General features: G+C 37.1%; 6 protein-coding genes and 1 non-coding gene across 7 annotated transcripts in view; 1 reads left to right on the top strand and 6 right to left on the bottom strand.

The window, feature by feature from the left end:
- Positions 1-17,969: 17,969 nt before the first annotated feature.
- LOC135636398 (peroxidase 60-like) lies at positions 17,970-19,174 on the bottom strand. Its single transcript, XM_065148085.1, has 4 exons — positions 18,962-19,174; positions 18,701-18,880; positions 18,443-18,614; positions 17,970-18,331 (listed from the first exon to the last, which is right to left on the bottom strand). Exons 1-4 carry the CDS (start codon positions 19,172-19,174, stop codon positions 17,970-17,972), a joined length of 927 nt encoding a protein of 308 aa, XP_065004157.1.
- A 9,925-nt stretch (positions 19,175-29,099) lies between these two features.
- LOC135634867 (putative calcium-binding protein CML19) lies at positions 29,100-29,703 on the bottom strand. Its single transcript, XM_065145543.1, has one exon. The coding sequence runs from the start codon at positions 29,668-29,670 to the stop codon at positions 29,230-29,232; it is 441 nt and encodes a 146-aa protein (XP_065001615.1). The 5' UTR covers positions 29,671-29,703; the 3' UTR covers positions 29,100-29,229.
- Positions 29,704-30,383: 680 nt separating this feature from the next.
- On the top strand, positions 30,384-30,455 carry TRNAH-GUG (transfer RNA histidin (anticodon GUG)). Its single transcript has one exon. It is a non-coding gene; the product is annotated as a tRNA-His (tRNA).
- A 95-nt stretch (positions 30,456-30,550) lies between these two features.
- LOC103982067 (RING-H2 finger protein ATL66-like) lies at positions 30,551-31,014 on the bottom strand. The gene is made up of 2 exons (XM_065148084.1): positions 30,889-31,014; positions 30,551-30,778 (listed from the first exon to the last, which is right to left on the bottom strand). The coding sequence occupies exons 1-2, from the start codon at positions 31,012-31,014 to the stop codon at positions 30,551-30,553; spliced, it is 354 nt and encodes a 117-aa protein (XP_065004156.1).
- Positions 31,015-44,508: 13,494 nt separating this feature from the next.
- On the bottom strand, positions 44,509-47,392 carry LOC135635081 (ammonium transporter 2 member 1-like). The gene is made up of 3 exons (XM_065145925.1): positions 46,665-47,392; positions 46,276-46,561; positions 44,509-45,456 (listed from the first exon to the last, which is right to left on the bottom strand). Exons 1-3 carry the CDS (start codon positions 47,304-47,306, stop codon positions 44,921-44,923), a joined length of 1,464 nt encoding a protein of 487 aa, XP_065001997.1. The 5' UTR covers positions 47,307-47,392; the 3' UTR covers positions 44,509-44,920.
- Positions 47,393-48,627: 1,235 nt separating this feature from the next.
- LOC103982066 (uncharacterized) lies at positions 48,628-51,974 on the bottom strand. Its single transcript, XM_065145926.1, has 5 exons — positions 51,856-51,974; positions 51,548-51,713; positions 50,902-51,430; positions 48,982-49,073; positions 48,628-48,854 (listed from the first exon to the last, which is right to left on the bottom strand). Exons 1-3 carry the CDS (start codon positions 51,881-51,883, stop codon positions 51,391-51,393), a joined length of 234 nt encoding a protein of 77 aa, XP_065001998.1. The 5' UTR covers positions 51,884-51,974; the 3' UTR covers positions 48,628-48,854; positions 48,982-49,073; positions 50,902-51,390.
- A 9,880-nt stretch (positions 51,975-61,854) lies between these two features.
- Positions 61,855-72,089, bottom strand: part of LOC103982028 (uncharacterized) — a 13,245-nt gene continuing 3,010 nt past the window's right edge. Inside the window, exons 2-4 of the mRNA XM_009398820.3 lie at positions 64,225-64,710; positions 62,296-62,844; positions 61,855-62,216 (exon numbers count right to left, since the gene is read on the bottom strand). Coding sequence (XP_009397095.2) covers positions 62,136-62,216; positions 62,296-62,844; positions 64,225-64,710 — 1,116 coding nt within the window. The 3' untranslated portion in view covers positions 61,855-62,135. The remainder of the gene's footprint in view (positions 62,217-62,295; positions 62,845-64,224; positions 64,711-72,089) is intronic.

Below are 72,089 nucleotides of genomic sequence, written 5' to 3'. Positions count from 1 at the left end.
ATAACCATATGGATTTCTGCTATGACTTCTTCCACGTCTTTCTTGTTTTTCAGTAACAAATACACCAGAAGAAGATTCACCCTGTTCTTTCCTTCTGGCATCTTCATTTAGCAAACTGTCTTTAACCATATCTATGGTTAGAGTCCCCTTTGGCGTGGAGTTACAAATAGTCACAACATACGTTTCCCAACTTTCTGGTAAAGAGCTGAGAAGTAATAATCCCTGCATCTCATCATCTATATTCATTTTCATAGCAACCAACTTGTTTGCAAGACTCTGAAATAGGCTTATGTGCTCAACAATGTTACCACCACCATCTTTATACTTCAAATTTACAAGCCTTCTGAGGAGAGAAATTCTATTTCCCACTGTCTTTTTCGCAAAAAGGTTTTCTAACCTTTGCCATACAACATCAGCTCTGGTTTCATCTGAAATATGCTCATGCAAGTTTATATCCATCCATCTTCTAATATAGGCAATAGCTTTTCTATGTTGAACTTTTCATTCTTCATCGTCCATAATAGAAGGTTTATCTTTAACCTTGATAGGCTTATACAAATCTTTGCAATAGAGCAAATCTTCCATCAGACGCCTCCAAGTGGAATAATTTGATGAGTTCAATTTAATCATACCTTCTGACTCCATTTTAATCACACAAGAAAACTAGCACCAAACAACCTGATGCTCTGATACCACTTGTTGGGAAGAAACATGTTAATGCGGAATAATTCTTTTCCCTCTTTGTGTATCAAAATAGGTTCCTCATCAAAATATCAACTTGATATCAAAATGCTAATATCAATCAGCACAGCATAAACAATAGAGCAATAAATCAATCACACAGTGAGACCAAATCTTTTTAACGTGGAAAACCCAATGTGGGAAAAACCACGTGACCGCAGTCCACCTCAAACTTCCACTATCAATAATAATGATAACAGGTTTACAGTAGGTCTTCTCTAGAATAACTAGAGGATCAGAATAACATCAAGATCATAGATCTTGGCTCAAGAATAGCATATCTTCATCACATAGGATGGATCTCCTCAAAAGAGAATTCTAGGTCTCACGGAGTGGATATCGTAGGAAAGTACCTTAAAGAGGGTAAACTGTAGATCAACACCGTTAGGATTGTAGAGTTTGCTGCAAGGATTCTCCATATAAAATTTGGGCCGAAACTGACAACGTTTGGCCACCGATCGTCAAGAAGAAAACTCAGAAACCTAATCTTTCTCTATCTATTTCTCTCTTTTCGTCAAGCAGAAAACGCCGCCGTGCACGCTCACTGTGCACGCTGCCCTCTCACTCAATTTTGCCCTTTCTCTCTTGATTTCTTTGATTTGAGCTGATGGCCCAAATTTGTCCAAGCCCACATATGGGTTGGACCCAACAGTTAGAAGACCTATTACACTCGAAAAAGAAGTAAAATACATTCATTGAACTTATCAAAAACTACATAAATTTGATAATTAGTTATCCTAAAATTAATACAAATTTTTAAAAAACCTACGATCCTTGTCAGAATCATGTTTTAAGGGAGTTGTAAAAATTTGAAATGATTCGATGGAAGACGTTATTACACTCAAAAATAAAATATAATATACTTGAACCTATTCAAAAACAACTAAAATCTCATGATTTATTTTATAAAAGGGTTAAAATTTATTTTAGTCCCGTTATTTTGGTTATAAACCTCTTGAGTCCTTATGGTTTACTCTGTCTAAAATAACTCTTATATTTTAAAAAAATAAAATATATAATTTCCTTCTATCGAGTATGAGTTAATATATATTATAGTTTGCTTATATTGTATGTCGATTCATAATAAATTATTAATATAATGACACGAGTAATTTAATTTTTTTTTAATTAATAATATATGGATTTGAAAACATGAACCGGTTGCCTAATCAACCCTATGAAGGTGAGTCGGGAGCTCCAGCCTTCACAATGAAGTGCTCCCATGCCTTTCACTTTCCTTGTATTGTTGCCGAACCACACCAACCTCGCTTGCTCAATCTGCTCAGCCTCTTGGCGTCATGTGCCCTTCTTTTCTGTGCTCCATCATCGAGAAGATGATGCACCCGTTATCGAGCAAGGGGCGGTGGGAGAGATGGAGAACCGAAACCTGAATAGGAGAACTACCAATGGCGATAGTTAGAACACCAGCAAAGGCGGGGAATGACAACTAGGGGAGAATAAAGTGGCTGTCATTGCCACCACTACTGTTGCTACTAAGGTCTATGATGACGACGAGTCACTACTGCTTGTGTCAAAGCCTAACCAAGGAGGGGGCATGCAGTTCAATCTTATATCAGAAGCAACCAACGAGGATAAAGATGAGGAAGCTTATGGTGACAACGAGGAGACGAAGGACATAGAATGAGAGGACGAGTTCTATGGGCTCCTTGCGACCTCTCGTGCCTAGTCTACTAATCGCACTGATAGAGGAGTCCTTCATCAACTAGCACCAAGGTTCAAGACTGGTGGCGTCCTTGTGAGTGTAATGTCACAAGCGGTCCTACTCTCGGAAGAGCAAAGGCACAAAAACTATGTGGTGGCTCTCAAAGGGAACATGCCATCGATAGAATCCTTCGCCCCTCTTTGCGCCTCGATTTGGTGACGAGCTAAGGCATGACAAGGGAGAAGCTCCGGATGTTGAAGCATGCAATGCGGCTAGTGGTTTCCTCTTTGACCCCAGGGGACTAGCTCTCCATTATGGCCTTCTTGACTATCGTAGGTGTTAAGAAGCTCCTCCCTCTACGACGGATGTTGAGGCAACGCCAGCATGCTACCCACCAGATTGTGGAAAGGCTCGTTTTAAAGGAAATTGATTAAGCAATCTGTCACGAACGGTCATTGTGCACCTGCAGCAACTCCATTCAACAAATCGTTCATCGCTTATGTTTACATTTACAGTTGCTTGGCAGCATGTTTTGGCTTGGTTTTATATTTTTTTACTTGTAAAAATGTAAGTTCGAATAAGTTATAACGTGACAATGCGATCGCTCACCGAACCAAGAAAAACAACCCAAAACGGCTCTGTTTTCACGTGCCATGGGTTGTTTTCTGCAGTCCGCTGCTACACGCGAAACGTCAGCCATCTCAGCACCCTGGAACCACCCGGGTGGCACAATGGGGGATGGGGCTTCGGTATAGTGTCAGGCATTAACAATCTTTCGCAAGTTCGCATGTTACCTTGACGGGAACTTGTTGTCATGCCCGGCGCTCGATGAGCAGTTGTTTGTGGACTTGCAGGTATTCGTTCAACCTTCTAAAGTCCTTATTTTCCTCTTCTCCCTCTTTTTTCTTGTGCACACAAGTTGCTCGCTGAATTGCTTGTAAAGCTTCCCCTTTTCGTGAGACGTCGGGACTTCTCCATCGCTCGTTCTTTGAACTAATCAACCTTTTCTTTTAAAGGTCCTTTGGGACCTCTGAGAGGTTGCAAGTGGGCTGATCTTTATGGATGCATATCATAAGGGCGAGGCGTGACTTAGGCAACATAAGCTAAGTTTGCGTCTTTGCCACAAGGGTGCCTCATGACTTAGGTAATTCCAACTAAGCCTGTGACATTATAGTATTAGAGCGGGCAAGCAATTTGAGCAAGCAGCGAAGGAACTTCGTCATTTCGCCATGGCTAAGCATCGTGGCAAATCAAGCAAGACGGGGCAAGCCTGACCCTTGCCCCAAGTAGCCACAGGTGGACTGCAAGTGCATACTTACTCTCATGTTGTTAGAGCCACTTAAGTGGAGCACGGTAGCAAACATAATAAGCGAGAAGTTGGCTACTCTCCGCGAGCGGAGAAGGCGCAATCTGGAGCGCCAACCGGGAAGAAGAGCCATAAGGAGAGACTAACAGCAGTGAAAACCCACTTAGATGTTCTCGAAGCGAGCTTGGAGGAACTCTATCATGGCCAATGAAGGCTTGTTAGGGTAGAGAGCTCACAAGAAGAATCGGAGTCTCGGATTGACAAGGTTGAGGCCCTAGTTGATCGATTGTCAAATGACACCAAAGACTCCATACAACACCTGCAGGAAATCATGGCGGAACTTACTTCTAGGGTAACTATGCTCACGAGGGCACTAAATATGGGAGGAAGCAACACCCGCATTGTACTGGCACAAAACTTGAGAGCACCTAGGCCGCATTGTTATGGAGGTGCCTAAGATGCCAAAGAGCTCGAGAATTTTCTATTCGACATGGAATAATACTTTCGAGCTACGAGACCTGATTCTGAAGAAATCAGAGTTTCTATAGCAACCATGTATCTAAATGAAGATGCAAAACTTTGGTGGTGAACCCGTTGGGAGGAGATCCAAAAAGGTTGGTGTCGAGTTGACATATGGGAGGACTTGAAATGGGAGTTGAGAACTCAGTTCCTACTGGAGGACATAAAGTTCATCGCAAGAAGGAAGTTGAGACAACTTTGCCAAAATACTTCCATTCGAGACTATGTGAAATAATTTTCTGTGCTAATGTTGGACATACAGGACATGTCTGAGAAGGATAAGTTGTTCAGCTTCCTTGATGGTTTGAAGCCATGGGTTTAACAAGAACTACATCGAAGGAATGTCGTCGATGTGATCAGGGCAATTGCTGTCGTAGAAAGGCTCACCGACTTTGTTTCCTTTGAGGAATCGGGAAGAAGGAAACAATCTTCAGCAAACTGCCCTCTAAAATATTCTCAAAGGAAGGAGCTCATGAGCGAACAAAGGAAGAAGAGTTCCCACAAAGGGCCAAGCCCGAAAGACAAGGCCTTAAAACCTAACATATGCTTCTTGTGTGGAGGGCGGCACATGATGAGAGAGTGCCTACAAAAATAGACACTCAATGCTTTAATAGCTTCCATCCATCCCCCTCGATTGGACAAGGGTAAGGATGTCGCTCTTAGCTTGAGTAGTTCTGAATCCAGTAGCGATGGTGAGGAGTCGCAAGGACCCCGGATGGGAGCAATGCATTTCTTGAACTCCATACAGGGTCAAGTGGGGGAGAACACGAAGACAAGGCTACAAAAAGTAGGAAGTAGCGACCTGATATAATGGACATTAAGTTTAATGGTCAAACGACTCATGCAATGATGGACACGAGCGCTACCCACAACTTATTATCGATCGAGAAGCAAAGCGACTTGGGCTGATCTTGGAGAAGAGCCCAAGTTGAATGAAGGCGGTGAACTCAAAGGCCAAGCAAATCTCTGAGTTGACAAAGGGAGTTTCTATCAAGATCGGAACATGGAGCGGGAGCACAAACATGATGGCGGTGCCACTGGATGACTTCCAAGTGATTTTTGGAATGGAATTCATGCACACAGCGAAGTTGGTGCAATGTCGTTCCTAAACTCCCTATGTATAATGGGAGATAACGACCCCTGTGTGGTTCCCGTCTCTCAAAGAGGGACCAAGGAACCCCAATAGATATCGGCATTACAATTGAAGAAAGGGGTACGAAAAGGCGAACTAACATTCGTGGCTACTATGAAGCTAGAGCCACTCGACGAGAAGGCCATTCAGGAATCTGTTGTGGTGGCGAACGTCTAGAAAGAGTTTACAGACATTATGTTACCCGAGTTGCCGAAGACTCTTCCGCCACACAGAGGCATGGATCACCACATCGAGCTAGAGCTAGGAGTGAAGCCTCCAACGAGACCACCCTACCGCATACCCCTTCCAGAGTTGGTCGAGCTCAGAAAGTAGTTAGGTGAACTGCTAAGCAATGGTCTCATATGCAATTCTAAAGCACCATTCAGAGCTCCAGTTCTCTTCTAGAAGAAATAAGATAGGAGCCTCCGACTATGCGTCGATTACCGAGCCATCAACAAAGTGACAGTGAAGAACAAGTATCCCATCCTGCTTATCGCGAACTTGTTCGACCAATTGGGCAAAGCTAAGTATTTCTCAAAACTTGACCTACGGTCGGGGTATTGGTATGTGCGTATTGTTGAAGGCGATAAAGCGAAGACTATCTTTATGACTAGGTATAGAGCGTTTTAGTTCTTGGTGATGCCTTTCGACTTAACCAACGACTCGATCACGTTCTGCACTCTTATGAACCAACTATTCAAAGAGTATTTGGATAAGTTTGTGATCATCTACTTAGACGATATCATCAACTACAACCAAACGCTCAAGGAGCATATCAAGCACCTTTGAACAATTTTAAAGATTCTCAAGGAGAACACTTTGTTCGTGAAAAGGGAGAAATACTACTTTGCTCAAACAAAGATCTTATTCTTGGGGCATCGATCGGTGATGGCTCCATTCGAATGGATAAATCGAAGGTACAAGTGGTTGCAGAATAGCGAACTCCAAAGAAGGTGCTAGAGTTGAGATCCTTCATTGGTTTCATCAACTACTATCGACGCTTCGTAGCGGGGTATTCAAAGCGTGCAACTCCACTGATTGAGTTGCTGAAGAAGGAGCAGCCTTGGAGGTGGTTTGATAAATATGAAATTGTATTCCAAGATCTGAAGGCTGCTGTTTTGGAAGAACCGATGCTCAAATTGCCAGACTATGAGAAGCCCTTCGAAGTCTATATAGATGCTTTAGACTTCGCTATTAGGGGAGTATTCATGCAGGAGGATCACCTGGTGGCCTACGAGAGCCACAAGCTCAACGAGACCGAGCGGCGGTATCCAGTGCATAAGAAGGAGATGACAGCGATGATGACACTACCTTCTCGGATTGCGATTTATGTTGAGGACAGACAACATCACTTTGAGCTATTTCCAAACTCAAAAGAAACTCTCCCCAAAGCAAGCACGATGGCAGGATTTCATGACTAAATTTGATATGGTAATAGAGTACAAGCCTGGAAAGGCAAATGTCCTAACCGATGCATTGAGTCAGAAAGTGGAGCGTGTGAATACCGTACAATTGGAGGACAGAAGCCAAGCAAGTCAGTTGTACTCCAACTTCTTTTCTAGGATCAGGGATGGATTGTATAGTGATCCCTAGGTAGTTATCCTGATGCAACTTATCAAATAAGATAAGACACGATGATTTTGGGTCCAGGAGGGACTCGTTTACACAAAAGGGAATATGGTTTATGTCTCTCGAGTGGACAATTGAAGGCATGAACTCTTAATAGAGTGTCACGATTCCCTTTGGGCTAGACATCCGGGCATTCATAGAACCTTGTCTCTCGTGGAGAGGGTCTTCTACTAGCCGAAGATAGGGACTGATTTGGAGGAATATGTTTGAACGTGTGTCACTTGCCAACAAGACAAGGTGGAGCAGCGGAAACCGGTAGGACTTTTGGAGCTGTTGCCCGTACCAGAAATGTCGTGGGAGAGCATTTCCTTTGATTTCATATAAAGCTTGCTGACAGTAGGGGGACTCGAATCGATACTCGTGGTGGTCAATCGATTTTCAAAGTATGCAACTTTCATTGCTGCACCCCTATACTATTCAGTAAAAGCAGCGGCTAAGCTGATGATGAAGAATGTGGTGAAGTATTAGGGAGTCACACACAATATCATCAGTGATCGAGACGCTTGGTTCTTGGGACGATTCTAGACTGAGCTATTCTTATTGTTGGGGTCTAAGTTATACTTCTCTACAAGCCTCCACCCCCAAACGGTGGCCAAACTGAAAGGATAAACTTGCTCCTAGAGCAATATCTTCGATACTATGTGAGTGCTAACCAACGAGATTGGGTAAAGCTGTTGGACATATCCCAATTCTCCTACAACTTGCAGCGGAGCTCTGTATCCAACAAGAGCCCCTTCGAGATCATTACAAGACAACAACCGTCAACTCCTCACACTTTGACAATCGGGTATATTGAGAGTAGTCTGTCAGCCTGCCACTTCACAAAGGGGTAGCACCGAAATACAGATATTATGTGGGCTTACTTGGAGAAGACGATCAAAAGGATGAAGAAGTGGGCAAACTTGGGAAGGTGACCGTAAGAGTTCAAGGTCGGCAATTTGGTGTTGGTAAAGTTCTAACCAGCATTACTCAAATTCTTTAGAAACAAAGTACACAAAAGATTGGTACACAAGTATGAAGGGCCCTTCCCAATTATCAGTAGGGTAGGCAACGTCTCCTACAAGTTGTAGCTGTCGAAGTGGCTCAAAATTCACAATATTTTTCATGCTAGTAATTTGAAAGCCTACCACTCGGATCCATAAGATGCTTCTTGAAGTGTTCCGACTCAGCTACCCCCCACCAGAGCCTCCTACGAGAAGTGAGTTGGAACCATTTTAGCGGATCACAAGGTAAAGTTACCTATTGGAGCTGAGCAGATTGAGTAGTTGGTGAACTGGCGAAAGCTTCCCCGAACTGAAGCTAGTTGGGAGCCCGAAGATACCTTACAATATGAAGAGACAATCATCAACAACTACCAATAAGTGTCGACGAGGGCGTCGACAGTTTAAGTGGGGGAGAATGTCATGAACAGTCATCGCGCACCCACAATAACTCCGTTCAATGAACCGTTCATCGCTTGTGTTTACATGTACAACTACTTGGCAACATATTTTGGCTTGGTTTTATATTCTTTGGCTTGTAAAAATGTAAGTTTGAATAAGTTGCAGTGCTACAGTGCGATCGCTCACCGAACCAACAAAACAACCCAAAACGACTTTGTTTTCACATGCCACAGGCTGTTTTCTGCAGCCCGCTCCTGCATACGAAACGTCAACCATCTCAGCACCTTAGAACCACCTGGGTAGCACTATGGGGGATAGGGCTTCGGTATAGTGTCGGGCATTGAACAATTTTTCGTAAGTTCGCACGTTACCTTGATAGGAACTTGTTGTCGCGCCTAGCACTCGGTGAGCAGCTATTTGTGGATTTGTAGCTATTCGTTCGACCTTCTAAAGTCCTTATTTTCCTCCTCTCTCTCTTTTCTCTTATGCATACAAGGTGCTCGCTGAATTTCTTGTAAAGCTTCCTCTTTTCATAAGACCTCGGGACTTGTTCGTCGCTCGTTCTTCGAACTAATCAACTTTCTCTTTTATAGGTCCTTCTAGACCTCCGAGAGGTTGCAAGTGGGCTGATCTTTGCGGGTCCATATCACAAGAGCAAGGCGCGACTTAGGCAACGCAAACTAAGTTCTCGTCTTTGTCGCAAGGGTGCCTCACGACTTAGGCAATTCCCGCTAAGTCCATGATAAATCGATCCACATTTTCAAATCCACATATTATCAAATTTTTAAAAAAATTAAATTACACGTGTCATTATATTAATGATTTATTATGAGTCAACATACCAGGTAAATAGACTACGTTTGTTAACTTGGACTTGATGAAAATAGCTTATATGCTATATTTTTTAAAATATATGGGTTATTTTAGATACGAGTAAATCATAAAGACTTAAGAGATGTATGCACAAAACCATAACGACTAAAATGGACTTTAATCATTTATAAAAATATACTCATTCGTACAACCTATCTTAAAATTATATAAAAATAAAAAAATTACTATCATTGATTGTACACTGAAATTTTAGTAGTAATGTGCAAGTTGGTGGAAGATTGATCTTATCAAACTCAAAAATAAATTAAAATATTCTCCTTTATAGAATATATCCAAAAATACTAGAATTTCATAATTAATTATCCTATAATCATCTAAAAATAGAAAAAAAAAGATCTACTTACAGTTGATGTTGCATTGGTGTATAAGTAGAGTTGTGAAAGTTTGAGATGGTTTAGTGGAAAAGAACTTTGTTACACTCACAGATGAACAAAAATACACTAATTTATAAAAATCTATCTAAAAACTACCACAACTCCTCATTTACTTAACCTGAAAATATCTAAAAAAATTTTAAAAAAATATCATTGATATTATAATTCTTGATTTTAGTCCATTTTTGAGCTTTCATAGTAATCAGCTAAACTCATCTATTAGGGTTACATGATTCCGTTTAGGGTGTACCCACTTGTAACACCTATTGTACTGGACTGGCACTACCTAGGCACCAGTCTATCTCCGCTAATGGTTGCTACTGTTAGTTTGGCCAACCTTATGATATGACAAATTATGGACCCCAGGCACGTCACCATATCCCACACGTAAAGTCAGAATCCATACCACAATGTCATACGTCATGACATCCCACACGCCTCATTCCGATAAATCCAGGACGTCATCACCCTCGCACGCAAGGTCAGAGCCCATGCGTGCTGAGACATTGTCTGACACATCCATCACCTCGAACTGCGTACAACCCACCCTCATGCCATAATATAAGGACCCTTCGTGGATACCCACAAGGGGGGAGGAGAAAAAAAACATTCAACTAACTTGCTCGTCGGAGGGGCCACGGTCGGGGATTACCTGGTGAAGGCCTTTTTCTGCAGGAAAGCGACCACCCACGATTCACGGGCGCCCCGACCTCAAAAGTCACCGACCGACGACCTCGCAGGCGAGCCATCGACTGTTCAGCTCCTAGGCTGAGAAGCGCTGACCAAGAACCCGACACCGAGGATCGGTCGATGTTTCGACGTCCAGCTCAGCCAACGGGACACTCTCGACATCGACCCGTGGACCAGGCCGTGCTGACCAACAAGCCACGGCACATTCATTCACAAACAGTTTGGCGCTAGAAGGAGGGCCATGTCGTAGGAGTTCCCCGCATGAGTTTCCTCGGAAGGAGAACTGCCAACCGGTTGCCTCCAGACCCGACCTAGGGATCAGCCTCCCCTCGGAGGTGGAGGGGTTGCGACCTTGACGCCAGATCGCTACTGGCACCTGTTCAATGACTCGGGACTATCGCCCCCCGAACCTGCCGACGGGCCTTCAGACGTGTCACCCGAGGCGTTCCTCGGCCTGACCAAGCAGGTCCACGCGATGGTAGGAATGATGCAGATGTTCGTCCCACTCATACCCCAGATTATACGACTAGCAGCTCCCCCGACCAATCCGGTAACACAAAGATCGAGCGGGGAGCAAGCCAGGATTGAAGAGGCCCGAGACCATGCAATAGGCCCGATAGGCCCGCCTGAGCGGGACACACCCGCACCCTGCCAAGTCATGCCACCCTGTGCCAAGCCCAATTTCCTGTCATCAGACTTGGCGAATGACTCGCTCAGGATCTAGTTGTCTCGGGTCAACCAACGCATGACGAGTTCCAACGCGAGTTCTAGAAGTCGCGGAGCTAGTCGAGCGAAGATGGCTCGGGCAAATCCCCCTTTGTTCAGGAAATACAAGAAAATCCTGTACTCCTCAACTTCATGTTGCCCGCGCGGGAGACATATGATGGCGTCTCCGACCCCGCGAAACATGTCGCCGCGTTTCGGGCTCAAATGACCCTCTACGGTACTTCCGATGCATTAATGTGTCGGGCGCTTCCAACAACCTTCCGTGGACCAGCGCGTGCGTGGTTCAACCGACTACCCCCGTCCTCAGTCTCATCTTTTGACCAGCTCGCCAAGGAGTTCGAGCAGAATTTCATCGCCAGCATGCGACCCAAGCCTTCCGAGGCCGCCCTGCTCGCGCTATCCCAGGGCGAGGATGAGTCGCTCTCCTAATTTGTGACACGTTTTGCCACTGAAATTCGGAGATTCCCAGACGCTCACCCTTCCCTGATCATGCAGGTGTTCCTAAGGGGATTGAAGCCCTCAAGGTTCTTTTGGTCACTTATCGAGAAGCCGCCGACAACCATCCCCGAGATGTTCCAATGCGCCAACCAATATGTCACCGCCGAAGCCCTAATGGCGGGAAGGTGCGTGGACGGAAAGAAGCCGAGGGTCGAGCGGCCCCGAGATGCTACCTTCGCTATGTAGGGAAATCCTTGGGGCGACATCATATGTGCAGCGGAAGAACAAGAAAAACAAAATCCTCGATTCCCAAAGAGATGTTCGTCGTCGTGCGAAGATTGGTACGCAAAAAATCCGCGAAACATAAAACTGCGTATAGAGTAGATTGTGTTACCTAGGGAGATCGTATATCCCTGTTTCCTTGCAAATCCTTAGGAGAGGGTGAAGGAGGTCAAGCGTCCTCCTCTCTAGCGGTGATCCACATAGCAGGGTTGCGACGACGCTCCTCAAAACTCCAGACCTACTCTGAGGCGGAGATGGAGAGGAGAATAGGAAAAGGCAAACAAAAGCTCTCTAGCCCATGGGGCTCTGAATCCCTCATATTTATAGAGGTCCCCTGTCAAACCCTAATGGGTCCTCCCCTAGTGGGTATTGGATCTGCATCCAATAAGACAAGGGCTCCGTCGGATATCTCATATCTGAACCTCTATTCATCGCAATGCTTACCATATGTGTGTGACCCTCTAGACCCAATATCGAGCTGGCCGTAAGTCATACCTATCAGAACTCCTTCTAACTCAGTGAATTATTATCTCTGTGATAATTCACTCGACTCATCGACTACGGACGTACTAGGCCACTACGCCGTAGTCCCCAAACGATACAGGGGAATCCAATCCATTGGACCTGTCTGTCCTCAGTTACCGTGTACCTATAGTCCCTCATCCATCTAATATACCAAAGACCGTATATCGAGCATGGTGTTGTTAGACCCACACGGTTTCTACTCGAGTCTCGCTCTAATCGGATTCTCCCGGAGAACTCTTTCTCTCTCAACCCGAATGACCCTGGCAAGGGATTTGTCTGAGCAAGGACACATGGGATATTCCTCTCATGACGCCGAGAGTGGATGATCCTCTATCGACACTCAATAGCCCTCGTAAGGTCGACTACCACTCCCAATGACCAGCTGTACTAGATCTGGGACAACCAAACCTATAAGTCTGGTATCAAAGAGTGGAGCACTCATACAGGACATCCTTATTGAATCTCGGATTTTGATGATAAAATCAATTGATGGGTTATTTGATCTAATCCATATTATTGAGTTAAGTGTGCAGGATTAACTACGATAAACAGAAAACACAAACCAAGTATACCGGAGTCAAGTTTGATGAACGTTTAAGAGTCCGAAGAATCGTCGGAGATGCTGCCGGAACCAACCGAGAAGAAATCGGGAACTTGTTGGAAGTTCGCCGAAGAGATCGTCGGAGGTTCGCAGAGATCACCAAGAAGTCTCGGCTAAAGTCATCACAAGTTCAGGAGCGTGCTTGGACCCCGTCGGAAGAAGTTCGTCGGAAAGCTCGCCGGAACAAGACTTGACGTTCGCGGTTGATAAAATTGCTTAGGATGTGTTTTGTTATGTAGTTCACTTGTAATTAGGATTAGGATTAAGAAGATAATCCTATATCCTGGTTAGGGGCCAACTGGGGCCAAAGTCAGATTTGGTTTGGGCTAAAAGTAAGCCAAACCAAGTGAACCGGAGAGCCAAGCGGTGGCACCGCCCAACACCCGAGTGCTGGGCGGTGACACCTCCTGGGCTGGGCGGTTGCACCGTCCAGCACTCGGACGCTGGGCGGTGGCACCGCCAGCATCGGGAACCTAAAGAGAATTTGAATTTTGGAGCCCAAATTTGAATCCTCTTGAGGCCTACAAATATCCCTCAAATCTCAGCAGAGAACACAACTTTTTGAGTAGCAAAAGTTTGAGAGAAAGGTCTTAGAAAAGTGTTAGCTTGTCTTCTTTTCAATTTGCTAGTGTTCACCTCATCTCTTCTCGAAAATCTGTAAGAGAGTGAACTGCTTGTAAAGAGTTGTAAGAGGGGTATTTACCCTTCCATTTCAAGAGACTTGCTAGTGGAAGGTGGGAGCCTCATCGAAGAGGGGCCTCGCAAGTGGAGTAGGTCATTTGACCGAACCACTCTAAAATCGGCGTGATTCTTGGTTTGCATTTCATTATTGCTATTTACATTATTGCAAACCTTCTTATATGCTTTAAGTTCCTTATTATTTTTGCTGCACATATTTAAGAATACGCTTTCAAGATTAAGCTTTTCAAGTTACGTTCTTATCGTACGAAAGATTTTCTAAAACCGAAGTTTTAATCCGCTGCACTAATTCACCCCCCCCTCTTAGTGCCGCTCCGATCCTAACAATTGGTATCAGAGCTAGGTTATCTCTCATATTTGGTTTAATACCCAAGAGAGATGGCTTACTCCGGCATGCAAGAGGGTCATTCTATTGCACAACCACCTTTTTTTAATAGGTCGGATTACACATATTGGAAGACTCGCATGAGGATCTTCCTCATTTCTATGGACTTTGAGCTTTGGTCTATTGTCGAGAATGGATTTCAAAAATCTTCTCTTCCGATGAGCGAATGGAATGAATCGGAGAAGAAGGTTTTTGCTTTAAATGCAAAGGCTATGAATGCCTTGTTTTGTGCACTAGACAAAAACGAATTTAATCGTGTTTCAATTTGTGATTCGGCTTTTGATATTTGGAGAACTCTTGAGGTCACTCATGAAGGCACTAGCCGAGTGAAAGAGTCCAAAATCAACATCCTTGTGCACTCTTACGAACTTTTCCGAATGAAACCAAGTGAGTCCATTGGAGACATGTACACCCGGTTTACGGATGTCATCAATGGACTCAAAGCTCTTGGTAAAGATTTTACTAACTTTGAACTAGTAACTAAAATCTTAAGATCCCTCCCTAAAAGTTGGGATCCAAAAGTCACGGCCATTCAAGAGGCCAAAGACCTTAAAGTATTCCCTCTTGAAGAACTCATTGGGTCTCTAATGACCTACGAAATGACATGTCAAGCTCATGACAAGCTCGAGAACCCCCTTCCAAAGAACAGGAAGGATATGGCACTCAAATCACAAGAAGACCACTTGAAAGGAACATCAAGTGATGAGGACAGTGACAATGACATTGCACTTTTGACTCAAAAATTCAAAAAATATTTAAGGAAGAACAAATTTAAAAATAATGCAAAAAATAAATTTGAACAAAAGAAGGACCAAGTGATTTGCTATGAATGCAAAAAACCGGGACACTACAAGAACGATTGCCCTCAAGCCAAAAGGAGAACACCAAAGAAGAAGGCGCTCAAGGCAACATGGGATGACTCAAGCACGTCCGAAGAAGAGGAGTCCAACACCGAGCAAGTTGCTCACTACGCCCTAATGGCCTTCGAAGAAGAGGTAACGGATTTAATTAATGTAGATTTACCTTATCATGAGTTATCAAATGCCTTCCATGAGTTATTTGATGAATGTAAGACAATTAGTAGAAAATACAAATTGATAAAAAAGGAGCATGATAGTCTTACTTGTGCTTTTGATAAATTAAAAACTGAATATCATGATAGTCTAGCTCCATGTGCTAAATGCCATGATTTAGAAACTCTCCAAAATGAGAACTTAATACTTAAGGACACCTTGAAGAAATTCGAGGTCGGTAGCAAGTCCTTAAACATGATCCTTACAAATAAGGGTCACGTTCCTAAAAGGAGTGGAATCGGATTTGTGAGAAGTACTCACCAAAATCCAACCACCTTCATTAAAGGTCCTATCTTACATGTTCAACACCAAAGCAATTGCAACTTTTGTTGCAAATATGGACATATGACTTACCAATGTCCATTCAAGAAAATTAATCCGAACAAATTGATTTGGGTTCCTAAAGGAACCATGATCAAGTCTATGCAACATGATAAACAAGTTAGATTAGTTTTTGAGGCACCCAAAAGTAAATGGGTACCTAAAAATAATTCCTTCTTGTAGAAACATACACCATCACATGCTAGGAGCAAGAGATGGTATCTTGATAGTGGATGCTCAAGGTATATGACCGGAGATCCATCCCAATTCTCTAAGCTCACTAGCATGGACGAAGGCTATGTCACCTTCGGAGACAACAACAAAGGCAAAATCATTGGCAAGGGAACCATAGGTAACAAATCAAGTTTTTCCATTAATGATGTGTTACTAGTTGATGGATTGAAACATAATCTATTGAGCATTAGTCAATTATGCGATAAAGGTTATATCGTTAGATTTGAATCAAATATGTGCATTATTGAAAAACCAAATCATAACATTACTATGATTGCTTTAAAACAAAATAATGTCTATACCATCAATCTTGATGAACTAAGTAATGAAATGTGTTTCTCCGCCGTAAATGATGATGCTTGGCTTTGGTATAGGAGATTAGGCCATGCAAGCATGAAGACAATATCTAAAATCTCATCTCTAGAATTAGTACGAGGGATTCCGAATATGAAGTTTATTAAGGATAAGGTATGCGACGCATGTCAACTAGGGAAACAAATAAAAACAAGCTTCAAACCAAAAAATCAAATTAGCACCACTAGACCGTTACAATTGATCCATTTGGACTTATTTGGACCAATTGATACAACAAGTCTAGGTGGAAGCAAATATGCCTTTGTGATTGTGGATGACTACTCTAGATACACTTGGACCTATTTCTTAACTCACAAAAGTGATTGTTTCAAGTGTTTCTATAAATTTTGTAAACTCACTCAAAACGAAAAAGGTTTCATGATTTCATCAATTCGGAGTGATCACGGTGGTGAATTTCAAAACCGTGACTTTCAAAATTTTTGTGAAGTTAATGGATACAATCACAACTTCTCCACTCCGAGAAATCCCCAACAAAATGGAGTAGTCGAAAGAAAAAATAGAAACCTACAAGAAATGGCAAGAACTATGTTAAATGAACATAGTTTACCTAAGTATTTTTTGGCCGAAGCCGTAAATACGGCTTGCTACATCATGAATAGAGTCCTAGTAAGACCATCCTTATCAAAAACTCCCTATGAATTATGGAATAACAAAAAACCAAATATTTCCTATTTTAAAGTTTTCGGTTGTAAATGCTTTATTTTAAATGAAAGGGATGCCTTAGGAAAATTTGATGCTAAATCCGATGAAGGCATCTTTCTTGGTTACTCTTCCGTTTCGAAAGTTTTTCGGGTTTTTAATAAAAGAACCTTAGTAATTGAAGAGTCTATTCTTGTAGTTTTTAATGAAGTCTCAAATTTTAAGAAAAATGATTTTGATGATGATCTTGGTTTTGATAATTTGAATTTAAATGAACCCTCTCCTCAAAATAGCAACTTGGATGCACCTTCTTCCGAAATTTCCTTACCTAAGGAATGGAAGTATATAGATGCTCATCCAAAAGAGCTAATTATAGGGGATACATCTAAAGGGGTTCAAACTCGTTCCTCTTTCAAGAATTTTTGTGCTAATGCCGCCTTCCTCTCTCAAATCGAACCTAAGTGCATTGACGAGGCCATAAAAGATGATTTTTGGGTTATTGCAATGTAAGAGGAATTGAATCAATTTGAGAGAAATAAGGTGTGGGAGCTTGTTCCTAGACCTAGTGACCATTTAGTCATTGGTACTAAGTGGGTCTTTAGAAACAAGCAAGACAAAAATGGTATCGTGGTTAGAAACAAGGCTAGATTAGTGGCCAAAAGTTTCAACTAAGAAGAAGGTATCGATTACGAAGAAACATTCGCTCCCGTGGCTCGATTAGAAGCCATAAGGATGCTCCTTGCCTATGCTAGTAGTTATAATTTTAAACTATTTCAAATGGATGTCAAAAGTGCCTTCTTGAATGGTTTTATTTCCGAAGAAGTATATGTTGAACAACCTCCCGGATTTGAAAATACTCTTTTTCCTAATCATGTATTCAAATTGACTAAGGCTCTCTATGGCTTGAAACAAGCTCCTAGAGCTTGGTATGAAAGGCTTAGTTCCTTTCTTATTTTAAATAATTTTACCAAAGGCAAGGTTGATACTACATTGTTTATTAAATATTTTAAAAATAATTTTCTTATTGTGCAAATTTATGTTGACGATATTATTTTTGGCTCTTCGGATGAATCACTATGTGAATCATTTGCCAAATCTATGAGTCATGAATTCGAAATGAGTTTAATGGGGGAATTAACTTTCTTTTTAGGATTACAAATCAAACAACTTAAGGATGGTATATTTCTTAACCAATCTAAATATACGTTAGAATTGTTAAAACGATTTAACATGGATAATTCAAAAGCAATAAACACCCCTATGAGTACTGCGACTAAGTTAGATATGGATGAAATTAGTGAAAATTTCGATCAAAAAACATATAGGGGTATGATAGATAGTCTACTCTACCTTACCGCGACTAGACCTCACCATGGCACCCCCGAACAGAGCCGGGAAGCTTGAGCTGCCGCCGGCCAGCGCCCTCACCGTGGCGTTGGTCGTCGCGTCAGAGGCTATGTTCTGATCCACTTTGAGCACGCCCCTTCTAGCCAGGAGCTGCTTGTAGTAGCTGTTGTCCACGGTGGTGGGAGTGCCGTGGTCGAGGAGGACGCTGTTGTCAACCGTCGACGTCTGCGGGCACCTCGACTTCAGCATGGCCACAAACGCGGGATCCATGGCCGGGTCTGGTTTCCCCGACCCATTGTAGTTGTAGAGACGATTAAGGATGAAGGAGCAGTGCGTGAGCCCAACGGTATGTCCTCCTGCAGATCAACAACGGAGACGCTTAAGCATAGAATACCATCTCTTGATTGCCACAGAAGCTGACCAACACTCATCTTGGTTCATCATGACACTGTGGAAGACGAAGTTACCTAGAAGTAACACCATGTCCGAAGCGCTGAGCCCTTTCGCCCCGAACGCCGCAATCGCTTGGGAGGCCGAGAAGGAATCCCCAGGCAGATTTCTGGTGGCATCAGACGCAAGCGAGATGTTGCCATCCCTCCTCCCTGTCTGAACCGCATACGTATACTGCGTCCCACCTCCCTGAAACATCGATCTCCGGTGAGAACAGACGACGACGGACGAAGCATACAGTAAGTAAACCCCACGCATGCATGCACCGCACGTACCAGCACGACAGCATCCCTCGTTGCGACGACGATGATATCAGCGCAGGAAACAATGCCGGCGCATTTGCTTTCCAGTGCTGCCTTGGCCTGGTCGATGAGGTCGTACCCTCTCACGCTTAGGTTGGGGCGTGCCGTCTTCTCGGTTCCACTCCCATCCAACAGTATCGATGCGTCGCATCCCTTTATACACACACACACGCGAACACACCCCAGTAAATGTCTCTGATGCTGTACACATGCATCGGTTCATTCAGCGCGTACCCTGACGAAGCAGTCATGGAACTGCAGGCGGAGGAGGGCGGGGACGATGGAGCGGTCCCGAGCGAAACGGGCGGCGACGATGCTTTTGATGGTGGCCTCGACGTCCGTGCCATTGCACTTTCCACTGTAGAAGCCGACGTGCAGCGCGGCGTGGCTGGGGACGACGGTGAGGCACAGTAGCGCGACGGTGGCGACACCGAGCGCTGCGGCCATCTTTTTTGATCGAGCTGGGGCACGTCGCTGCCTGTTATATAGGAGAAAGCTGCTTGTATGATGATGCATGGCGTCGTTTAAATAGTAAGAGAGACGTGCAATGGCTCTGTCGTGGACGTGCCATCAAATAAGATGGCAGTGCCATCCCACAAATGCTTGCAACTCCACTAGGTTTGGCAAGAAGTACATTATTTTCTTCTTCTCATTTGAGTTTAAGCAATTATTTTATGTCAATTAATCTTCCTACATCCTGAAAGTACAAAGTCAAATGATTAAAATCAAATGCTCAACTGGTCGGATTAGGGCTTAGTTTCAGTTTCCTTGTTTGTCTGTTGAACAATAAAAACAAGAGGAAAAGAAGAAGAACATTAAACTATATATAGCATGATCGATTGACCAAAAAAGTCTTCCCATTATTTATTATTTAGTGACCAACCCGGATGGAATTTAGCCAAAGATATTAGCAGAAACATGTCAAAAAATTCATTTCATCAACTATGCAATATCTTTTTTAACTATTGGAATTGTCCATAAATTGCAATAAGAATGAAAATACTTGGCTGCATGTCTCAATAGCAGGGGACTTGCAATCACCAAGAAACCTATTGCCACCACAAATGACTGTCTTACGGTGAATGTTTAGAACCTGTGAACTCCATCTTTGTATTTGTATTGTTTATTAAGTATTCATCGAAACTTTTTAATAAAAATATATGAAAATGAAAGTTACTCCAATAGCATAAGTATTCAAAAGGATAAGTTTCGATTCGCTAGTGGGATATTCATATATAGTATATCATACATGTTGAGGGATGTACTTGAAGGTGAAAGCTCAGTAAAACTCAAAGGATAGAGCAAGTGGCAAAGAGTCATTGTAAGATCTTATACGAAATGATGTGTTAAGGGATGAGATTAAGTAAGAGATGGACCAAAGATAATACCAAGAACCATTACAAACTGAGGAGTGAGATAACTTGAATGAGACTTATCATCATCTCGAGATGGAACTATAACCGTTATTATTAAATATTTTATTTAATAATAATGTAACCGTTATCAATAAGTTCATCATTCATTATAATCAATTTCTTCATTTAGTGTGGTTTAAATATTTCAATTTTTCATTCTAAATGTAACCATTATTATTAAAGATTTTATTTATTTATTTAAAATTCTTAATTATGGTCCAAACGTTACAAATTTAAATTAATTCTTGAACATTATGAGTTGGTGATAATAAATATTCTTTATTGGATAACATCTATATAAACAAGAGTTTTGGTCCTTGGGCTCAACATCTCTTTCAAGTTTAAAAGATTTCTTACACCATCTAAAGTAAGAGTTTTGAGCCGAGAAGTGCCAAAATTCAAGAAGAAACCATTGTTGAATTTCTTAACAACAATAGCCGGAGGTATGCAATTTTGTTTCAGCATTAGTTTTTCTTGTGTTTCTATTATAATAGTTTAGAAACACATTTTGGTATCAAAATTTCTAAAAGTTGGTATCATAGCATATTGACCTTTACCTTGATATGAAAGAGTTTTTATTTTTTATACCATAAATATGGCTTAATTTTGATTTCTTTTTAAAACTTATTAATATATTTCATGATAAAAATCATGACGATATAATATTTCAATATTTGGAGGCGGTAAAATGCTCATATATGCATATTTGGTTATATTAATTTATGCTTATGAGTTAATTTTATATGTCCAAAATATCTAGTGATCCATATAATCTTAATTAATTAAAAATTAGTCATAATATATTTAATTAATTAAAATTATATATAAATTTAAAATAAGTATCTTATAAATAATTAGACATCATATGACTGATTATATTTAATATAATAATTATTATCCCATAGGATCTTTTATTATATTCATATAATTAATCAAGATAAAATATCAAATTATTTTCATAATTTACTCATAAGGATTATGAATTGGAATATAATTTGATAGTTTTATCATAAAGATTATTTGAATCTATTTGAATTAAGAATTTAGCCCACAAGTAATTTTTATGTCATAAGATTCATCTTTCGGCATATTTCACATTCGTAAAACATGCAATTTAAACTATTAAGCCTCAAATTTTTTACATAAACATGTTTGATTTTATGTAGTTTCTTAAATTGTTAATTTCTCTAATATTCGATGTGATATTTTTGAACTTAGTGGTGATAACTATAAGATATAGAAGGAGAAGATTCTCCTCCATTTATGGTGGATGGATATTGATTGTGCTATTACGAAAGATAAACCACCTATAGTCACTAATACCAACACTCTAACTGAGGTTGCGTTATATGAACGATGGGAGCGATCCAATCGGCTCAGCGTGATATTTATCAATACTAAAATAACTACTGGCATACATGGTTCTATTGACCAACAAGAGAAGGTCTGAGACTTTCTATAAGCTATTGATGAGCAATTCATCACTTCAAAAAAGGCACTAGCAAGTACCATAATAATAAAATTCTCATCCCTTAAACTCACCAACATAGAGGGTGTGCGTGAGCATATAATGCAAATATGAGATATTGTAGCTCGAAACTCGAGGTTAATATAGCAAAATCTTTCCTGGTGCATTATATTCTGAACACCCTTCCACATCAATATGGATCTTTTAAGATTTCATACAATACACATAAACAATGAATTAATGACCATGTGTATTCAAGAAGAAAAGATGCTAGTAATAGAACTAGGTGAGAGTGCATTGGTGGTAACCACTCATGGGAAGAATAAAACTGACAAAAATCAAGCCAATCAGAAAGCTTATCAGTGGGGAAAAGGTAAAATACCACCCAAGCTGATATCAAGAAATAAGCAAAGTGTTTCTTTTGTAAAAGAAAGGGACACATGAAGAAGGAATATATGAAATTCTAACAATAGTTTGAAAAGAAAGATAAACCAACCTCGTTTGTGTGTTATGAATCTAATATGGCTAATGTTAATATTAATACCTAGTGGATTGACTCTCGATCAATAATTCATATTACAAACTCTTTATAGGGTATGCAAAACCTAAGGAAAGCTAGTGGGAAGTGAGCAAAGCATCTTATCAGGTAATAAGATGGGCTCACATGTGGAGGCAATTGGAACATGCATTTTAATTTTAAGCAGTGGTTTTATTTTAAAATTAGAAAGGACCTTTTATGTACCAAGTTTCTCAAGAAACTTAATTTCTGTTTTCAGACTCGTACTAGTTGGATATTCCTTTAATTTTCAAGACATATCATTTTATTTACTATATAAATCTGATTATGTTGGGAAATATATTTTGTCTTATGGACTTTATCGTATTTTCTTACAAAATGATGACACTAAAAGTTCAATGTATGTTCACGCTAGCATTAAAAGATGTAATATTAATGAGGACTCCTCTATGTTATAGCATAGAAGATTAGGACATATCTCCATAGAGAGAATTAAGAGATTAGTTAATGATGAAGTACTTAGTACTCTTGATTTTACTAATTTTAAGACTTGTGTGGATTGTATTAAGGAAAAACAGACTAATAAGTCCAAAAAAGATGCTAATAGAAGTTCGAGATCATTCATACTGATATATGTTGTCCAAGCATAGACACACATGGTCAGGAATATTTCATATCCTTTATAAATGATTACTCATGATATATGTATATCTATTTGCTTCATAATAAAAATGAAGCATTAGATTCCTTCAAAGTCTTTAAAGTTAAAGTTGAGAATCAATGTGGTAAGCAAATTAAAATTATGAAATCAGATAGAGGTGGAGAATATTATAGAAGATATACTAAAAATGGATAAGCACCTGATCATTTTACTAAGTTTATTCAAGAACATGGGATTGTTGCCTAATACATTATGTTTGGTTCTCCAGACCAGAATTGTGTTACAGAAAGAAGAAATCAAACATTATTAGACATGGTGTGGAGTATGCTTATCAACTCCAATCTTCCTAAGTTTTTATGGACTGAAGCACTAAATATGGCTATGTATATATTAAACTGAGTTCCAACCAAGGATGTCCAAAAAACACCATTTGAATTATGGAAAGATTGAAAATCGAGTTTGTAACATATACACGTTTGGGGATGTCTGTATAAGGTCAGGATATATAATTCATAAGAGAAAAAACTAAACCCGAGGACTATTAGTGGGTATTTCATTGCATATGCCAAAAAATCCAAAGGTTACAAGTTCTATTGTCCATCTCATACAACTATGATTGTGGAATCAAGAAATGCTAAATTTCTTGAGGATGACATGATTAGTGGGAGCGATCAGTTTAGGAACATAGTTTTTGCACATGATCATATAGAATCTTAACCTTCCAAATCAAATAATAGATTGGTTATAATTCATAGTACTCCACAAGTACAAACTAGTACTGAACAACCAATCATTGAAATTTCACATGTTATTGATAATATTCTAATAGATCAAGAAGTTTAGGAATTACAATAAGCTCCTAAACAACTAGATGAATAACAAGTTCCTCAGGGAAACATTGGAACAACATTAAAAAGATTTACTAGAAATAAAAGATTAGCAATTCCTAGTGATTATGTTGTATATCTACAAGAATTTGACTATAATATTGGAGCAAAAAATGATCATGAAACCTTTTCACATGTCATGAGTTGCAACGAATCAATTTTGTGGCATGATGTCATGAAAAAAGAGATGAATTCCATGAAGAGCAATAGAGTTTGGAATCTTGTAGAGTTGCCTAATGAAGCAAAGGCTATTGGCTATAAATGAGTCTTTAAAACTAAAAAAAAATCATTATGCAACATTGAAAGATACAAGGCAAGACTTATTGCAAAGGGATTTACTCGAAAGAAGGGAATCAATTATACGGAGACGTTTTCTCCTGTATCTAAGAAAGATTCTCTTCGTATCATTTTGGCATTGGTTACTCATTTTGACCTTGAGTTGTAACAAATAGATATAAAAATAATATTTATTAATAGAGTTCTAGAGAAATAGGTTTATATAAAACAACTTGAAGGCTTTTCAAACAAGCCTCCCGCTAATGGTATTTTAAATTTTATGAAGTAGTTTTTTTATTCGAATTTGTTAAAAATCCTATAGACCAATGTATATACTAGAAGGTCAATGGGAGTAAAATATATTTTCTTGTTTTATACGTAGATGATATTTTGCTTACAACCAACGATAAGGGTTTGTTGCATGAGGTGAAACAATTCTTTTATAAAAAATTTAACATGAAGGATATGGGTAAAGCATCTTATGTCATTGGTATTAAGATCCATAGAGATAGACCTCGAGGCATTTTAGATCTATCACAATAAACCTATATCAATAAACTTTTAGAAAAATTTCGGATGAAGGATTGTTCACCAAATGTTACTCCTATTGTAAAAGGTGATAGGTTCAATTTGAATCAATGCCCAAAGAACAACCTTGAAAAAGAATCAATGAAAAACATCTCATATGCTTTTGTCATTGCATGTCTTATGTATGGTTAGGTTTATGCTAGACTTGATATTGCATTTGTTGTGGGGATGCTAGGTCGATATCAGAGTAATCCAAGTATAGACCACTGGAGAGCTGCAAATAAAGTGATGAGGTATCTACAAGGAATCAAAGATTATATGCTTATGTATAGACATATAGACAACCTGGATGTGATTGGTTACTCAGATTCAGACTTCGCTTGTTGTGTTGATTCTCGTAAATCAACATCATGATATATTTTTATGATGGTTGTTGGAGCTATTTCTTATAGAAGTACCAAGCAGACCTTGACTACTACTTCTACCATGGAAGCTGAGTTTGTTTCCTATTTTGAGGCTGCTTCACATGCTGTATAGCTTAAGAGTTTCATTTCTGGGCTTAGAATCATGGATTCTATTTCTAGGCCATTAAGAACTTTCTATGATAATTCAACTATTGTCTTTATGGCTAAAAATAATAAAAGTAGAAATCGAAGTAAACATATCGACATTAAGTATTTAGCCATAAGAGAATGTGTAAAAGAAAAGAAAGCGGTCATTGAGCATATTAGCACTGTATTAATTATTGTTGATCCTTTGACTAAAAGCATGCAAATTCAATGATCATGTAGAGAAAATAGGACTTAGTTCCATTTTGTAACGATATTGAAACTCTTATATATTATGATATTTCTTATTTATATACACATTGTTTTGAAAAAATATATTTGTACTAGACCAAGAATAAACATAAGGTTTATTCATTAAATAATATTACCACATTAAGATTAAGAAACTAAATACATCGTGATACATGAATGATAATACTCGCTCTTAGAGGACTTATTGTCATGATTCACGTATTTATTTTTTAAAAAAGTTATTCGATAAAGATTAATTCAAATTATTAAGCTAAATGTATGGACCAAGTGGGAGAATGTAATCATTATTATTAAATATTTTATTTAATAATAATATAACCATTCTCATTAAATTCATCATTTATTATAATCAATTTCTTGTACTTTAAATATTTTAGTTTTTCATTCTAAATGTAACCATTATTATTAAAGATTTTATTTAATATCATTAAAATTCTTAATTATGATCCAAATGTTATAAATTTGAATTAATTCTTAAATGTTATGAGTTGACGATAATAAATGTTCTTGATGGGAGAACATTTATATAAACGAGAGTTTTGGTCCTTAGGCTCAATATCTCTTTCAAGTCTAAAGGATTTTCTACACCATCTAAAGCGAGAGTTCTGAACCGAGATGTGCCAAAATTCAAGAAGAAACCTTGCTGAAATTCTTGACAACAATGGTTGGAGATACGCAATTTCATTTCTGCATTAGTTTTTTCTTGTGTTTCTATTATAATGGTTTAGAAACACATTTTTGTATCAAAATTTCTAATAGGAACATCAAACGAAAACACTAACTTTAGGGAGCTTTCTTTAAATAAAGATCAAGAATATGAACTCTTATAGAGGCGAGAGCAAAATTATGTCATTCCTTAGTTTTCTTATTCTAATGGAGTAGACTCATCTTGCTTGATGCTAAAATTGAAAGGGCTTTAAGGTACATGCATCTTATCTAAGTGAGACAATTAATGAAGGGGCTAAAGTTGGAGATTGACTCAACTTACAACAATGAAGTTGGAGTCGAAAGGCCTTGGCATGGGATAAGAGGCTGAATAGTCTAATACTCTTGAAGAATATATAGAGTGCTACAATTTAAGTTGCCACAAAGAGAAGCTATATGCAATAAAGGTTATGTTAGGGATAGTGGCCTAGGTTCTAAATAATGACATATTAATTTTTAGGACTTTGAGAATTACTAGTAGATAGATTAACTCAAAGCTACATTGTTTATAAATGAAGGTTGATTGCCAAATGAGCAAACATGGTCAAAGTGAAGAGGTCGTATGGTGTGTTTGTAAAGGCCACATAAGTAGAAGTCATGGTTTGAACTCATCACACCAAGATCAAAGTGTGATGGAGACATCACAAGGATATGACACAGTATAGCAGATCATGGTAGAATAATTCCAAATAATGTAACATAATAAGAAGGTCTTGTGTAAGACTTAATCATCCAGAGAGATGATTAGAGCTATTGGAAACTTGACTTTAGTAAGCAACTTGATGGTAGGAAAGACTATTAACTTAAGTTGTGAATATCATAATACTACACAAGCGGGTCTTTTATACATGAATAAATTTTACATTGGATGACAGCTTTAAACATCAGCATATATGAGCTATATACTATAGTGGTAGATCTTTCAAGTGCAACTATCAGTGAGTCATACAAGGGACTTGATCATACAAAGATATAATCGGAGCTGTCGGATGGTGGATTACTCCAAAGCTAATATTCGCTCAACGGAGTTTGGTAAGTCAGTGAACAATGCCAATTGAGTAAACATTGCTACTAATGATACAAAGGAGAATAGAATTGATGCAAACTCTATAACATAACGGCGAAGGCAATGCATGAGAGTTATAATATGTCTTTCCATCGACTAGGGGTGAACTACTTATAGAACATAGAGATATTAAAATAGATGACCAAAAGGAGTGAGAAAACAATTATTAGTTTAAAAAGACTTAGCTACCTAAAATCGAGGGACTAGTGGATAATAGGGAATATCTTTTTTTTCATCTGAAGGATCTATATGTACTAATGAAGATCAACACAACTTAACTAATTTCACACTAGAGTTAAAAGTCATTGAAGAGTTGAAATAGTATTGGTCGATCAAAGTTTTACTACTTAAGAATAATAATATATAGTAGTTAGAAGATGGGAGGTGCTTTATAATGAAATCAAATAATTGAAGATGCAAAGGAAAGGAGATGTAATGCATATAAATGTTTCGATAAGGATGTTTAAGGAATAAATGAGGAAGAATATCATAAATAGTTTATATGTAAGGTTTTCAATGTAATATATGTGTATGTCTATGCTTTTAGATTTAGTTCATATTTTAAGTAGCATTTAAGAATATCATAGTAGGCTTGATAGACCCATTTTAGTCGGGTTTTGTGGTAAACATAGCATGTGTTTGATCATCACATAGAAGCAAAACTGTCCAAAACAAAAGCCTCTAGCCAGCCATTTTGGGGGCTTTCTATGAGTAGAGTGTAGTTAGAAATATCAATTATTTCAATACCTTAGAGATGCTCGAGTAACTTTGGGAGGATTTTTGGGTGTAATTGATTACCTTATATCTTTTGTTATGCGATCGTTTAAAGCTTATAAAATTTATATTTATAGTTTGTATTGTCTATCAAATATTTATTTATAAAATCTTGACTTTAATATTTCTATCAACTCATTTTCTATTTTACATGTCTTTAGGGGATCCTATAGTTACGGGATGATTAACCTTTTATAGATAGACACATAGGGATTTCGAATCAGAAGGCAAAATCAACTAAGCTCATGATAACATAATAAAAATTTAATAATAAAATATTTTTTGGGTGAATTATCTTAAAGTAATATAATTTAGAGATTTCTATTTACAATCTCTTTTGCTATTTACAAAAGAGATATCCTTAAAGTAATATTTCTAGGATATCCTTAATATCTCTATCATCTTTTCTTTTTTCCCTCTTCTTAATAACAAGCAGCGAGCGACGAGTAATCGAATGGTATTAACTTATTCTTCTTCTTCCTCTTTCATATGCTCATATTCTTCTTCCTGACTTGATTCTACTGTGCATATATAACATAAACCACTAAAGAAGTAGGATTATCCCGACCCGTGGGTTGTAAAAAAAATTGAGTCGACTTAAATTTTAATCAATCTGCAGACAGGTAAATGAAGTGGTGACTCCTTTCTTGCCCAAAAAAGAAAGTGGTCACTCCAATGGTGGGTCATTGTTGGGTCGGATTGAGATGATGGGTCGGATTAATTCGATTATATATTGGCAGCAGCCACACTGACAGCTAGTGGGCAAGAAAGGTATCGGGTAATAATTGTAAGAAATTACTGTAGCTAGTTCTTTGTTTTATATACTAATATACAAATGTATATATATGGTGTTCAATTGAAGCAATTTCAGTATTCTGTCAAGTAAGATGCAAGTAGTTTATAAAGAAGACTATCAATTAAATATATGTGCACCCTGAATTATTACAATCTTTCGTTTGGTTGAGGGTACCGACGCAAATAATAAACGTCAACAGTGCTGTAAGCCTGTAAGGGTTTTGGATTTCCAATTTAGGTCTCCGCTGCTGGTCTTCTGGTAAGTCATGATTGATCGAGCAGCACAATAATCTCGACTGCTTAAATATTTAAATAGCATTTTCATGTTGCATCGGTCAACTCTAATTGTGGTGCAGACATTGAAGAAATATACCCAATCAAATGAACGACTATGTAGTGTCTTTGATAGCATGGGAAGGAAGAATATTGTGTCTATGGAAATCATGATATCTCAATATATAAATAAATAAATTTGTTTGAATAGAATAATGGTTGTACAATATATAACGATGAGAAATACAATCCTCCAAAGACATGCACGAGTGCAACTCTTGCTATTACTACATCTGATTCTCTATCAAACAACTGCTTATACCATCATCATCATGTTTCTGAACTCGTCAAAGCTCAACACTCCATCTCCATTGAGATCGAACCTGCAAATCATGGTCCTGCACTCGTCGATGCCCCTCGACGTGCCCAGCAGGGTGAGCATCCTCTTCAGGCTCCCTGGTGTAATGCAGCCGTCCCCTTCATCTTCATACATCTTAAACGCTGCTCTCAAATCTCTGTCCCTCTCTTCCTCCCCTTCCACCTCCACCGACTTCACAAAATCCTCCAAATCTAACAGCCCATCCCCATCGCGATCGGCTAACTTGACGAAGGCCTCCGCGTCCTCCAGCGACAGCTCCTCGCCGATGTTCCTCATGCAGGCTGTTAGCTCCGCGGCTGAGATCTTCCCGTCTCCATCTTTATCGAAGGAGTGGAAAACTGAATCGAGGTCCGTCACGTTTGAGCAAGGGGACGCCATGGTATCTTGAGAAGAGAAGATAAGCCCCTGGTTGAGAGGCTTCTCTGTATTTATAGTTGTGGAGAGCCAGAAAACATGCGTGTAACATGATCTGCAAAGAAGTTTCTGGGTGGGTTTGAAGAAAGACGCGTCTGCTAGGCTAACTTCATGTACATGCGCAAGGAATTTGCTGAGAAGCCGCAGGGCATTGGAGAGAAGTTTCTCGATCTGGTGACAAAGTCGGTTAACTAATTTGGTAGGTAATAGCTTAACATCGAGCCGCTCTTTTGTTCCTGCACGTTTCTCCCTCGACCGCCATACTTTACGACGACGCGGCGGGGGGAGTCCTCTGGACCCGTCGATGTGGCTCTGCTTGTCGCTCCACGCGAGAGAAGTCAAGCCATTGAGCGAGTCCACGGAGACGATGTGCCTGTCGACGACTCGGTTCACCGTGGACCACAATCTTAAGTCGAAACCTCTGGAATATGCGTGTGGCGCGTCTTTAGGATGCGACAAGTCGAAATTAGTTTTTATTTCCAGATATGTAATTGTGACGCGTATTTAGTTGTACGTAAATATCACCAACAGCGATGACGATGACAGGCATCATCGTTAGCACGTTGGTGATGCAGACGACGTCTGCGAATCACTAAGGTCTCCTCTCAGCGCAGCTGCCGAGGAGGCTAATTTTTAGATTGATAATTATATTTTATAGGATGACAGAATCACATCAAGTGGCTGTAGTTTAGTGGTTAGAATTCCACGTTGTGGCCGTGGAGACCTGGGCTCGAATCCCAGCAGCCACATTTTTTCCTTAAATTTTTTTTTAAATTTTAATTATCTTAACTTTAAGCCAAAGTTAATCACATCGCCTGTTCCCTTTTACATTCTTCATCGATCTCTAATTGTTCTTCCCCTCAAGCCACAGCCACCCCGCCCTGCACGGTGGGCAGCTCGTGTGAGCCCTTGACCACGCGTCGACGCACGCACACACGAAACCCATGTCTACACAGCTGGGCAACACCTTCACCTTGTCTCCGTCTCTCAAGTTACTCAGGCAAATGGGGCACTGCGCCTCCTCGCCGGTCCCTGACGCTCGGTGCAAGTGCACCGAGAAGATATCGCTGATCTGCGGACCGAGGCCAGATGCCGGATGCGAAGTCGCAGAAGGTGACATGCTCAATGAGCCCGTATCGGCTGCCAGACGGCGGTAGTGACACGCCCATCTTTCGTACGTACAGGCAGAGGAGGATGATGCATAAGAGGATGGAGAAGGAGGAAGCTATTGTGGCCATGGACGCGGTAGTTCTTGTCGTCCAACTCGTCGTACTTCCAGTGGAAGGGTTGAGCCTCCTGGGCTGCCATGAATGCAATGATCAAGCGGCAAGTGCTGTGATAGTGTTTCGGCCTATGCATTCCTACTATTCACGACTATCATTATGTGTATGCACTAATGGTAATGTATATCCACTCATGGAACAATCCCCACTACAACGGACTTCCTCTTCTCAACTAGTAATTTCAAATAAATTGTTGACATTATAGGTTGTATATAATGTTAACATAACTATCTTAGAAAATGTTAGGAGCAGTTTAGACAATAAATTATATGAATAGGATTCTCAATTAATAAGACTATGGAGAAAACAAAAGATGATATTGTTGTAATTTTGAGATCGAATGAGGAGAATTCAATGATAGATCATCTTCTTCCTCTTGTCTTTGAAATCTAATTTACCATATTAATGCTATAAAGTACATAATTTTTATCATGTGATATCAAAGCCAGAGTTCTCTCTTTATCAACCTTGAGACTAAGTTCTAAGGAAGAACAAATTTTTGGGAAAGATTGATGAGCAATAGCAATTCAAATCTCAATCCATAACACGTAAATGTTTAAATTTTCAATGGTAAAAACTATGATTTCATTTATGAATATGAGAATTATGCTTCTTTCACTTGATCTATGGGTTGTGATTGAGAATGATTATGATGATTTTGATAACATGGGATCCAAGATAAGTGATCAAACAATTACATTAAAAGAAAAACAATAAAGAGAGAAAATATTAGTAAAAGTCTTTCTAATGTAATCTTACCAAGAATTATGAGGACTACAAAAGCAAAAGATAAATTCAATGAGGTATGAAAGTAAGAGATGTCAAATTTTAAATGATAAGAGAGTTAAAGAATATGAAAATAAAAGATAATGAGATATTGAATGACTTGTAAAAAAAGCCTATGAAGTTGGTCAACTAAATGAATTTTTATGGTGAAGATATTAGTGATAAGAGATTTGCAAGGAAGATCCTAATTGGTATCCCAGAAAAGTTTGATCTCATTATTGTAGTGATTGAAAAAACCAATGACTTCTCTATATTATATTGGAAGAATTAATGAGTTCTTTGAAAAATTATGGACAAGATTGATTCAATGTTGGTTTCAAGAACATTAAGGAGAAATCAAATGACCAATCACAAAATAAGAAAGTAAGAAAGAGGAAGACGAAAAAACGCAGCATTCGACACTTATTGTAATGCTCATTTGGGTAATATAACTTAATAACACAATCTGGGACTACAACTTTGAAGTTCACAGTCAAGTAAATTCCTAATGTTTGGGATAAACGACATCCAATGTATGATCAGCCGGCTTTGACTTGGGGTCTTAGATATATTTTATGTTATACTTAGCCAAATTGTAGATATTATGGGGCTCATTGTTTACTTTTGCTTGGAATAGTTTATGTGTTTATCATCATCACTGGGCTTGCATGTAATTCATTTTGTTTTGATACATAAACAAGTTTATTTAGATAGCAAAAGAAACTAATACCGAGCCACGAATTTAAAAAAGCCAACATAAGATTAGATGGATTGTACACTGAAGTTATTGCATTTGGTAGGATAAGTGTTGTAGGTTGTTCTTTCAGACCAGAAAACAGAAGATTAACCAGATGGGAGGACAAAGTGCATGATGGAGATCATAGATCAATTCATAAGTGTATAGGTAAATGCAACTTAATAAGAAAAAATTAGAAATATTCTGCACTTGTGCTAGCTAGAGAAAGTACAATTTTCAACCTGACTCAAGAAAAGTACACACTAAATGGTGAATTCTGGTTAGTCTTAAGGAAGAGTTGAGATTGATCTTGCTAAGCTAAAGTCCTCACCACAAGAAGCTCCCTTATAAACCTCCTCCATGACAAAGGTAGCTAGTAATCATTGTCTCCTCTTGTATTAGTTTGATCATTCTCATGCGAGTAGACCAACCAACCGTTCGTTTGGCACGTAAGCTGGGAAATCTCGACACCAACAAATGACCATGTCTATATATATGTGTGTGTGTGTGTGTGTGTGTGCACACGCTCGTTTGTATGTCTGTGAGAGGGAGAAAGATTTGTTCTTTAGCTTCGTGAGAGAGGTTGATTAGAATCCAGTTTCATGCATTAATTTTCATGTCCTGTTGTATAAATTTGCAACAAGCAGATGTTCGTGACATATCAGAAAAGATACACTTGAGGATGATTGATGCAGTCACGTTAGATCTGACCTGTAATAACAACTTAACATTTCTTGGATTAGCCTTCGGATGTTTCATCAAATACCCTGTCAGTCAACGGAAGCATTTCTCTTGGGTGTTCCAGAACAAATATGCAGTATCGACGTAATACTAGAAGAAGAAGAAGATAACACTCGTGGAATGCACTAAACCAAATCAGCTCAAAGACATTGGAAATTATATAAGCCCATCACATGTGAGATTAAAGATATTAAACCACTACCAGAGCAGGTGTTTAACGCATTTGGAGAGACAATGTACATGCTACATAAGATAAAGATGAAATGCAACTTCGTGCGTAAGATGACATTTCCAGTTGAGGGGTTCTACGTAGCCTTTCATTCTCTCATGTTGAGAAAGTACATCTGGTGAAAAGGATCTCATACTAATGCTGGATAGTTCTGATAGCCAGAGAATGAAACAAGTACAACTACACTGATATTTCTCCATTTCCATGCCTTCTTATCACTCACTGGGTCTCCCCACGCTTTGACCATTCTGACAAGATGACATTTATGAGAAAGAGTATGCTGACCTTTCTATACGTGCTTATATCTTAGTTAGAGCTAGAGAGAGATGGATGAGTCATAACCGATCGAACTAGTAGATGAAGCTTCCATGGTGGAACATTTCGTCTTCTCCTTCCTGGAAAGAGCAGTATGGGAAGGCGGAAAAAGACTGCTGCGGAGGTGCTGTTGAGAAACTCGACATCTGGTCGTTAGGAAGCATCAAAGAGGGAGTGCTACAACTAGCATCGACGCCGGCGTTGATAGTAGCAGTACCAATAGCGTTAGCGTTAGCACTTAAAGCAGGCGATGAGAGGGATAACAGGGAAGAGCAGTCGTCAGGATGTAGCATCAGCGCAGCCTGATGGAGCCATATCTGAGACTTGAGGAACTTGACGTAGTTTATGGCCTCCTCAAGCATAGACACCGTGTCCATCTTGCTTCCCCCAGGAACCAAGCTCTTGAGAATCTTGAACCGGTCACTGATTCGGTGCCTCCTTTCCCTTGCTGCGACACTCTGCGGGTCCGTCGACAACTTCACCCCTCCCCCTCTCTTCCCACCTCTTCTCCTCTCCTTGGTGATGAAGCCAAGAGAAGAGGTGGGCTCTCCCTCCGCCACCCAATGGGAGGTCGCAAGAGGAGGACACGAATCGCTCGGCTGGTAATGATAGCTTTCCATAAGCTGAAAGTGGCTGTCCGCGAATGGATCCATCCCTGTAGCTCCTTGGGCGATGGGTGCGGTAGCTTGTGGAAGAAAACTACGGCCTTGTTTGAGTCATATATAGAAGAAGGGAGGAGGAGATGGATGCATCACCAAAGAGTGAGTGCAGTAGTCATGTATGAGTCAGTGATATCTGGCACCAGATATGGATGACATCTACGGTTGGACAGACAAAACCCTAGGGTTTTGGTGATGCGATGAGCGGAGGGGAGAGAGAGGTTTTAGGGTGTCAGTGGAAGAGGAAGAGTACACCTCGTGTCTGCATTCCTTATGCAATTATACTGATATGATATGATAAATGTTAACAAAAGAAAGATAATATAAATATTCACATATCTGGTGATATGATATAATTTAATGGGTTGGTCTCGAGTTTTCATTCACTGGTACGGCTGACGCACCAACACGGCCCCGAGCTCGTAGGCAGCACGATCTGTGACAGTGTTTAAGGTGACTTGTTATATTCTGGTTTGGTACCCTGGTATTCTTCCCAGATTTATGTTTGAAATGTGCATCCATGATGCGTCCCTGTGTGCTTGTTTGAGCTGAAACATTCTTCAATGAACGTGTACGTATAAACCAGACGTTGGCAAGGATAAGTCCCACTCAAATCTGCTTTTCCTTTATGCGTACGCACCTCTCTCGTGTTTAGACATCAAAAACAAGCAAGCAGGATTTATTTGTTCACGATTTTCTCTTCTTTTAATTAAATTACTCAAACTAATCTGGACGTTTATGAGCTTCATTTCGATTCCCCGTTCAGCAGCTGAGCTGATTCATTGGTTCTGAACACATTTTGCACCCACGTGATTAAAATAATGGATCGGAAATCGACATTTATGTAGTGGTTGACAACATGTTCGTAGGAAGAACAGAAGAAGATGTCGAGGATCAGAATCGATTTCTTAGGTTCTTGGTAGCATGGCAGGTATACAATATTAACAATAGAGCCGCACGGTGCATAGCCAACCTTATCCCGTGAAATAAACTTCCATATTTGGGCTTATATTGCACATCAGATGATCTTGTTCGCTGGCTGGGTTGTCAGGAGCAACGCAAGTGAGTCGTCACCTTTATCGTCCTCGCCCTCCACATGACAATATTATACAGAACAGATATCATATCGGCTCAGAGCGTTAAACATGATGATGATGATGATGATGGTGGTGGTGGTGGTGGTGTGATTGAATGTGATGTGGAAGCTGCGAGAACTGTGTGGTGCTCGCTGTAATAGAAGCCTTATTTTTGGTATATGGAGTCGAAGGAGGAAGTGGGTGGAGGAGAGGAGTCGCTGGCGGTCCGTCCCAAGTCGAACAAGAATACCCATCGGTCCTCTGCGTTGGGGGTAGCAAGGGGATAATACGATACGAGAAGAGAGGAGGACAGAGGTGACGAAACAAAACACTACTCCGCTGTGTTGGCTCAAAGGAGAGAAGGCTGCAGATGGATGGAACAGTGTGATTGGATTTGGCTGCTGCAGCTCCGGTACCACTTCTGGCAACGTTACTGGCTGCCACTCTCCTCGATGGCTTCGTCTTCTTTCCTCGGCCGGCTTTAATGGAGGAAGGAGCAGTCAGTCGTTGCCATTTCAGATCGAACATTAGGTTGTGATTTGAAAGAGGAGAAAAACAATACATGTAGATATATAGATATAGATAGGTAGGTAGATATATATATATATATATATATATATATATATATATATATATATGATATGTATTTTTTTCTTTTTGTGAGAAGGGGAGAGGCACACGTATTGTGCATAATAATGTGTGTGTGTGTGTATTGGGGGGGGGGGGGGTCACCTACTCGATCGCACAGATGTGCATAGTAGGATAGCAAGTTGTACAGGTTATTTCTTGTAGAACTGTGAGTGCAGGACGGGAGCAGAGCAACCCTCACTCTGAGGGGAGAGGAGGAGAAAAGGGGAGATATCCAAGTTGACAAGGACTACATACAGACCAGACACAAAAGACCACTTTGACTCTTTCGCTCCTATGCTCCTTCTGCCTTCCCTTAGCCTATATATCTTCAAATCTAGCTTCACCTCTACATATTAACAACAACGAGTTATCTTCGCTAAAGTCTAAGGGCATATGAGATGGGTGGCGTGTGCTTTGAGAGTCTTCAACATTTCTTAGAATTTTTTCTTTTGTTTTATTGGGACATAGTATCTTTGAGTGTTCTTTTCTTATGGAAGTTTTTGTCATAAAACAAAAAAATCAATATCTAGCTCTAATCCTTTAGGGAATGGTCTTTGGGTTAATATAGGAGATGATGTTTCTTGATTTATATGGAACACTAAAATTTACTTTAAATGTTTTCAATGGAGACGGCTCTAATCCTTGTATGATTTTTCTTAAAGTCATTACTCTTTTTGGTTGTGAAAGGGAGTTGATAAGATGTTAAAGGGCTAGAGAGAACTTAAATCTCACATATTAAAGATAATAATGATGTTTTTTTATTCTCACTAGTGTTTTATGTACTTTTAAAAACTATTTTGGAGTCAGTTGGGAACCCCAAACTTGACAAGATTAATACTATATCTTGAGAAGACCTTTCTAAACTAAAGAGATTTGGGATTCTCTTAATTATAAGGGTAGAGGAAAGAGTTTTATTAAAGTATTGGCCGATGATTGCTAGCTGCTTCCATATGGTTGTGCAATAGTTTCATACTCTTAATTATAAGGGTACTGCATTCTTATTGGTCCCACAAACTTTTCTTGTATTTATTCCTAATGTTCTCAAGATAAGGAAGTTAAACACTATAGACCTATCTCCCCTTGTAGTTTTAGTTATAAAATATTAGTTAAAATCATTGCTAATTAGATTTATTTTTTTATTTAATTGTTTTTAAAGAATAATATGCTTTTATAACTTATATAAATAAATATCAATATGAATATCCTTATTGCTTAAGAGATTGTGCATCCTATTTATGTAAATCATATGTCATGCTTAAAGCATATATTAAAAAATTTATGATCGATTGTCTTTTAGGAGGGTATTATTGCTTGGATTTTATTATTTTTATTTGAAAGTTATTTCTTGGATACATGCTTATTTGTCTTCAAACGATTTTGTATATTTGACGAATGGTCAAAATTTTAAGTTTTTTAAAAATTATAAGTATGTTAGTTAAATGAGAGGATCCTCTCTACTTTTATTTTTGTATTATTGTTATATAAAGCCCCATGGTAAAAAAACTTATTTTTTCTATCGTTAAAGCACTCAGAAGAGAGAGGAGGAGATGAATTAGTAAATTCTTACAAATGTGAGAAGGGATAATGAGCAATAAAATCAGTTAGTAATGGTGAGGAAAATTATAAAGAAAAATACAAATTAAATTTATAGTGGTTTGGTCATCTCGACCTAAGTCCATCCCCGATTTCTCTTCCCTCAAGACCACCGGCTTTCACTACCAATCTTTTTTTTAATGAGCGAAGATTAACTATCATTGTTACAACTCTTTCTCCTTTTCACGGTCTTAGGAGAAAACTTTCACGCCTTTCTTTTATAAGAAAATCTCACACCTCCCTTAGAATGACCTCTAAACTCAAGAAGGAAGAGGCTCAACACTTTTCAACAGAGTTTACATACTTCAGATCACAAGTTTTTATGCTTTCAGTAAACAAGCATGAGTGGAGTATTTATAGACCCTAAATGGCTTCAAAAAATAGAGTCAAAAATTTAAATTTCTGGGTTTTCGGGGTATTGATGGTACTACCACCGTACAGATCTTGGGAACCTGGGCTCTAGCGGTACCACCATTTACCTAGGTAGTACCACTACCTGCCTAGGTGGTACTATCGCTTGATAGAGCTTAGGAACTTGGGCTCTAGTGGTACCACCATTTGCCTAAGCGGTGCCATCACCTGCCTAGTGGGTACTACCGCCTGATAGAGCTTGGGAACTTGGGCTCTGGCAATACCACTATTTGCCTACGCGATACTACTATCGAGATTTTTGAAAAAGTATAATCCGTACTTTTCGACTCTCAAGCAATACCATTGCTTGGGCCTGGTAATACCACTACCCAACCCAACCCCAGGTCACTGAATTGACCTTCCAACATGTTTAATACGACCCTGGTTAAGGCCCAATGGACTCTTAATCAAGTTGGCATGGTTATGTTCCAAAACCAATTCAGTTAGACTCTAAATGACTTCGATTAAGACTTAGTAACTCTAATTACAATCATGAAGCCTTCAACATGTTGTTTGGCATGTCATTTGTTCATCTGATACTTCGTTCGAATCTCCGACGCATCGTCCTTTCCTTTGGCGTATTGTCTGATCCATCAGTATATTGACCTCCCACAATATTTGATCTTCTTAGCGTAATACCCGATCCTTCCGACCCGATGTCCAATATATGATATGATGCTCTCCAACCCAATGTCTGATTCTCCTACTTTAACGATTTGTCTTTCGATGGTTTAAGTCCATGATCGAAGTTTCTCCTGTGTCATTAATCTCAAACGCTTATTGCTCAATAAACTCATCAATTGATTTTATCATCAAAATTCATGATTCAACACCTACTTCTTAGTCAAATGTATATTTAAATTATATCGTCTAAGTTATATTAATAATATTCTCTTAGCTACTCCTATTTCTAGCATCGTTATTAGATAAATATTTTAAAAAAACTATATCAAGAATATTCTTATTATATGAATATTTTAAATTATATTGTCTAAGGTATATCAATAATTCTCTTTGCCAAGCTTTCCAACTTAAGAAAGGTAATATTTAAATAACTCAATTCTTCTTTCCTAAAGATATTGATTGAGAGTTCAAGAGGAGTGTCTATAGTTTTTTCTGCATGGAAAAGGGGACATTCTTGTCTACAGATTTTTCAGGGTTGAAAAGGGGCCTTTCCCTTGAAAGTGGGCGTTCTCATTTCTCTCACAAACGACATAGTTCTGCACGTGAACATATTTTAGATAATATTAAAAGAAGACTTGCCCTTTAGAAGGGTACTTTCACTGTCCTAAGCTAGTAAAATGATTTTAATTAATGTTGATTTGAATTCTATGCCTATTAATTTACATAGTATTGCTTGTATGGTTGATATTATCTTTAATAAAATAAATCAATTGATTAAAAACTTTCTTTGGGCAAGGGTGAGTGTCACAATCGTTTACACCTGATTGGGTAGGACATAGTAACCTCTATAAAGGTTGATAGGGGTTTTACACATAAGGACATTTATTTTACTAGATTTACTCTTCAAAAGGATTAAACTAGTTGAATAAAATTAAGCTCATTAAAAGCTTCTTCCATCGAGAAAACAATATATGGAATAGTCTTATTAGTTCTGAATTAAGAAAATATATTTAGCTTTAGCTATACATTGTAGTGATTGATTTAATAATCATAGAATTATTTATAAAATTAAAGCTAGCAAAATAAAAGATACCTTAAAGAAAAATAAAAATAACTTAGGGAATGGGGTCTGATGGTATCCTTATTAATGTTTAAAAATGTTTATGAGATAAAATAGTAACTTAGTTAACTAGCTTATTTAATAAAATTATGAGATTTAGAAATATGCATGATAAATAGAGAAAGAACTTTTAGTGCCAACTTACCGGTGATATACAAAATTATTTTAATTATAAAAAAAATTAAAATCATGAGTTATACTATGAAACTTTAGAAAAGAGTTAATAAAAGTAAAATAAGCCTTGAAATAAATATTTTAAAATTTAATTTAATTTTATACCTAAAGGATCAATAATAAAAGTTATTTATTTATTAAAATAGTTGATAAAAATACAAAGAGAAATATAAAAATTTATATATGATCCTTATTGATATAGAGAAAACCTATTATAGAGTTCATAGAGATTTAATATAATTTTTTTTAAAAAAAATATATTCATAAATTATATTGATGTTATTAAAGATATATATGATAATTTAGCAACTAGTATGATAAATATAGGGCTTATGTCTAGCGAGCTTTTTGTTAGTATATGGTTACATTAAAGATTTGCATTAAGTTTCATATCTTTACAATGATAATAGATTAACTTACTAATTATTTATAAGATAAACCTTCTTGGTGTATATTATTTATTAATAATATTATATTATATGAGAGTCCAAATGAAATTAACTCTAAACTTGAGTTGTGGAGGTAATCCTTAGAACATAAAAGTTTTAGATTAAGCAAGACTAAAATTAAATATATAAAAATATAATTTTAATAATAATAGGAGTAGACAAAAGGATATAGTTAAGTTAGATAGATAAAAAATTATTTATGTAAAAACTTTAAGTATCTTATATCAAATATTCATAGAATAAAATAAAGATGATTAAAATAATGAATAATATCAAGAGTTTTTATGTGTTTTCATATACCTTTGATATTAAAAGAAAATTTTATAAAATAATTATTAGGCTAATAATATTTTATAAATATGAGTATTTGACAGTCAACAATAACACATATATATATATATATATATAATTTATGTTGCTAAAATAAGAATGTTAAGATCAATGTATAGAATTAGTAGGAAATATATGAAAAGTAAAACTTTTATTTATAAATAATTAAATATTATTTTAATATAAATAAAAATTAAAAAAATTATTTAAGATGATATGGATATATACTCATGAGACCTATAGATGTGATTATCATTAACGGTACGAGGAAAGATAGAAAAAGACTTAAAATAATATTAATAAAATTATAAATACTCTTAGCTTAACTTATAATTTTTTTTGCAAATCTCATTGTAAAAAAATTCATATAGTTCATCGTGAATAGTTGAAACTTTACAATTTTATTATTGTTGTTATTATTATCAATTTGATTCTATTTGAAATATTTAATATCCTAAAAAAAGTCAGTTGGAGTTGACGTTTGATTTTGCGAAGTATGAAAAGACTTAAAAAGAGGTTTTTGGGATGGAAAAACTACTAAGCTTTTCTTCCATGATAATTAATTATTTAATATTTATATTAATAGTAAACCTACTTTATATTTTATTGATATGCTTAACTCTATGTTTATGGTGAATGATCTTATGAGAGAAATAAAAAAGAATTTGAGAAGCTTACAAAAAAGACAAAGATGGATTGTGTTGGAAGGAAGATGTGATTGAGCAAAACTTCTGCCAAGTTGTAGCTTTTAGATTTTGGTGAATGTAACAATGGCTGCATGATGACCAATTCGATGTTTTCTTAACCATGCATTGAACTACATGTAATGATCAGAAATTAATAGTTTCTTGTCGGCTGAGTAATGGATGCTTATGATGTTGTTTTCATGATCTGTACTTGCATGCTACACTATTGTGAAGCTTTCTTTCCTGATACATAGACAAATTCACTAATCTCTTTCATGAGGTGAAAGCTCTAAAATTATCAAATTCTGGTATGCGATTAGGAATAACAAATAGAGTTTTTTTGCACAAATTATTATGTTTTATATGTGTATTTAGTTATAATTTTTACTGCAGATGTAGTAGTAGAAGGTGTCTGTCATCTCTAAAGGTAGATAACTTGTAGTAGAAATAGGAGATTGATAGAAAATTACCATTATGAGTCAAACTCTCTCTAATGATGTATGGCAAAGTTCATGAACCAATAAGAATAGAAATTTTTGCCATCAATAAAAAGTTATTTTTTATGATGGCATATAAGACATGACAGTTCCACTTTCCCTTCAAATCTCATGCCAATATATTTAAGTGATTTACACAATAATACTGAAAAAACTTGTATACTATCTCCAAGGGTAAAATAATTGCATCTTATGTTATTAAAGAAAATAAGTACTTAAGTGCAAGACCCTCAATGGCTGTTCTTGAAGCAAACTCTTGACATCAGTTTGCATGCTTTGATTTTTTGCATATAAACTAGGTTGTAAGAGAAGAACTCATAATTCATTATTAGTTTGATAATTGGATGCAAGTTGAATCAGTTTTTAAGAGCTATGAGATGCAAGTGGTTGAACTAATTCCAAACCCAAAAAGAAATTGAGAAAAAGCTTTCTCTATCTTTAGCTACTTGGAAATAGAGCACAAGAAGACACTATGTTAACAAGAAACAAGCTGGCATTCTCACAACCATATGTATGTATGTATGTTATAAATTCCATTGTAAAACCTTTACAAGAAATATATATGCTCCTCCTTTTATTCCTCCAAACTCATAAACTTGGAAAGCTAAATTCTTCTTTGCAAGAATCAAAATGTAAGGAATCTACACGAGGTCTAAGAACTCGTGGACCTTGGTGAACAGTGGGAGCACCGCACCGCAACGCCCTGGCCATTGCCTTCTTCTCTAGATTAAATTACAGAGGATAGTTCGACATACAAATGGGTTCATCTTCTTCACCACTGTTGCAGAAGTAGAGACGCAGATGTCATATACAAACAGTAAGCTTCATTGACAATGACGAGACTGTAGTCAACTAGGGCTAAGATGATAGAGTGACAAGTAAGCAGGTGCGACTGGCGAGCAGGTGCAATAGGTAAACGGTGGGCTAGCAAGTGTGGCAGGCGAGTAAGTAGCGGGTGAGTGGATGCGACGAGCGAATAGGTGTGCGTGTGAGCAGGTTGGAAACAGATGAGAGAAAAAAATTAATCAAAAGTTTATATTAAATTAATAATTTAAAAAATAATAAAATTATATTTTTATTCTTTCTATTCGTGTTCTTTTTGTATATGACAATATGTACGATTTTTTTTTTGATGAGATTAATGACGCAAGAAGTATTAGAGTTAAATATTTTATTTTCGTAAGTATAAGAATATTAATTATACTTTTTAAAGTATAAGGATTGGAATATTAATTATAGATAATTATTCCTTTTTACCATGAAATTGTTGCAGGTAGAGGACTCATAATAACGCTTTGGTGAAGATTTTGGAACATAACATTATTTCTTATATTGAAACGCATTAGTGATAGAAGATCATGATAGAATATCACAATAGTGGTATATATGAAACATCATCCTTATATCCTTAATCAGATTTGAGAATCAATTTCAAATTTAAAGAACTGATGTGGTTAGTACATGATTGAGAAAAATCTCTTTTCTATAAATACTTATCTCCTCCATGAATAAAATCAATTCTTTTACAACCTATTTCTTAATTTAATAATTAGCTAGCTTAATGTGCTGATACCATCAAATCTCCTATGGAGGTTTTGAACTTCTCTAATAAGAAGATGAATGTATTCGTTTGGGATCTTAATATAGTTTTATCCTTAAAAATAAAAACGGAATTGATAAGAGAAATGTCATAACGAAGACTTCGCCTTGAAGAAAGGACATGGTGAGAAAGGTACTCACAAAGTTAGTCAAGCTTGGGACCTAAATAATGTAAGAAAAAAAATCGAAAGGTCATTTCTAGATGATAGCAAACTGGTTTTTTTGTTTTTTGTTTGTTTCCTTTTTGTTGACAGAGGAAACATCAAACCCATTTAGGTTGGATTACGTTGAGATAAACTCTTACTTTTTTTATAGTTACTTAGGTTTTGGATGCTCATGGAATTAAGTTTATAGAAACCCTATTGGTTGTGGTTCCTCCTCTTGATGAGATGGATGGTGGGGTCTCTGTGGGCCACCAATTGAGCTTGGCATCCCAGCCCATAATTTATTAACGCTAGCAACATGGAAAAAGGTTTTTATTTATAGGGCGAATTTTTTTAGAAAATATTTATATTTTGAGTGTGTTAACAACAAAAGGTATTCTCTTTTTTCTTTCTTAAGATATCCTTCAAAAATTTTAAAAATACTTATTTTTAACTATTTTTTTATTTGGCTTGTTTAAGGTATTTTTTTAAATAATATTTATAATATTTTACTAAGATAATATTTATAATATTTTATTGAAAAATACTCTAGCTTAGTCCAGATTAAGATTTTATTTAGATTATTTATAATATTTTCAAGTAGATCTTATAGTATTTTTATTGTTGTGACAAAAGTGACAGGTCAAAATACTGTAACAGATGAAAATATTTTTGAGGGATAATTTAAATATTTTTTAAAATTAAAAATTCTATTTTAAAAAAAATAAAGATACTGATGGGAAAATATCTAAAATATGGAGAATTTATAAGAAAAACGTCCTTTATTTACAATATATATATGGTTGGTGTGGGTGTTGCGTGTTGGGCGGCGGGCGGCGTTTCTCTTTGATCCTTTTCTGCAGTTGGACCACACGCCACCGTTGACCAGCAAACAAAGTTGAGACTGATGACGAGTCTCCGTCTTGCATCTTCCAACTTGCTCATTTTCTAAAGGTCGGTCAGCACATGTAGTTGGCAGGTGGCGTAAAACGCCGACGCTCGACGACGGAGACGAAGCGGACTGAGACCCAAAGTCTCATTCCCACATCGACCGGGCCTTACCGTACTGTGAATCCCATTGAGAACCGTGACAGAAAACCGATGTAAAAAAGAAGAAGAAGAAGCACGTTTGACCACAAGCTACTGTTATCTATCTATAGCTGGATGGTTAATCCTCTTGCCGTGTTGGTGTCTCTCATTGGGTGCCTGGTGTCGTCCGCCAGCATCATGGTGACTTGCCGCGTCGCGTCGTACCTCTCGCCGTCGCCCCACAGCGCGTAGGCCTCCTCCCCGTGGGCCGCGTCGTCCCCTATCATGAGCTGGTCGTCGGGCATCCGGAGCGGCGTGAACCGGGAGATGGCCAGCAGAATGGCCGTGGTGGAGATGAGGTTCCACCCGATGATGAAGAGGGCGCCCACCACCTGTTTGACGAGCTGGAGGAAGCCGCCGCCGTAAGCGGTGCCCTTGGAGCCCGGCACCGGGAGGATGAGGCGGCACAGTGCGGGCTCGGCGAGGAGGCCGGTGAGGAGGCCGCCAAGGATTCCGGCGACGGCGTGGGTGTGGAAGACTGCGAGGGTGTCGTCCACCTTCTGGAGCAGTGCGGATTTCTTGTGGAGGATCATCATGGAGATCCACGGGATGATGCCCGCTAGTATTCCCATGACTATGGCTGCCCATGTCTGCACTAGACCTGCCATTTGCCGCACTCTAATATCATACAAGTGCTAAACAATTACATACAAATTTGGAGGGACAAATTATGTATTTCCAACTATGAAAGAATTGATGTGAAAAAAGGACCATTTAGGTCCAAATCATTATTACGTACAGACAATGTCTACAGTTTGAATGTAACGGATGTTTGGATATCTAAAGTTGATAGAGGCCAGCCAAAACTTTTATCGCGGTCAATGACGACAGATTCGACATATCAGAGTATCCTGAGAGATTGACAAGTTATGTCTCTTCATTACTCGGGTGGATCTCAGCGGGCCCCGTATGAGATCCAATGTGAGGTCGGAGAAAGTCGTACACCTAATGGGCTTCCCCCGCCCGTCTACCCATTAACATGTTACATGGAATACTTGATGTTGCACTAACACGTACGGCCCGGTAATTAGCTGTCATGGAAATTTGGTTCCTCTATCAAGCGACATGAAATCGTCATAAAAAAGAAGGGGAAAAAAAACATGAAATCGTCATAAAAGTAGACACCAATTTGAAGGGTCATGCGATCTCGTTGTTGAACTTTTTGTTTATGGACTAAAGGTACGAAAAAAAGGACATTTTGACCGATTTTTGAGTCGGCATTACCATTATTATTATGTTGGAGAGAAGTATGAAAAGCTCCTAGCGTGGGTTGATAATGGGTTGTACAACTCTTTGACTTTTGAATCGCCAAACTCATGTGTTGATCGATGAGAAGGCTGTTAAGCTTACCGATGGTTATAATCCTGGAAATACTTATATGTCGTATGTACGAGGAGGGTAGATTAACGGTGAGACGTACCTGCCCCGGGAGTAATGCAGACGAGGCCGGTCATCATGCCCTGAACAGCTCCGATGACCGACGGCTTCCCGAAGAAGGCCACGTCCAGGCAAGTCCACGTCAACAAGCTGGTGGCGGCGCAGACGTGGGTGTTGAGGACGGCCACCGACGAGGTGATGTTTGCGGCATATGGCGCCCCGCCGTTGAATCCGGACCAGCCCAGCCACAGTAGCCCGGCTCCGGTCAGCATCAGCAGTATGTTGTTCGGGGAAAACCTCTCCCTGTCACTCTTCAACCTCGGTCCGACCTATGTACGTGTACAGGTAGGTGATTTTAGGATCTCGGAGGACTAGTGAGTCGACTCAGCGAGTCACAGATGTTTTCCCTACGAGTTTCGGAACTGAGTTTACCCAGTAGGCGGCGGTGAAGCCGGAGATTCCGGAGGCGAGATGGATGACGTAGCCGCCGGAGTAATCGATGACGCCCCAGTGGAAGAGGAAGCCGCCGCCCCAGAGGCTGAAGGCGCCGACGGTGTAGGAGAAGATGAGCCACAGGGGCACGAAGGCCATCCAGGCCTTGATGTTCATGCGACCCAGCACCGAGCCGGCGAGCAGGATGAGCGTGATGGCCGCGAACGTGAACTCGAAGTAGACGAGGGAGGCCTGGGGATAGAAGGGCTCTTCCATCCCTTTCTCCAGCGTACCGTTGCGGAAGTGGTGGGGGGTGGCCAGCATCCGGGCGCGGCCGACGAGGTAGCCCTGGCTGAGGGCCGGGCCGGCCTTGCCCCAGAAGGGAAGGAGGCGCTCGCCGAAGGCCATGCGGAAGCCGACGAGGACCCACACGATGAGGGCGGCGGCGAACGCGTAGAGAGCCATGAAGGCCGAGTTGACGGCCCACTTCTTCTTGACGATGCTCCCGTAGAGCACCACCAGCCCGGGCATGCTCTGCATCCCGACGAGCGTGGCCGCCGCCAGCTGCCACCCGTTGTCGCCCTTGTTGAGCCAGTCCGGCACCGCCGGGAGATTCGCCTGGTACGCTATCGGCGTGGCCATGTCGAGCGGCAGAGCTGCTGGTGTCCGGTGGTGGAAGCTGGAAATAGCAGCAGGAGGAATTCCACAAAGAAGTTGAGAGAAAGTTTCATGTCCACATACAATCTCATATATAGTTTAAGAATACCTTTGGCTATTTAGTCAACGAAACTATTGGCTTCGGATTAATGGTGTGTAATGAAAATGAACACAATTTCGTGATTGGGTGGGTCGTTCCGTCCTCAATTCTCTACGCACGTTTTATAATTCCAAAAAGGTTCCGTGGAGGAGATTTCTTCCACGACCTTCCAATCTTTGATGGCCTACGCGTGCACTCGGCGGCTTCGGTGTGATTGACTTCTTCGGGGCAATAGCATTTCGTTTGAAAAAAATAATAAAGCGGTGGATGATTATTATGATGGATGCAAATAATTGGACAACCAACTCTCGGAAGAGACGATTCTCAAAATTCTGAGCTAGCTAATGCTTCCACATTGGATTTTGATATAGGGGGACATTAAAGTTTCAATGCATCACGAGAATCTACTGATGAAACGCAAGCATATGATCATCAGCTATTCAATGGGCGGGGTGCGAAAGTGGTCCACCCAACTAATATTTTAGGAACACTGTTTTGCTACTCACTTTTCGTATCTTATGGGTGAGAGAGAGGGAGAGGGGATAACAGAGGATTGGAGGGGCCATCCAACTTGTACCCTCCGATCATTTGTAGAGTAAGTACGGTAGAAACAGGTAGGCATATTTTCCCTGTTACGAATCGGACAGCACCTGAAGCAACGGCATGTGCTGTCAAGCCTCATCTGTCACTACTCTAATCTGATGGGCTCGAGGGCCACTTAGGTGGTTCCAACGCACCGGCAGAAGCTCGAGGATCCTTGGCAATGTGACACCGGAAGTCGGACAAGCAGATAGACAAGATGGCCACTCCACATGGATGCACATGGCGATCATCCTTTCACCACAAGCGGCCTACGATAGTTTAATCAGTGCCACCTCGAGAGCCTCAGTGAAGCAGATATCCATGTTTCGGGCATAGCATTTTAAATGGTTTTAGACAGCTCATTACGAGAACGGGGTGAGTACATCTGACAGGGCAAGCATGATTCTTTAAATCCGATCGATCCAGTTGGAAGTTTAGCAGACTTAAAGCTTCAGGCTGACCACTCATGATCACGAACCAGTAAAGGAACTTCTACTCGGAGATGGTAACAATCCAGTCTTTGATTTTGGTGCAACATAGCAAGACTATATTTTCTGAAACTGCACTCAAAATTTTATACCGGAAGACCCTCTTCTTCGAAATAAAAGGATTTCGGTTCTGGCACATAGAGTCCATTCAACGAGGGCAAGAAAAATTCTCGAGGTGCTATTAAGGAAGACAGCAGAGCTGCCCAGGAAATAATTGTTGATGGTACTTTGCCAAGTGTGAGCTTAGACAATGACTATCCGAGTCTAGTAGTATCAGACACGTTAGTAGATTTCGAGCTGATTCAGAAGACAACGGCATTCCTTGTTCACATACAGCCAAGTCAGAGACGAGCCCTATGACTCCTGCATTAAAGATATGGAGAGGAAACATCACCAAGATCAGTTACATCCTGCAAAATCACTTCTTTTCTTTTAGTTTCCTAATTATTAGAACATATACAGTATCAGCATATGACAGAAGCTTCCAGACCTTTTTTTTAAGCCAACTGGGAGACCCTGCTTGCGGAGATATGGCTCCATTTCATGTGTGAACTGCTCCAGCGGACCCTCTTTTAGTTCAACCTGCAATAAGAATTTACACAAAATTCATGGGTATGATTGAACAAAAACACCTTTTTACAGCGACAGGCGCTACAAAGATCTTTTCGGTAGCCACATTTACTGTCCTTGCAAAATCATATTCTTGAAACACTCTGCATAAGAACACCTCTTTAGAAAGTACAATTTCACTGTTGTAAAGACTAATTAAAATTCATGAGTAAAACATGGAGGATCCTCTTAATCTTGATACCTTATCACTGTCATAACTGAGCATGCAAGAAAACAAAAAAAGAAAAAGGAAATACACATGCAAGATTATAATAATAAACATAAATAATCTAATGTGGACTGGACATATCCGGAGAAGGACCAACGATGTGCACTGAGTCACTTCAGTGTGAAGGTGTCGGGAAGATGCAAGTACAGACCACAAACACATGATTAGATACATTAAGGTACGTGAGAACGAGAGAGTAGGATTATTTACTAACACAGCCCTCTTGCTAAGCTCAACAACAGAAAGGACCCATGCAGCAACCCACAACAAAGTCATGACTTAATGTGTATTGTTCTCTTGTCACTGATATATAGCACACAGCCAACTCTCTCGTGTTTTTTCTCCCAACAATATGACCGATGCAATTCCGAAAGTTTGCCAAGGTTTTGCTTTCACTTAATAAAAATAAGCCATTAACTCTAAGACCGTATAGGATACTAACATCATAATTGGTACCTTAGAGATAATTTGGTTGGATTTCAATGGACACCAGAATTTACTTTTCACTTAGCTAAAAAAACTTGAAACCAAATTTAATTCCTTAAAAATTTTCTCTTTTTTTTTTTTGAGTAATTTAGGGTGAGGGTTTAGACTCCACTAGCCCTCGTCACGATTCCTAAACCAATGATTTAAGTTGGTTTCGGTTTTTCAAAACCAGCAATCGAAAATAGTCCAATTCAAACCGCTAATTTTTTAATTATTTATCAAGTTAAAAATAACTTAAATATGAAAAAAATTCATAAATATATTTTTGAATAATTTAAAATCACAGAACTAGTGGTTCGGTGGTTTCCAGTTCCGGTTTGATCGGTTCGACTCGAATCACCATTTTTTTGTTATTTTTTTAATTTAAAATGACTTAAAATATATTTTTGAATAATTAAAAAATAATTTAAAATCATGGAATTAGCAGTTCGAACCCGAACCGGAACTATCAAATTTTGGAACTACGTTTGCCAAATTTGCCAAATTTGAGAATCAAAATCAAATCATTCAGGCCAGTTTGATTTGAAACTAATGAATCGTCGGACTGGTTGGATTCTAGTTTCACCTTGGCTCGATTATGGTTCGGTTTTGGTTCAAACTGAATCGTAGTTAGGGCTAGACTTCCACTTATTTTTTAGAAAAATATAGGAAAATAGAAAAGGACCATTTTATCCTCGAAAGCTGATAGTTGGCATACTTGATCATAGCAAAGGTGGCAATTGAATTGAGTTTTACCATCTAAGACAACTTAGCAAACATCGACAGTCGCCAACATCAATCATAGCAATCGCACAATAAGAGATTTCAATATCAGTAAGCTACCTTAACACAGGGAGTGAACAAAAGACTCATAAAACAATCAGTGATCGCATCAAATGGTACCATAAAAGGAAAGACAAGAAAGATAGATCGTATGCATGTGGGAATGTGGCAGATCATGTATATAAATGCAGTTGTCTGTTACAATTTAGCATATAATATAGTAGCGGTGGTTGGAAGAACAAAAAAAAAAAAAAGTCAACAAACAAATAGCAGAACGTAGAAACAAAATAAAGAGGTCTAAAATGCATTTGCATTATGACATACCTCCATAACTCAAGAATGCAGCCAACACAAGCCTTTGGTGGGACAGACAGCTACATACACCTAAAATCTGAAGTGACCATCAATGAATGCAGCATAGCTATTTAACCAAAGCAGTAGGTTAAGTGTCCCGAGGGCAGCCAGTGTGCAAGGCTTCCGCAACTGCTACAGAATGGTCTTGGAAGGGTACAATGGCACCCCACCTCGACATGAACCCATTATAACCAGGATGTCCAATGAAGAAACATATATAGACACAAAAGATTGAACAAGTATATTGAAACAAATATCCAGGACTACTACCTTTGAACCTCCTCGTTGGCAAGATTAGTCCAGATACAGTATACAGATTGGATTGCATGAACAATGATAAAAAGTCATGAAATCTCTAGCAAATAACAATGACAAAGTTTAGAAGGGGAAGAACATGAAAATGCACCTTAGAAAGTTTACAAACGCGGGCCTTTTCACTTCATCGGCTATGGATCGCCCTTAGGCTATCTGCATGACTTTGTTCGACCCAAGAAAGAACCTACCAAAGTAACATAATGTTCGAACATCAAATGAAGCATAATATGACAACATAAAATCAAGTTCAAGAACAACTGGATCAGCCATTGTTTCTCCTGGTAAAACCTAATCACAAAACCTGCTGGTGGATTTGAGTCGCTCCCTGAACTCCTTCAACCTCTGATTCCTCATGTTCTGGAGCGTGAACACATAGGAGGAGCCGGAATCCTCCAGGGCCTGCTTGATCGAGTTCGCCACCGCTTCCTTGTGTTTCCTCCCCTTCTTCTTCGTCTTCGACAGTGTCACTGCACGCGGTTAATCGATGCAACATCAGACATCACAAAAGGTCCACATCAAAAACCTCTTCTACTTTCTCTCTCTTGTCGAAGACTTCCACATCAAGCAAAGCCCAATCGACGACGAGCAAAGAGATGAAGCAGGTCTTACCGGTCCGGTTGCGCTTGGATATCGGCATGTTACCGGAGTCGGTTGGGCCGCGTTGAGCGGCAGCAGAAGTTCGAGTTGGGAGTTTGGCGTTCGATGCTGCCGCCGCTTGCTCGCAGTTGTGTCGGAGAAAAAGAGATTTCGCCGCGGAATTGGAACTCTCAGTGAGCCTAACTACGAATCAGACCCTTCGGCCCAAAGCCCAATTCCAAATTGTTGACCGTGGTCAACCAATTGGAATTAATGGCCCAACAACTTCAGATGGAAGCTGTTCTTAGATTTTTTTTTGATATTTTTTCTAAAAAACCCCTGATATTACTTATTTGGATTTTTTTAGATGATTAATGGCCCAACAAATTTTTTGGATAATTTTTAAACCACTAAAATACGGATGTCACTAATTTTAGCCTTTAAAAGGTTGAATTTAGCCTAAGACTTTCTCTTTTCTTTTTTTTTTGATCAATCTAAAATGATTCTAGAACTAATTTGGGTCGAAAATATAGTTGAATATTATCAGAGATGATTTTATAAAGTTTTAAAATATATCTACTTATTTTTAATTTCAATTACACTGTTTCTGAATGGGCTTATATTATTTTTGGGTCCTATTCAAAGACAGTGTAGCCCTATTTAAAATCCATATAACTGAATTTTTTTTCATAAATTTTAATTTTTTTCTGAAATATTTTTCTATTTTTTGAACATTAAAGGCCTTGGTTTCAATTTTTGAACCTTAAAAGCTGATTTTTTTTTTCTCTTTTTTATTTTTGATCAATTTAAGCTAAATTATAACTTTTTCCTTTTTTTTTAATGAAACATTAAAACTATTTATTGAACACCTAAATAGCCACTTTTATATTTTTGGACCATTAAAACACCTATCTTTAGTTAATTGAACACTTAAAGAGCTAAATTTTGTAATTTTTAATTTTTGATCAATTTAATCTGAAATTACAACTTTTTTTCACCAAAAATTTCATGAAATCTTGCAAATATTTATTTTAATACCTAAATGATCATTTTTCTATTTTTTTTTACCACTAAAGGACATAGTTTCAGTTGTCAAACCTAAAAGCATTATTTTTATAATTTTTATTTTTGGCCAATTTCAGTTGAAATTATAACCTTTTTACCCAAAATTTTTATGAAACCTTGAAAAATGTTTATTGAAGCACTAAATGACCATTTTTTCTATTTTTAATCATTAAAAATATATGAAATGAATGAACAAGAGTAAATATTGTAAATTGATTCACGTGAGCTTTAAAATTTGTGGAATTTAGATGTATTGTAACACCCTAATTAGTCCCACGCTAATTAGTCCCACGTTGAAAGTGAACAAAATTAAGATTGACTTATAGGGTGTGATAAGTGTATTATTATTAATATCAGCTTAAACATTTTGGTCAGTGGTTTAGACCAAACGAAATTGATAGGTTAGTTAGCCCATCAGGCTCGCTCGGGTCATAACATTTGGTATGTCGACCTAGTATTTGGGAATGGTGAGGGTCATAACATTTTGGTTGAACTTAGAAAAATCCTTAATCCAGAAAAGCTCATTTAAAATCTTAAAAATGAAAAATCTTATCATTTAATGAATCTGGGATCATTTCAAAGGTTTTTAGAAACTTTGAATATGTTTTGACAAATTTTGGAATAAATTATATTATTTTTTAATATGATCCAAAAAATAGTGTGATTGTATTTGAATCTTATTATTTTTAAACCAAACTTTCAGAATTTCTTCTAAACTAATTAACAAGTGTAAATATTACAAATTTGTTTGTGGATTCATCAAAATTTTATCAAATTTATCTGAATTTGAAAAAAAAAATTAGCCTATTCACATATTGAATATACCATAAAAAGCTCATTAAAATGGGTAAAATACAACAAGTGCAAATGTTGCATATTGAATCAAACATTCAAAATTATTTCTAAACTAATCAACAAGTGCAAATTTTGCATGTTGAATTAGTTAAAATTAGAAAAATCTAAATAATCTCCATGTTGAATTAATAACAAAAGGCTCATTTAAAATCCCAAAATTCAAAATATCTTATCAATTTCTATATATGTGATCATTTCAAAGATTTTTAAAACATTTGAATTTGTTTTGATGAATTTTGAACTCAGTTGCATTGTTTTTCTAATAAAGCCAAGAAAAATATAACTGTTTCGAAATGCTCTTATTTTTTAAATAAACTTTCAAAATTACTTCCAAACTAATCAACAACTGTAAATGTTACAAATTTGTTCCATATTCATAAAAAAAAAATTATCTAAGTTAGTTGAATTTATAAAAATTCAACCCATTCAATATTATACTGTTTTTTTCAGTAGAGCCCAAAAACTAGTATAATTGTATCCAAATCTTATTATTTTTTAACCAAACTGTTATAATTCCTTACAAACTAATTAAAAAGTATTAATGTTATAAATTTGTTAATACATTCATCAAATTTTAATTAAATTTATAGAAATGGTGAAAATGAGAAATCATATCATTTTGTGCATGTTAGATTATTTCAAAGGTTTTCAGAAAGTTTGGGTTTGTTTTGATGAGTTTTGGATCTAGTTATTACTATTTTTCAATAAGAAAAAAAAAGTATTATTGTATCCAAATCTCAGTATTTTTAAACCAAACTTTTAGAATTGCTTTCAAACTAATTAACAAAAGTAAAAATTATAAATTGGTTCATACAAACATCAAAATTTATGAAATTTTGTTGAAATTATAAAAATCACATGTTGAATTAATTATAAAAGGGCCATATAAAATCTAAAAAATTGGAAAATCTTGTCATTTTGTGTATTTGTACTATTTCAAAGGTTTCTAGAGTCCCTTTGTACTATTTTTCAACAGACAAACAAAATAATGTACTATATCTAAATCTTATTATTTCTAATCCAAACTTTCATAAATAGTTTCAAACTAATTAACAACTATAAATGTTCAAAAGTAGTCCATGAAAGCATCAAAATTTATGAAATTTTATTGAAATTGAAAAAATATCTCATTCACTGACTGAATTAATCACAAAAGGCTCATTTAAAATCCAAAAATAGGAATCTTGTCATTTTGTGTATTTAAGACCATTTCAAATGGGTCAGGAAAGTTTGGGTTTGTTTTGATAAATTTTGGATCCAGTTACACTATTTATCAATAAGGCTAAAAAAATAGTATAGTTACATCCAATTCTTGTTATTTTCAAACTAAATTAGTTCATAGATTCATCAAAATTTGTCAAATTTAGCTGATTTTTTGTAAAAAAACATTGCATTCACATACTGAATATACCATAAAAGGCTCATTAAAAATGGTAAAATAAAAAATTATGTCATGTGTATCTGAGATCATTTCAAAAGGTTTTCAGCATGTTTAAATTTATTTTGGCAAGTTCTACACAGAATTAAATTATTTTTCAATAAAAAAGTAGTTGTATCCAAATCTTATTATTGTTAAACCAAAATTTCATAATTCCTTCAAAAATAATTAATAAATATAATATTGCAAATTGGTTCATGAAAGCATCAAAATTAATGAAATTTAGTTGAAATTAGAAAAATCCAAGCCATTCTCTGTTTTAATCATAATATGCTCATTTAAAATCCGAAAAATGAAAAATCTTATTATTTTGTGTAGAAGGTTCCAGAAAATTTAGTTTGTCTTGATAAGTTTTGGTCCAAATCTTATTATTTGAACCAAAATTTCAAAATTGCTTCCAAACTAATTAACAATCTTATTATTTGTCTATGGAAGCATCAAAGCTTATGAAATTTAGTTAAAATTAAAAAAAATCCAACCCATTCACATGTTAAATTAACCACAAAAGGCTCATTTAAACTTAAAAAATGAAAATGATCATTTTGTGTATTTTGGTTGATTTCAAAGGCCTTCTTTAAAAAGTTTGGATTTATTTTGATAAGTTTTGAACACAATAACATTATTTTTTCAATAGGACCAAAAACAATGCATTTGTATCCAAATCTTGTCATTTTTTGAACTAAATTTTCAGAATTGTTGCAGGACTAATTACTAAGAGTAAATGTTGCAAATTGGTACATGGAAGTATCAAAATTTATGGAATTTAGTTGAAATTAAAAAATCTAACTCATTCACATGTTGAATTAGCTAAAAAAAGGCTCATTTAAATTTTCAAAAATGGAAAATCTAATTATTATTATTATTTTTTGTATCCAGGACCATCTAGAAAGTTTGAATTTATTTTGATGAGTTTGGGACTCAGCTACATTATTTTTTAATAGGTCCCCAAAATAATATAATTGTATCCAAATCTTGTTAATTTTTAATCAAACTTTCCTAATTGCTTGAAAACTAATTAACAAGTGCAAAGGTTGTAAATTAGTTTAGAAAAGTATCAAAATTTATGAAATTTAATTGAAATTAGAAAAAAATTAACCATAAAAGGCTCAATTTTTAATAGGACTCAATATTTTTTTAATGATAGGTTGTCTATATATTTAGAATCTCAAATATTAAAAAAAATATTATATGGATTTAACATATTTTGGTAGAAATAAAAAAATTAGAGAAAATAAAAAAATACACATTATTTAGATTCTAAATAAATCAGAAAAATATTTAAAAAATTCTCCAAATTTGAAAAAGGAAAATAGATATCTATTTAGTTTCACTGTAATACTTTTCCTAAAAAAATTAGAGTATTCGATACATTATTTTTTGTTTGACCCCAAAAAAACAGGACATTGGATATTAGGGCTTAATTTTTTTGATCAAATTTTTTATCATAGTTATCCATCTATTTAGAAAATTAAATGTTAGCAACCATTGTAGGGGTTCATCATGATTTGTTGAAAATAAAAAAAAATATAGAAATTTTTTTTATAAACAATTCAGATTTTGAATAAATAAAAAAATCAAAACAACTATCTAAAATAGAAAACTAATAAGAGTGTCCATTTGGGTCTAATTTAAAATGAAAATTTTAGAGTATTTGGACCCGTCTTTATAGGCAATACATTTTTTTGGTTTAACCACAAAAATAATATATTAAAAATTAGGGCTTAATATTTTTGGACCAAATTTTTACCAAAGATTGTCAATATATTTAGAAGCTCAAATATTAAAAAATACTACATGGATCCAAAATATTTAATAGGAAATGAAAAACACATAAGAAATAAAAAAAATCATAAGCTCTTCAGATTATGAATAAATAAAAAAAATCAAAAAAGATATTTAAATTATTAAAAATATTACAGATATCCATCATAATATTTTTTGTGCATTTGTACCGATCATAATATGCGATACACTATTTTTTTTGTTTGACCGCAAATATAGTGTATTGGGTATCAGGACTTAATTTTTATGAACCAAATTTTAATCAGAGGTTATCCATCTATTTAGAAGCTAAGATGTGAAAAAAATATTGCGTAGATCTGTCATGGTTTGGGGGAAATGAAAAAACAATGAGAAAATAGGAAACTCGCACACTATTCAAATACTGAATAAATAAAAAATATCAAAAAAATCCTATAAACTAGAAAAAAAGATGATAGATGTCCATTTAGGCCCAATTCAAAACTTTCTCGAAAATTTTCGAATATATATATATATATATATATATATATCTTTTAGTTTGATCTCGAAAAAAATGTATTGTATACCGAGAGTTGAATTTTTTAGACTAAATTTTTATCAAACGTTGTCCATATATTTAGAAGCTTAAATATTAAAAAAAATATTATATGGATCAATCATATTTGGATGGAAATAAAATATATATATATATATATATATATATATATATATAGGAAAAGCATAAATTATTTAGATTCTAAATAAATAAAAATGATGAAAAAATCTCTAAATTAGTCGTTGTATATTATATATTATTTTTTAATTTGATCACAGAAATACTATATCATATACTAGGAGTTGACATTTTTAGACCAAATTTTTACCATAAGTTGTTCATCTATTTAGAAGGTCAAATGTCAAAAAATATTATATGGATCCATCATGTTTTGGTGAAAATAAAAAATATAAATAAAAAAAATTCTTCAAAATAGGGCATCAGTGAAAGATGTCCATCTAGATCCAATTCAAGGTTTTTAGAAAAATTTCAGAGCATTTTAATGAGTTATATGCAATACATTATTTTTGGTTTGGCCTCAAAATTAATGTTTCAGATATTAGGGCTTAATATTTTCATACCAAATTTTTACCATAGATTGTCTATATATTTAGAAATTCAAATATTTAAAAAAATATTGCATGGATCCAATATATTTTGGTGAAAATGAAATAACTTGGTGAAAATAAAAAAATCACAAACTATTCAGTTTTTGAATAAATAAAATATAAAAAAAAATTGTAAATTAGCAGAAAGATATAGATATTCATCTGGGTGCAATGCATTCCTTTCTTGAAAATTTTAGAGCATTTGAACCGGTCTTTGTGATATATTCTTTCTTGAAAATTATTTTTTATTTAATTTTTAGGCTAAATTTTTACCATAGGTTATCAATCTATTTAGAAGCTAAAATATAAAAAATATTACAAAAAATAAGAAAATTGCATACTATTCAATTTTAAATAAATAAATAAATATCTATATTAAAAAAATGATAGATGTCCAACTAGGTCAAATTCAAAGCTTTATTGAAAATTTCAAATCATTTATACGAATCCTTGTATACAATACACTTTTTTGGTTTGACTTTAAAAATTATGTATCGTATATTAGAAGTTCTTTTTTTTGACTAAATTTTTATAATAGATTATCCATCTATATAGAAGTTAAAACTATTGAATCTCAGATTTTGATGATGAAACTAATTGATAAGTGTTTATGATTTAATATGTGTTTTGAGTGATGCAGGATGCTTCGATCAGGGAGAGACAATTAAAGTAGGAAGAATCATGTTGGGCTGGAGGAAAATGTGTCAGAAGATTGGACGTCGGGCTGGAGGATCGGTCGATGTATCGACAGAAGGCTTCGGACCATGGATTCGGGCATCGGGCCAAGAAGAGCGGATATTGCGCCAAGTATATCGGAGTTACGAGGTCAACTGGCCGATTGGACAATAGGCCGCAAGAGAGGACGATGCATCGAAGAATTGGATAGAGCGTCGATGGACCAATAATATGTCGGACGACATGATTCATGCTTAGTAATAATTGTCTAGATCGAAGTATATTTTTTATGTGTATAGGGATTAACTACGATAGCAAGACATAAAGTAAAATGAAGTCCCGGAGTCAAGAATGCGATTTCATTGGGAGTTCGAGCGTTCGTCGGAAGTCCGGACGTTCGTCGAAAGTTCTACTAGAACCAACCGAGAAGTCCAGGAGCTTGCTAAAGAAGCTTGTCAGAACTCACTAAAGATCGTCGTGAAGTCTAGGAGCTTGCCGGGAGTCCGCCGAAACATTGCTGAGAGATCATCAGAAGTTTGCCGGAAGAAATCAGACTTATCTTGCTTAGAATATGTCTTATGAATCATAGCTAGCACATAGAGTTGAGATTGGGAGGTAATTTCATCAACTATATTAGGGGCCAGTTAGGCCCGAAGTTGGGTTGGTTTGGGTCGGACTCAAGGCCCAACCAAGGTGTTGAAAGCTTGGCCGGTGGTGGCATCGCTTGGGGAACATCACCCCAGGAAATCTGGGCGGTGGTACCGCCCCTGTTCAACGGTGGTACCGCCTAGTACCAGATCCTATGGCGATAGTACCGCCCAGGAACGACAATGGTATTGTCAATGCCTAGGAAACCTGGGATGAGACCTTTTTAGGCTCCAAGTTTGAATCAACTTGAAGCCTATAAATACCCCTCTCATCTCTAGTTAACATATATAAGCACAGAGAATTTAAAGAGGAAAAAACTCTATTGTAATCTCTTATGAGAATCCTCCTCCTCTAGGTGTTAGAATAGTTTGAGAGGGGAGTGAGTGCTTGTAAAGGTTGTCTCCCAAACATAGTAAAAGGAGAAGAGAGGTGTAAGAAGGAGGTTGATCTTTGCCTATTAAAGGAAGATTGATAGTGGATGCCGGTAGCCTCAACAGAAGAGGAATTGGAGGAGTGGGTGTAGGTCACGACGATCGAACCACTATAAATCGATTTATATTTCTGTTTTACCATTTATCTTAACTGCAAACTGCCTTCCTTGCTTTACATTAACTACACTTCCGTATGCTTTCAATTTAAAGATCTTTCCGAAATGGTTTTTTTGTCGAAATCAGATTTTATCGTACAAAAGTTTTTCTAACCGACGTAATTTTTACTGCTGCACTAATTCACCCCCCCCTTTCTTAGTACCGACTCGTTCCTAACAAAAACATATGGAGAAAATATAAAGCAAATAGGAAAATAATAAGGTTGGAAATTTCGAAGTATTTGAACCGATCCTTATATGTGATATATTATTTTTGGTTTGCTCATCTATTTAGAAGCTTAAATATTAAAAAATATTACATGGATCCAACATATTAAAGGAGAAATAAAAAAACTTAGAGAAAATAGAAAAATCACAAACTGTTCAGATTTGAATAAATCAGAAAAATATCAAAAAGATTGTCTAAATTAGAAGAAAATAATAGATATCCATGTGGATCCATCTCAAAGCTTTCATAAGAAAATTAGAATATTTGAACTAGTCTTTTTAGTTTGACAACAAAAAGAATATTTTGTATACAAGAAGTTGACTATTTTAGATCAAAATTTTCCCATAGGTTATCCATCTATTTAGAAGCTTAAATATTAAAAAAATTACAAGGATTCATCATGTTTGGTGGAATAAAAAAGAGCAAAATTAAGAAAATGATTAACTATTCAGATTTAGAATAAATCAGAAAAGTATAAAAAAATCTCTAAAATTGAAAATAGTCATGGATATCTGTCTAGATCCAATTCAAATCTTTTATAAAAAAATTGAAGTATTTGGACTAGTTTTTATTTTTTGTTTGACTCACCATAAAACAGTGTATAGAATATCATGACTTAATATTTTTGGACAAAATTTTTACTATAAGTGATTCATCTATTTAGAAGCTTAAATATTAAAAATATCTTGTATGGATTCAACATATTTTGGTGAAAATAAAAACAGAGAAACATATAAAAATCATAAAATTTTAGATTATAAATAAATCATAAAAATATAAAAAAGTTTCTCTAAATAAAAAAAAGAAGATAGATTTCCAATGCAATGGTTTCTTAAAAATTAGAACATTTGGACAGGTTCTTATATGCAAGATTTGGATGTAGTTATATTGTTTTTGGGCCCTATTGAAAATAGCTTCGAAAATTGTCAAATTAAACTCAAAATTTCTAGAAATAAAAGGCCTTATATCACAAAATGACTTGACTTCTCATTATTGTTAAAAATATTTTTAACGAGTCTTTTATGATAGATTTAGTTTGTGAATGAGTTGAATTTTTACAAGTTCAACTAAATTTGATAAATCAATGAATCAATTTGTAATATTTGTACTTATTAATTAGTTCGAAAGCAATTATGAAAGTTTGGTTGAAAAATAATAAGTTTTGGATATGATTATACTGTTCTTTTGGTTTATTACAAAAAATAATAAAATGGAGTCCAAAACTTGTCAAAGTAACTTCAGGAAACTTTGAATGTATGGTTACAAAAAGCATTGAAAACTTTTCTTAGCGATATCAAATTTTCTTTTTATGAACAATAAACTCTATATCGACAAAGTATAAAATCACAACACCACAACCATCCAAATCAACACAAGACGAGACCATCAATCAACTTGCCAATACAGCTTCGGCATAAGAATGGATGGTGTCGAGAAACGCCAATTGCAGGTGCGAGTAGAGGACGACAGCAAACACGAAAGCTTCCCACCTCCAGACACAGTGAACAACAACAGCCACCTCTAAAGTTGACTGATACCATCTCTAGTGCTACGAACGACACAGAAAACTTCAACTCACACGTAGCGTCCCATACATCATCAGAAATACAGAAATGATGATGGCCACACCACTTTCTAACAAGCTTGACTTTTCTTATACCTTATGAGTAAAAACCAGCAATGGTGGATCCACTTCTAATAGAGGAATCAGTTGACCAAATTATTGTGGAGATACACGGAGCAAAGCCCGAGAAATAGTCAGTAAAAAACTTCATATTGAGAAAATTTATCAATCAGGCTTTTCTCTTGCCTTTGGAACTAAGCTTCTCATTTTAACGAAAGCAAAACAGCAAAAACACAGACTAGTGCAAGACTGGAAAAAATCTGGAGCTTTCATCGTCGAATAGGCAAATCTATGGAGTGGAGAAACTAAACTGTATGCCTGTTTTTCCATGGTCATGCTGGAACTGTTTCAATATATAACAGTAGTTAATCTGTAAACAAAAAACACATATTGTTAGAGCACAGAAAAATTTAGAGACTGTTTTGCATGAAATTTAAAAAGAGATGAACCTCCATTCGAAAGAATCTGGTGGGGAAAATTATGCCAAACCCAGCAGAACTCCTAAACATCTCCAAGAACCTCTTGACTGAGAAATTCTTGAACTCATCGTCCGTTAATTTTACAAGATTTCCAGCATTGATGAACACATGGCCATGCACTCCAGACTCTCTGAACACCTTTAGAGGTAGATCAAATGAAAGGTCGGCAAAGGCAGTAACTGCAAAATCACCTCCAGTTACATCCCTGCCTGGAGACGTAATGCTGCCTGAGGCATCCCTTTCAGAAGAGGTAGTAGCTTCATCTTCACCACGTTTGGGTGGAATCACTCTTCGCAAGTCAGATGGTCCTAATCCTCTTAACTTAAACCCCAACAACGAAGTAGGCCCTCCCAAGTTGCAAACAGGTGAAGATTGACCACCCATGTAGAATCGTTCAGATAATGGTGTTGTCGAGTTCATAAATCCACTTCCCCATGGCAGTATAGCACCTGCTGCAACTCCAAAGTTGACAGCAGCATGGTAAAATCCCAGGGGGAAAGCTCCTCTAAGATCAAACTCCTGTTACAAGAAAAAAGAAGCAGAGAACAATGAGAAATGTATACATTTCATTGACCAGGAACATTTATTTGAACAAGAAAAATATTCATATGCCATTGACCAGGAACATGCCTGATTTTGTTCTCTAAAATGCATATTCCAACAGTTATCCTACTAAGATATCTAAAAAACACAACTTTAACCACTAATTAATACCAAAAAGTCAGTGAACAGTCCTGTGAGAGGACAAATCATCCCAACAGTCCTCACCCATTAGCTCCTAGACCTCTGCCAACCACAACATGAAATAAGAATATCTAAACCTTGACCAGTAAACTGTTCCCACATTGTATAGCATGGCTCCATCGTAAGGTAATCACATCATGACTCCAAGCCAGCTCTGAACCCATCTTCTAATCAAATGATTTTTATATTGTAATAGTACATCTCCATCTTTACATAATCTCTAGTTAGTTTTGATATGAATTATCACAAATTCACCTGATGACATCCTATAAACACATTAAAGAAGAGCTTGCATTTTTCCATTCTTTTTTATCTCACAGGAAGTAAATACGACAGTGACTTTTGTATTCCCTAGTAAAGAGTTTACACAAATAATTAAAGTTAAAAACTCTTAAATGCTTTCATGCTCTGTGAATTTTCTTTAGTAGCTAAAAACAACATATGTCAAAAACAAAAAAGTTTTTATGCAGGCATTATCCATTCGTCACAACCTCATAATTAATGTCCTTCAAATTTACTTATGAACCTTCTTGTGAATTATTACAAGAATTTATTTCAACATCAGCTACTAATTTACTTAAATCTTCTGTACCTATCTTTCTCCAGCTTCAATAAGAAATGAAATATTGAAATTCAATCATAGATTATTCTTGCCAGTTGTTTTTCCAATGTGATGGTTCAGTAAAATGCATCAAGATTTCATATATTAAAATTGCCATCTTCTACACCACTTATCACCTCCAATGGGAGTGAACACCAATATATTATCCCCCAAACCTTGCAGGGGGCAAAACTCCAAGAGGTGTAAAACTCTGATGAGATAAAATTTGACACAGTTTATGTCTGCCTCCTAGTATAACCATATAAAGCATAATGAACATCCCTTCCATTGTAAAATTCTTATAAACTAAAATAATCATTTGGCTCTTCTATCACCAGAGAGTCGAGGCAGATGAGAAAGGACAACAATAAACTTTAATATCAACAGTTTTACCTTAAATTAATAGATCTTTTACTCAGAACAGCAAAATTAGTATATCACATTACAATTTCAACCATCAGCAAAACTAAATACCATATAAGTTATCATTAAAACTCCATAACTTGATCCAACTTCTATGTTACAAGAACAGGAGAGAAGATTTGCAATTATACCTGCCTAATAAATCGCAAGATCCTACTATCTGGTCCAAGACCACCAACTTGAGAAGTTGATAGGAAAGCAAATCCACGTGTTGGCCTCAGATGTGAATCTCTATGATCAACCCTGAACGTGTATTTTACTGAGGAGAGAAGACTATGTCCCAACTGTCTCCGTATTGATTTGGATGACACACGTGATGGATCGGATAAGTTTCGCCATGTAAGATTGTAAGTCAGGTCATGATTTCTAGTTGATATCAAACCAAAAGAAAGTCCCAATAGCCGTTCCTTGTATGATGAAAACTTCAACCAATCATGAGAGAGCAATGAAACTCGAGCCATAAGAGGAGTTGATATTGCTTTGAATCTGGGTAAGGACACTCCAGCACTTATCTCGGATGTTTGATCAAAACCATAAGCCCCAGAAGCATCCAAAATATCACCATAGCCAAACAAGTTTTTGAGCTTCAGTGATCCTTCAAGTGACCAAGATCTAGCCTGCAAAAGTCACAACTATGAAATGCATGAACAGAATTCCAATCCCAAAAGATTAGTTATCTCACAAAAAATGCATCAAGCCATCCATCAAGCTAATAAAGTGTTTTCAGAATCACAATCATTACCCCATTTCAAGAACCTGACCTTTGATATCATCAGTCAAATGTTATGCAAAATTGCAAATAATTCAAACAGATGACTAAAAGACACATATATGGAAATAATTAAAAAAGAGAAGATAGATGCAGATGTAATATTACCATGAAAACCATAAAAAGGACATTTTTCAATTGTTTCCACATTAAATACATCTACTTTTTGCTAAGTTAACCATTCTACAGGAAATGCCTTTATTATATGGACTACTAGCACATAAACAGAGCATCATATATATTTTTTAAAGTTTGGTCCTACATGCTTAAAAAATATTATATGCAAAGATGTATAGAAGATTACAAAGAAGGGAATTTTTCAAAACTGTCTCCATATTGACCTTAAGAGGTAGCTACTGGAAAAACAAAATGCTAATGTTGAGCCATAAAAAGGGGATAGAACATCAGAACAAGTAGTAAAGAAATTTGCAATGTAAGAATTTTTATTTTCCATTTCCAATTAGTTACCCTATAAATCTTGAAGCACAGAAGAGCTGCTTTCTAGAGCCATCATTACCCTTTATATGGTCTCTGGTTTCTTGTAAGTTGTATCTAAGCTTACCACTTGGAAATGGTACTTTTCCATATCAATTAGGGCTACTTGTGTTCCTCCAAAGACCTCCAAAGGGCAAAAGATTGGGTTAAGGTCCATTTTAGCCCGTATGATTTTGGTCATGGACCACTTAAGCCATTATGGTTTATTCGTGTCTAAAATAACCCTTATATTTTTAAAAATATAGCATATAAGCCCCTTCCGTCAAATCTGAGTTAACAAACGTTATAATTTGTTTACGTGACATACTGACTCCCAATAAACTATTAATATAATGACACATGTAATTTAAGTTAAAAAAAATGAAACCACCGTCAATGGCGGGAGAAGGCATCGTCGTGGAAGCAACCACCAGCAACAACACCGAGTCGCTACTGCTTAGTAGGGCGTCATACGCACGTAGCCTCTTCCGCATTGATGATGAGCTCAAGAGCTTCCGGTCCTACCTAAGGTAGATGTGCATCGACCAATCCAACGCTAGGCACACAGTAGTCTCTTGGTCCCTCTTCCTCTCTTGAGCGTCTTCGTCCCCACCACCTCTCATTTCATCCTCTCTTGCGCCCCACCTGTCGTGCTTATGATGTGGTGGTCCAACCCTCCCTCACTTCCGCCTCTAGTCCAACCCTTCATCATTACGACCTCCGTCACTTCCTCTTCCTTAACAAGATGGACCTTAGCCATTTTTTAAACTTAAATTACATATGTCATTATATTAATGGTTTATTATGAGTCAGCATACCATGTAAGCAGAATCTAACGTCTGTTAACTCAAACTTGATGGGAGGGGCTTATATGCTATGTTTTTTAAAATGTACGGGTTATCTTAGACACAAGTGATCCATGGCCAAAACCACAAGGGCTAAAATGGACCTTAACCCCACAAGATTCCTACATCAGACTTGAGCAACGTAATACATGACAAAGGCAAGGATCAATAGGAGGAAAGTGCCACATTTACTATCATTTTTCATATATTTCCATCATTCCTTTTAACTGATACTTAAGAAACTTTCCAAGATCCTTTTGAGTCTATTTAGTGTTGAAGAGTCCTCATGTTTAGACACATTACTTTTCTGTTAGGACCTATAAAAGTCTCTTTTTGTATGACTTGTAGGATGGCAAGATATGTCACTGGATGTAAATGCAGAAAGCATTGTTCAAGACAGTTTTTTTATTATTGCAAGAAAGCAGTTTAGTATTTCTTCTCTATCTCGCTTTAGAAAAAGAATTCTTTGTGTTATTACTGCAATAATCTTCTTTCTCTATCTTTATTTAGAGGCACCCCTCTCCCTCAAAGAAGAGAAGCTTCCAGTAGGAGACAGTTCACACTCTTTCCCTTGCTTGTTTATTACTGCAGATTGGGTTGTGTCCTATCCTGATCCTCTTCCCCATCTCCTCTCCTTTTTCACTGTTAGCTGGCTCAGATACATCAGCCGAGAAAACAGGGTAGTGTTCTGCACTTTTCCCCTTCGCCTTTTCTTATTGTTCGCCACAACAAAAACTTTTTCCCACATTTTTGTTTTATTTCTCTTAATTTTCTTTCGAGGGATTATAAAGGGGAACAAAAGGAAGGATTCAGGAGTGTCAATCTAATCCAATCCCAGCCATATCAGAATCAACCAATTTTAATACTTCAATTCATGTAGTCCCAAGTCTCACACACTTTGAACTATAACTAGCATGCCAATAGAAGTACAAATAATATATATATGTTACCCTCACTTAATGATATGAATTGTGATGTCTATGCTTCATAAATATGATAAATGATATGCTTATGTTTTCGGCTTCTAAAGTTGAAGTATATATTTTTCAAAGATATCAATCTCAGTGTTCTACGAAATATTGGTTGAGCATGCATAAGCATTAATATTTACGTTAAGCATAATACAATAAGCTAAAGTGTGCTAGTGGACTTAAATATGAGGTTAAGTTATGGTAATAAGCATGCATATAGTGACTAGAAGTTACAGTGGAATTTTAATCGACCTTAAGTGAATCTCAAGACTTGAATGAGTTTGACCATAACTAATGTAAAGAAGTTTGAGTTTTAAACATTATGTATGTAGAGGATCATAAGCTATTTAGGCATGGATGGAGTGTAAAAAATTAAATAGAGATGCAAATCAAAGATGAGGGTTATACTAAATGTTGAGATACATAAGTGAGATTGAAAGATGAGTTTAGATCAAAAATGTCATATTTGTCAAACCAAATTAAACTTAATGAAAGTTGCTGTAACATTAGAATTATATTATATAAAAAAAAAAACTTGAAATGAGACCTAATGGTATTGAACCCTAGACCTCAAGACAACCTCTTAAACACCTCTACCTTAATTTGGCCTCATCCTTTTTACCAACATGATAACCCACGACCCTTTGTCTTCTTCTTTAGCCATTCTTTTCAGTTGCTTTTAAGTAACCTAGACTTCGAATTTATCTTTGATTTTTGGATATATTTTGGATGATCTCTTATGATTCTAAAGCCTCTGGTATGACCTTAATCTGAGATCGGTGAATAGAGTTGTGATTGTTCCAATCTGAGGTACTCAGAATCCCTTGTTATTTGAGTTCTCTTTGAGCTGAATTAAGCCCCTTAAGGATATGATTATGCTCTTAGTTTTTTGATATGTTTTAAAATATTTCCTTAGGGTTCTGTAAGATTTGGAATTGATTGAATATCATCTCTGTACACCAACATATGAGGTTTATAAGTTCAAACAGTTCCAACCCAGTTTCAGCAGAACATAATAGATGTTGGTAGTTGAATTAGGAGGGTAATTTAGCCTCCAAATAATTCTATGTTGAGCTGAAATTTGGTGTACTTAGTTTTATATGTCTTCTAGTTTTTTACAAAATTTCAAGATAATTCAAGATCGTTGATCAACTAAAATAGTGGAGTAAAATTTCTTCATAGTGTTGTGTGATGGTTTGGTTGATGCTAGCTAATTCATTTGATTATAGAGTGAATTGTTAAAAAATTTGGTGGTGGAATCTAGATAAATTTTCAGGTTAAATATAGTTATTTTCTGAGAGATTTTATCAAACATTTTCTATGGATTATTGTAATGAATTATTATAAATCAGCAATTCAAGAAATACGATTCTTAAGTAAAGCATCTCATGACCCTATGCTCACAATTTGATAGGTGTATCACTCACTAGCACACACGATCATTAAGGAACGTGGTCTTTCATTGGCATTGTCATTTTTGAGTTCACTCAAGGATGTATAAGTTTAATTCACTGCAAAATAGTGGTTGTATAAATTATCGTATGCATAAGGTATTTTGGAAAACATGTTTCGACTGATATGATCATCATGAGCTAGTCATGAGCTAAATGTGAATGTGTGTATTTTGTAAACATAAAAATATATAAATTATTATAAAAAATATCTTGTATGCATGTATATATGATGGCATGCAATGTGAGAGTACACGTGTTTTCTATGACATGTGGTGTAGAAGTACACGTATGTATTATGACGTGAGATATGAGAGTGCACGTATGTATTATAACATGTAGTATGGGAGTACACGTATATATTACGACCAAGGATTGACTTACCGAATCGTACCGCCCGGTACGGGCGGTACGTACCGGTCCGATAGGTGACCGGTACGCGGACCGCCCGCTACCGGGCGGTACACCCAAAAAACCTAATATCGGGCGGTAACGGTCGAAATTTCGACCGTTACCGCCCGGTACCACTCGGTAACGGTCGAAATCGACCGTTACCACACTGTAGCAGTGCTACAGTGCTCCAACGGTCAAATTGACCGTTGGAGCCCTTTCTCCTCCTATTTAAACCAATCTTCTCTCCCCTATTTCATTATACTCTCTTAAACTCTCTCTCAAATTTTTCTTTTCTCTCCAGAGGAACCAGATATTGATCCCATTGACCAGATATTGATCCCATTGACCTCCAATTCTACAACGAAGATTCAGAGCCAATGTTAGATTGGGTTGAAGCAGTAGAGAACCAAGAGGATCCTCTACTTGATGAGGCGGGAGATCCTCAGCGTCCTTCGCGTTTTATCACCGAGGCAATAGAAGAAGAAGAAGAAGCACAACCCCAACAGGTGGAAAATCCCCCTCGATTACAATATGGTATGAGTCAAACTGCTCGAGGAACTACCAATACCCAACGGTCACACTCGTCCGCCCAACGTGCAAAGGCAAAGGGGAAGGCAGTAGCATCAGTTGCATCGTTGGAAAGAATCGAGTCGGGCGACGAGACACCTTCACAATCACATTCTCTTTCTCGCTCGGTCCAGAGACATGATAGCAACACGGACAGCAGTGCCTCGACAGATGATGGCGGTGATGCTGGGCAGTCGTTGGTCTCGTCTACACAACTTGAGGGTGGTGAATGGACTGAGGAGCAATATTTTACACATGCCACTCAAGATTCAGATCATGGAACTCGACAAGGTACTGGTCAAGTTTATGCGCGGAAGGGGAAGGGGAAGGGGAAGGGGAAGGGGAAGGCAGTGGATGAATATGAACAAATGCGACAGAGCATACATGATATAGACACAGAAAGAGACTCATCGTATTCACAGCAATCGTATTATGGAGAATCATATGGGCAACAACAGTATGGTGATAGTTGGTCATCCTTCTCTGAGCAACAGCATGATACAGAACAACATCAATATATGCCTCAAGAGCTGCCTCGAACAAATATGATTCATGACGATCAATCTACGATTAGCACCACATTGATGCATCAATGGCATACGGTGTATCAATACACTATGTCATGGGATCGATTTCATGATTGGGTCCAACAAACGTATCATATTGATATGTATCGGATCGAGGACCCTGATCCACCACCCGTGGAGGCCCGTCGTTCATTTTGGTGGTAGAATTAACAATCAGGTATATCTAGATATATGATTATTTAATTCATTTGAATTTTAGAGTTTATATTGTAACAAAATAGTCTAACAATTCAACTAATTTTTCTGTAGATATTTCAATCTATAACGAGCTGAAATACGAACCTCGAACAAGACTACCTCAAAGCCCGAAAAAAATATGTGATGCTATTCTTACCTAATTTACATTGATTTTGCCAAACTTATACTATTACTATATTTATTTGTAACTTGAAAACCTTATCCTAACTTTTTTTTTTATTTTCAGGTTTTTTCGGAGGGTTAAATCGGTGAAATCGGGTGTACCGCTCGGTACACCCGTACCGTACCGTACCGAGCGTGGGTCGAAACGCCGGTACGGTACGGTACGGCGAACCTTGATTACGACGATGTGCAATGTGAGAGCACGCGTATATGTTATGATATGGGGCGTAGAAGTATGAATTTGCTATGCGTACTGCATGTGCATATAAGCATTTTGAATTATTAACGTAGAAATTTATCTCTTTATTTTGAATATGCTATGTTGTATAGTTATGCTTGCTAAAGAAATCATAAGTTGCGGGGTTTACTGTTAAATGTCTTATGCCAATGGTTTTAAAATGTTTGTATATGATACATGTTCACCTGAATAAAGCTATAAAAGATTATAATTATTAAGTGATTACTCACCATAGACCCTATTTTGCAGATAAGAATACTAGATAAGAATACTAGTACCTCACCCAAGTGATTGGGTAGGATAGTCAGTACATGCAAGCCCATGCCAGCGCAAATATGGATAATAGCTTATGGGCATTTTGTGTATATAAATTTGGACATATCATGTTTGTGTTTTCTTTTGAGTTAGATGTTATAATTATATACATGTGTCAAAAATATTGTGTACAAGGGGAAACCTTGTCAATTTTGTTTAGCAAGTTAGCATGTTTTAATTTTAAGATTGCTTACTTTTCGTTGTATTCTTATCGATAGTAGTAATGAAATTTGAAATATAGCATCCTACTTTAGTCATGCATGTAGGGTATGGATGAAACTAGGAATAGAGTGTTACAATCCAACCCATTAAACCTCAAGCAGTTTGTAGTTAAAAAATATCAATTTAAAATTGGTCCTATGTATTCCAAACTTTTAGTTGATTTCATTAACTGTCTTAGTTGCTAGCCTCAAAAGTCATAAAAGAGCTATAAATGTTTACTAACTAGAGAGATGTCAAGACAAACATTTGGAAGTGCATGTAATTCCTTTTTGTTTAAAGTGCATCAAAAATAGATTTAGGAGTGGTAAAAATAAAGAATAAGACAAATAGCCTAAGTTTATCTTCATAAAGTCACATACACAGCTCTCGAGAAGTAAGAATAAGTGGATGGATATCTGTCAACATCTTGATTTTCTATATATATCCCACCATAACTTCAAAAGTAATAGATATATCCTTGTCAGAACTTCTACTGCATCATAGTTCACTGGGTTTGTATTAAACCTAAGTAAAGTTATAGGAAAAATAGTAGTGGCTCAAAAATATTGTTTTCCTCCATCTCCTCCCTCCTTTGTTTCCTTATCCCTTCATGAAAATCCTAAATCCTATGTATAACCCTTCTCTCCCTCTCCTCCAACCCCTCCCTTTGGCTCCTAATCTTAAGCCCAAGCTGAACCTAATCTTCTATTTCTCCAACACCTCCTCAAGTCCCCTATTTCTCCCCCCCAAACTGATCAGTATAGGGTTTGGGCTCGACGACAAGTCGAACCTTCACTGATCGGATTTGCAACTTCTCGAAGGAGT

The sequence above is a fragment of the Musa acuminata genome, chromosome BXJ3-4 (genome assembly GCF_036884655.1).
Source record: "Musa acuminata AAA Group cultivar baxijiao chromosome BXJ3-4, Cavendish_Baxijiao_AAA, whole genome shotgun sequence".
NCBI classification, from domain to species: domain Eukaryota; kingdom Viridiplantae; phylum Streptophyta; class Magnoliopsida; order Zingiberales; family Musaceae; genus Musa; species Musa acuminata.
Note: the sequence above shows the minus strand (reverse complement) of the source record. Positions and strands in the feature narration are given on the sequence as shown.

Coding starts and splice junctions, on each gene's coding strand:
- LOC135636398 (XM_065148085.1), bottom strand. CDS start 19,174: ATGGCCGCAGCGCTCGGTGTCGCCACCGTCGCGCTACTGTGCCTCACC. Junction 18,881..18,961: donor TCCATGACTGCTTCGTCAGG/GTACGCGCTGAA, acceptor GTGTGTATAAAG/GGATGCGACGCATCGATACT. Junction 18,615..18,700: donor CGAGGGATGCTGTCGTGCTG/GTACGTGCGGTG, acceptor TCGATGTTTCAG/GGAGGTGGGACGCAGTATAC.
- LOC135634867 (XM_065145543.1), bottom strand. CDS start 29,670: ATGGCGTCCCCTTGCTCAAACGTGACGGACCTCGATTCAGTTTTCCAC.
- LOC103982067 (XM_065148084.1), bottom strand. CDS start 31,014: ATGGCAGCCCAGGAGGCTCAACCCTTCCACTGGAAGTACGACGAGTTG. Junction 30,779..30,888: donor TGCATCATCCTCCTCTGCCT/GTACGTACGAAA, acceptor CTCGGTCCGCAG/ATCAGCGATATCTTCTCGGT.
- LOC135635081 (XM_065145925.1), bottom strand. CDS start 47,306: ATGGCCACGCCGATAGCGTACCAGGCGAATCTCCCGGCGGTGCCGGAC. Junction 46,562..46,664: donor GCTTCACCGCCGCCTACTGG/GTAAACTCAGTT, acceptor ACACGTACATAG/GTCGGACCGAGGTTGAAGAG. Junction 45,457..46,275: donor CTGCATTACTCCCGGGGCAG/GTACGTCTCACC, acceptor GGCAAATGGCAG/GTCTAGTGCAGACATGGGCA.
- LOC103982066 (XM_065145926.1), bottom strand. CDS start 51,883: ATGCCGATATCCAAGCGCAACCGGACCG. Junction 51,714..51,855: donor ATCCAAGCGCAACCGGACCG/GTAAGACCTGCT, acceptor AACCGCGTGCAG/TGACACTGTCGAAGACGAAG. Junction 51,431..51,547: donor CGACTCAAATCCACCAGCAG/GTTTTGTGATTA, acceptor TTACTTTGGTAG/GTTCTTTCTTGGGTCGAACA.